At 34.5% G+C, this 56438-nt stretch overlaps 1 protein-coding gene across 1 annotated transcript; it reads right to left on the bottom strand.

The window, feature by feature from the left end:
• Positions 1-15444: 15444 nt before the first annotated feature.
• LOC145677642 (AP-5 complex subunit beta-1-like) lies at positions 15445-48748 on the bottom strand (the record flags this gene model as incomplete). The annotated part of the gene is made up of 9 exons (XM_081748079.1): positions 48367-48748; positions 39987-40109; positions 36455-36550; positions 35306-35446; positions 30538-30674; positions 27980-28067; positions 19333-19524; positions 16577-16838; positions 15445-15595 (listed from the first exon to the last, which is right to left on the bottom strand). Coding segments are annotated over exons 1-9 (1307 nt in total), but the record flags the coding sequence as incomplete, so codon positions are not given.
• Between the last annotated feature and the right edge of the window lie 7690 nt (positions 48749-56438).

Here is a 56438-nt window from a genome sequence, read left to right as displayed (position 1 = left end):
CTGCGAACAAAAACCTAGGAGAAAGCCAAATGCTCTAAAGTACCAGGAATTGTAATTCCTACTAAGTGAAATTTTTCGCTATTTCAGTTGATGTAATACCAAATAATTATTTTCTTAATTTTTTCTACTTTTTCTCCTATTTTTACCCTCTACGAACAAAAACCTAGGAGAAAACCAAATGCTCTAAAGTACCAGGAATTATAATTCCTACTAAGTGAAATTCTTCGCTATTTCAGTTGATGTAATACCAAATAATTATTTTCTTAATTTTTTCTACTTTTTCTCCTATTTTTACCCCCTGCGAACAAAAACCTAGGAGAAAGCCAAATGCTCTAAAGTACCAGGAATTGTAATTCCTACTAAGTGAAATTTTTCGCTATTTCAGTTGATGTAATACCAAATAATTATTTTCTTAATTTTTTCTACTTTTTCTCCTATTTTTACCCTCTACGAACAAAAACCTAGGAGAAAACCAAATGCTCTAAAGTACCAGGAATTATAATTCCTACTAAGTGAAATTCTTCGCTATTTCAGTTGATGTAATACCAAATAATTATTTTCTTAATTTTTTCTACTTTTTCTCCTATTTTTACCCCCTGCGAACAAAAACCTAGGAGAAAGCCAAATGCTCTAAAGTACCAGGAATTATAATTCCTACTAAGTGAAATTCTTCGCTATTTCAGTTGATGTAATACCAAATAATTATTTTCTTAATTTTTTCTACTTTTTCTCCTATTTTTACCCCCTGCGAACAAAAACCTAGGAGAAAGCCAAATGCTCTAAAGTACCAGGAATTGTAATTCCTACTAAGTGAATTTCTTCGCTATTTCAGTTGATGTAATACCAAATAATTATTTTCTTAATTTTTTCTACTTTTTCTCCTATTTTTACCCCCTGCGAACAAAAACCTAGGAGAAAGCCAAATGCTCTAAAGTACCAGGAATTGTAATTCCTACTAAGTGAATTTCTTCGCTATTTCAGTTGATGTAATACCAAATAATTATTTTCTTAATTTTTTCTACTTTTTCTCCTATTTTTACCCCCTGCGAACAAAAACCTAGGAGAAAGCCAAATGCTCTATAGTACCAGGAATTGTAATTCCTACTAAGTGAAATTTTTCGCTATTTCAGTTGATGTAATACCAAATAATTATTTTCTTAATTTTTTCTACTTTTTCTCCTATTTTTACCCTCTACGAACAAAAACCTAGGAGAAAACCAAATGCTCTAAAGTACCAGGAATTATAATTCCTACTAAGTGAAATTCTTCGCTATTTCAGTTGATGTAATACCAAATAATTATTTTCTTAATTTTTTCTACTTTTTCTCCTATTTTTACCCCCTGCGAACAAAAACCTAGGAGAAAGCCAAATGCTCTAAAGTACCAGGAATTGTAATTCCTACTAAGTGAAATTTTTCGCTATTTCAGTTGATGTAATACCAAATAATTATTTTCTTAATTTTTTCTACTTTTTCTCCTATTTTTACCCTCTACGAACAAAAACCTAGGAGAAAACCAAATGCTCTAAAGTACCAGGAATTATAATTCCTACTAAGTGAAATTCTTCGCTATTTCAGTTGATGTAATACCAAATAATTATTTTCTTAATTTTTTCTACTTTTTCTCCTATTTTTACCCCCTGCGAACAAAAACCTACGAGAAAGCCAAATGCTCTAAAGTACCAGGAATTATAATTCCTACTAAGTGAATTTCTTCGCTATTTCAGTTGATGTAATACCAAATAATTATTTTCTTAATTTTTTCTACTTTTTCTCCTATTTTTACCCCCTGCGAACAAAAACCTAGGAGAAAGCCAAATGCTCTAAAGTACCAGGAATTATAATTCCTACTAAGTGAATTTCTTCGCTATTTCAGTTGATGTAATACCAAATAATTATTTTCTTAATTTTTTCTACTTTTTCTCCTATTTTTACCCCCTGCGAACAAAAACCTAGGAGAAAGCCAAATGCTCTAAAGTACCAGGAATTATAATTCCTACTAAGTGAATTTCTTCGCTATTTCAGTTGATGTAATACCAAATAATTATTTTCTTAATTTTTTCTACTTTTTCTCCTATTTTTACCCCCTGCGAACAAAAACCTAGGAGAAAGCCAAATGCTCTAAAGTACCAGGAATTATAATTCCTACTAAGTGAATTTCTTCGCTATTTCAGTTGATGTAATACCAAATAATTATTTTCTTAATTTTTTCTACTTTTTCTCCTATTTTTACCCCCTGCGAACAAAAACCTAGGAGAAAGCCAAATGCTCTAAAGTACCAGGAATTGTAATTCCTACTAAGTGAAATTTTTCGCTATTTCAGTTGATGTAATACCAAATAATTATTTTCTTAATTTTTTCTACTTTTTCTCCTATTTTTACCCTCTACGAACAAAAACCTAGGAGAAAACCAAATGCTCTAAAGTACCAGGAATTATAATTCCTACTAAGTGAAATTCTTCGCTATTTCAGTTGATGTAATACCAAATAATTATTTTCTTAATTTTTTCTACTTTTTCTCCTATTTTTACCCCCTGCGAACAAAAACCTAGGAGAAAGCCAAATGCTCTAAAGTACCAGGAATTGTAATTCCTACTAAGTGAAATTTTTCGCTATTTCAGTTGATGTAATACCAAATAATTATTTTCTTAATTTTTTCTACTTTTTCTCCTATTTTTACCCTCTACGAACAAAAACCTAGGAGAAAACCAAATGCTCTAAAGTACCAGGAATTATAATTCCTACTAAGTGAAATTCTTCGCTATTTCAGTTGATGTAATACCAAATAATTATTTTCTTAATTTTTTCTACTTTTTCTCCTATTTTTACCCCCTGCGAACAAAAACCTAGGAGAAAGCCAAATGCTCTAAAGTACCAGGAATTGTAATTCCTACTAAGTGAATTTCTTCGCTATTTCAGTTGATGTAATACCAAATAATTATTTTCTTAATTTTTTCTACTTTTTCTCCTATTTTTACCCCCTGCGAACAAAAACCTAGGAGAAAGCCAAATGCTCTAAAGTACCAGGAATTATAATTCCTACTAAGTGAAATTCTTCGCTATTTCAGTTGATGTAATACCAAATAATTATTTTCTTAATTTTTTCTACTTTTTCTCCTATTTTTACCCCCTGCGAACAAAAACCTAGGAGAAAGCCAAATGCTCTAAAGTACCAAAAATTATAATTCCTACTAAGTGAAATTCTTCGCTATTTCAGTTGATGTAATACCAAATAATTATTTTCTTAATTTTTTCTACTTTTTCTCCTATTTTTACCCCCTGCGAACAAAAACCTAGGAGAAAGCCAAATGCTCTAAAGTACCAGGAATTGTAATTCCTACTAAGTGAAATTCTTCGCTATTTCAGTTGATGTAATACCAAATAATTATTTTCTTAATTTTTTCTACTTTTTCTCCTATTTTTACCCCCTGCGAACAAAAACCTAGGAGAAAGCCAAATGCTCTAAAGTACCAGGAATTGTAATTCCTACTAAGTGAAATTCTTCGCTATTTCAGTTGATGTAATACCAAATAATTATTTTCTTAATTTTTTCTACTTTTTCTCCTATTTTTACCCCCTGCGAACAAAAACCTAGGAGAAAGCCAAATGCTCTAAAGTACCAGGAATTGTAATTCCTACTAAGTGAAATTCTTCGCTATTTCAGTTGATGTAATACCAAATAATTATTTTCTTAATTTTTTCTACTTTTTCTCCTATTTTTACCCCCTGCGAACAAAAACCTAGGAGAAAGCCAAATGCTCTAAAGTACCAGGAATTGTAATTCCTACTAAGTGAAATTCTTCGCTATTTCAGTTGATGTAATACCAAATAATTATTTTCTTAATTTTTTCTACTTTTTCTCCTATTTTTACCCCCTGCGAACAAAAACCTAGGAGAAAGCCAAATGCTCTAAAGTACCAGGAATTGTAATTCCTACTAAGTGAATTTCTTCGCTATTTCAGTTGATGTAATACCAAATAATTATTTTCTTAATTTTTTCTACTTTTTCTCCTATTTTTACCCCCTGCGAACAAAAACCTAGGAGAAAGCCAAATGCTCTAAAGTACCAGGAATTATAATTCCTACTAAGTGAAATTCTTCGCTATTTCAGTTGATGTAATACCAAATAATTATTTTCTTAATTTTTTCTACTTTCTCTCCTATTTTTACCCTCTACGAACAAAAACCTAGGAGAAAACCAAATGCTCTAAAGTACCAGGAATTATAATTCCTACTAAGTGAATTTCTTCGCTATTTCAGTTGATGTAATACCAAATAATTATTTTCTTAATTTTTTCTACTTTTTCTCCTATTTTTACCCCCTGCGAACAAAAACCTAGGAGAAAGCCAAATGCTCTAATGTACCAGGAATTATAATTCCTACTAAGTGAATTTCTTCGCTATTTCAGTTGATGTAATACCAAATAATTATTTTCTTAATTTTTTCTACTTTTTCTCCTATTTTTACCCTCTACGAACAAAAACCTAGGAGAAAGCCAAATGCTCTAAAGTACCAGGAATTATAATTCCTACTAAGTGAATTTCTTCGCTATTTCAGTTGATGTAATACCAAATAATTATTTTCTTAATTTTTTCTACTTTTTCTCCTATTTTTACCCCCTGCGAACAAAAACCTAGGAGAAAGCCAAATGCTCTAATGTACCAGGAATTATAATTCCTACTAAGTGAAATTCTTCGCTATTTCAGTTGATGTAATACCAAATAATTATTTTCTTAATTTTTTCTACTTTTTCTCCTATTTTTACCCCCTGCGAACAAAAACCTAGGAGAAAGCCAAATGCTCTAAAGTACCAGGAATTATAATTCCTACTAAGTGAAATTTTTCGCTATTTCAGTTGATGTAATACCAAATAATTATTTTCTTAATTTTTTCTACTTTTTCTCCTATTTTTACCCCCTGCGAACAAAAACCTAGGAGAAAGCCAAATGCTCTAAAGTACCAGGAATTGTAATTCCTACTAAGTGAAATTCTTCGCTATTTCAGTTGATGTAATACCAAATAATTATTTTCTTAATTTTTTCTACTTTTTCTCCTATTTTTACCCCCTGCGAACAAAAACCTAGGAGAAAGCCAAATGCTCTAAAGTACCAGGAATTATAATTCCTACTAAGTGAATTTCTTCGCTATTTCAGTTGATGTAATACCAAATAATTATTTTCTTAATTTTTTCTACTTTTTCTCCTATTTTTACCCCCTGCGAACAAAAACCTAGGAGAAAGCCAAATGCTCTAAAGTACCAGGAATTATAATTCCTACTAAGTGAAATTCTTCGCTATTTCAGTTGATGTAATACCAAATAATTATTTTCTTAATTTTTTCTACTTTTTCTCCTATTTTTACCCCCTGCGAACAAAAACCTAGGAGAAAGCCAAATGCTCTAAAGTACCAGGAATTATAATTCCTACTAAGTGAAATTCTTCGCTATTTCAGTTGATGTAATACCAAATAATTATTGTCTTAATTTTTTCTACTTTTTCTCCTATTTTTACCCCCTGCGAACAAAAACCTAGGAGAAAGCCAAATGCTCTAATGTACCAGGAATTATAATTCCTACTAAGTGAATTTCTTCGCTATTTCAGTTGATGTAATACCAAATAATTATTTTCTTAATTTTTTCTACTTTTTCTCCTATTTTTACCCCCTGCGAACAAAAACCTAGGAGAAAGCCAAATGCTCTAAAGTACCAGGAATTATAATTCCTACTAAGTGAATTTCTTCGCTATTTCAGTTGATGTAATACCAAATAATTATTTTCTTAATTTTTTCTACTTTTTCTCCTATTTTTACCCCCTGCGAACAAAAACCTAGGAGAAAGCCAAATGCTCTAAAGTACCAGGAATTATAATTCCTACTAAGTGAATTTCTTCGCTATTTCAGTTGATGTAATACCAAATAATTATTTTCTTAATTTTTTCTACTTTTTCTCCTATTTTTACCCCCTACGAACAAAAACCTAGGAGAAAGCCAAATGCTCTAAAGTACCAGGAATTATAATTCCTACTAAGTGAATTTCTTCGCTATTTCAGTTGATGTAATACCAAATAATTATTTTCTTAATTTTTTCTACTTTTTCTCCTATTTTTACCCCCTGCGAACAAAAACCTAGGAGAAAGCCAAATGCTCTAAAGTACCAGGAATTATAATTCCTACTAAGTGAATTTCTTCGCTTTTTCAGTTGATGTAATACCAAATAATTATTTTCTTAATTTTTTCTACTTTTTCTCCTATTTTTACCCTCTACGAACAAAAACCTAGGAGAAAGCCAAATGCTCTAAAGTACCAGGAATTGTAATTCCTACTAAGTGAATTTCTTCGCTATTTCAGTTGATGTAATACCAAATAATTATTTTCTTAATTTTTTCTACTTTTTCTCCTATTTTTACCCTCTACGAACAAAAACCTAGGAGAAAACCAAATGCTCTAAAGTACCAGGAATTATAATTCCTACTAAGTGAAATTCTTCGCTATTTCAGTTGATGTAATACCAAATAATTATTTTCTTAATTTTTTCTACTTTTTCTCCTATTTTTACCCCCTGCGAACAAAAACCTAGGAGAAAGCCAAATGCTCTAAAGTACCAGGAATTATAATTCCTACTAAGTGAAATTCTTCGCTATTTCAGTTGATGTAATACCAAATAATTATTTTCTTAATTTTTTCTACTTTTTCTCCTATTTTTACCCCCTGCGAACAAAAACCTAGGAGAAAACCAAATGCTCTAAAGTACCAGGAATTATAATTCCTACTAAGTGAAATTCTTCGCTATTTCAGTTGATGTAATACCAAATAATTATTTTCTTAATTTTTTCTACTTTTTCTCCTATTTTTACCCTCTACGAACAAAAACCTAGGAGAAAGCCAAATGCTCTAAAGTACCAGGAATTGTAATTCCTACTAAGTGAATTTCTTCGCTATTTCAGTTGATGTAATACCAAATAATTACTTTCTTAATTTTTTCTACTTTTTCTCCTATTTTTACCCTCTACGAACAAAAACCTAGGAGAAAGCCAAATGCTCTAAAGTACCAGGAATTATAATTCCTACTAAGTGAAATTCTTTGCTATTTCAGTTGATGTAATACCAAATAATTATTTTCTTAATTTTTTCTACTTTTTCTCCTATTTTTACCCCCTGCGAACAAAAACCTAGGAGAAACCAAATGCTCTAAAGTACCAGGAATTATAATTCCTACTAAGTGAAATTCTTCGCTATTTCAGTTGATGTAATACCAAATAATTATTTTCTTAATTTTTTCTACTTTTTCTCCTATTTTTACCCCCTGCGAACAAAAACCTAGGAGAAAGCCAAATGCTCTAAAGTACCAGGAATTGTAATTCCTACTAAGTGAAATTCTTCGCTATTTCAGTTGATGTAATACCAAATAATTATTTTCTTAATTTTTTCTACTTTTTCTCCTATTTTTACCCCCTGCGAACAAAAACCTAGGAGAAAGCCAAATGCTCTAAAGTACCAGGAATTGTAATTCCTACTAAGTGAAATTCTTCGCTATTTCAGTTGATGTAATACCAAATAATTATTTTCTTAATTTTTTCTACTTTTTCTCCTATTTTTACCCCCTGCGAACAAAAACCTAGGAGAAAGCCAAATGCTCTAAAGTACCAGGAATTGTAATTCCTACTAAGTGAAATTCTTCGCTATTTCAGTTGATGTAATACCAAATAATTATTTTCTTAATTTTTTCTACTTTTTCTCCTATTTTTACCCCCTGCGAACAAAAACCTAGGAGAAAGCCAAATGCTCTAAAGTACCAGGAATTGTAATTCCTACTAAGTGAATTTCTTCGCTATTTCAGTTGATGTAATACCAAATAATTATTTTCTTAATTTTTTCTACTTTTTCTCCTATTTTTACCCCCTGCGAACAAAAACCTAGGAGAAAGCCAAATGCTCTAAAGTACCAGGAATTATAATTCCTACTAAGTGAATTTCTTCGCTATTTCAGTTGATGTAATACCAAATAATTATTTTCTTAATTTTTTCTACTTTCTCTCCTATTTTTACCCCCTGCGAACAAAAACCTAGGAGAAAGCCAAATGCTCTAAAGTACCAGGAATTGTAATTCCTACTAAGTGAATTTCTTCGCTATTTCAGTTGATGTAATACCAAATAATTATTTTCTTAATTTTTTCTACTTTTTCTCCTATTTTTACCCCCTGCGAACAAAAACCTAGGAGAAAGCCAAATGCTCTAAAGTACCAGGAATTATAATTCCTACTAAGTGAATTTCTTCGCTATTTCAGTTGATGTAATACCAAATAATTATTTTCTTAATTTTTTCTACTTTCTCTCCTATTTTTACCCTCTACGAACAAAAACCTAGGAGAAAACCAAATGCTCTAAAGTACCAGGAATTATAATTCCTACTAAGTGAATTTCTTCGCTATTTCAGTTGATGTAATACCAAATAATTATTTTCTTAATTTTTTCTACTTTTTCTCCTATTTTTACCCCCTGCGAACAAAAACCTAGCAGAAAGCCAAATGCTCTAATGTACCAGGAATTATAATTCCTACTAAGTGAATTTCTTCGCTATTTCAGTTGATGTATTACCAAATAATTATTTTCTTAATTTTTTCTACTTTTTCTCCTATTTTTACCCTCTACGAACAAAAACCTAGGAGAAAGCCAAATGCTCTAAAGTACCAGGAATTATAATTCCTACTAAGTGAATTTCTTCGCTATTTCAGTTGATGTAATACCAAATAATTATTTTCTTAATTTTTTCTACTTTTTCTCCTATTTTTACCCCCTGCGAACAAAAACCTAGGAGAAAGCCAAATGCTCTAATGTACCAGGAATTATAATTCCTACTAAGTGAAATTCTTCGCTATTTCAGTTGATGTAATACCAAATAATTATTTTCTTAATTTTTTCTACTTTTTCTCCTATTTTTACCCCCTGCGAACAAAAACCTAGGAGAAAGCCAAATGCTCTAAAGTACCAGGAATTATAATTCCTACTAAGTGAAATTTTTCGCTATTTCAGTTGATGTAATACCAAATAATTATTTTCTTAATTTTTTCTACTTTTTCTCCTATTTTTACCCCCTGCGAACAAAAACCTAGGAGAAAGCCAAATGCTCTAAAGTACCAGGAATTGTAATTCCTACTAAGTGAAATTCTTCGCTATTTCAGTTGATGTAATACCAAATAATTATTTTCTTAATTTTTTCTACTTTTTCTCCTATTTTTACCCCCTGCGAACAAAAACCTAGGAGAAAGCCAAATGCTCTAAAGTACCAGGAATTATAATTCCTACTAAGTGAATTTCTTCGCTATTTCAGTTGATGTAATACCAAATAATTATTTTCTTAATTTTTTCTACTTTTTCTCCTATTTTTACCCCCTGCGAACAAAAACCTAGGAGAAAGCCAAATGCTCTAAAGTACAAGGAATTATAATTCCTACTAAGTGAAATTCTTCGCTATTTCAGTTGATGTAATACCAAATAATTATTTTCTTAATTTTTTCTACTTTTTCTCCTATTTTTACCCCCTGCGAACAAAAACCTAGGAGAAAGCCAAATGCTCTAAAGTACCAGGAATTATAATTCCTACTAAGTGAAATTCTTCGCTATTTCAGTTGATGTAATACCAAATAATTATTGTCTTAATTTTTTCTACTTTTTCTCCTATTTTTACCCCCTGCGAACAAAAACCTAGGAGAAAGCCAAATGCTCTAATGTACCAGGAATTATAATTCCTACTAAGTGAATTTCTTCGCTATTTCAGTTGATGTAATACCAAATAATTATTTTCTTAATTTTTTCTACTTTTTCTCCTATTTTTACCCCCTGCGAACAAAAACCTAGGAGAAAGCCAAATGCTCTAAAGTACCAGGAATTATAATTCCTACTAAGTGAATTTCTTCGCTATTTCAGTTGATGTAATACCAAATAATTATTTTCTTAATTTTTTCTACTTTTTCTCCTATTTTTACCCCCTGCGAACAAAAACCTAGGAGAAAGCCAAATGCTCTAAAGTACCAGGAATTATAATTCCTACTAAGTGAATTTCTTCGCTATTTCAGTTGATGTAATACCAAATAATTATTTTCTTAATTTTTTCTACTTTTTCTCCTATTTTTACCCTCTACGAACAAAAACCTAGGAGAAAGCCAAATGCTCTAAAGTACCAGGAATTATAATTCCTACTAAGTGAATTTCTTCGCTATTTCAGTTGATGTAATACCAAATAATTATTTTCTTAATTTTTTCTACTTTTTCTCCTATTTTTACCCCCTGCGAACAAAAACCTAGGAGAAAGCCAAATGCTCTAAAGTACCAGGAATTATAATTCCTACTAAGTGAATTTCTTCGCTATTTCAGTTGATGTAATACCAAATAATTATTTTCTTAATTTTTTCTACTTTTTCTCCTATTTTTACCCTCTACGAACAAAAACCTAGGAGAAAGCCAAATGCTCTAAAGTACCAGGAATTGTAATTCCTACTAAGTGAATTTCTTCGCTATTTCAGTTGATGTAATACCAAATAATTATTTTCTTAATTTTTTCTACTTTTTCTCCTATTTTTACCCTCTACGAACAAAAACCTAGGAGAAAACCAAATGCTCTAAAGTACCAGGAATTATAATTCCTACTAAGTGAAATTCTTCGCTATTTCAGTTGATGTAATACCAAATAATTATTTTCTTAATTTTTTCTACTTTTTGTCCTATTTTTACCCCCTGCGAACAAAAACCTAGGAGAAAGCCAAATGCTCTAAAGTACCAGGAATTATAATTCCTACTAAGTGAAATTCTTCGCTATTTCAGTTGATGTAATACCAAATAATTATTTTCTTAATTTTTTCTACTTTTTCTCCTATTTTTACCCCCTGCGAACAAAAACCTAGGAGAAAACCAAATGCTCTAAAGTACCAGGAATTATAATTCCTACTAAGTGAAATTCTTCGCTATTTCAGTTGATGTAATACCAAATAATTATTTTCTTAATTTTTTCTACTTTTTCTCCTATTTTTACCCTCTACGAACAAAAACCTAGGAGAAAGCCAAATGCTCTAAAGTACCAGGAATTGTAATTCCTACTAAGTGAATTTCTTCGCTATTTCAGTTGATGTAATACCAAATAATTATTTTCTTAATTTTTTCTACTTTTTCTCCTATTTTTACCCTCTACGAACAAAAACCTAGGAGAAAGCCAAATGCTCTAAAGTACCAGGAATTATAATTCCTACTAAGTGAAATTCTTTGCTATTTCAGTTGATGTAATACCAAATAATTATTTTCTTAATTTTTTCTACTTTTTCTCCTATTTTTACCCCCTGCGAACAAAAACCTAGGAGAAAACCAAATGCTCTAAAGTACCAGGAATTATAATTCCTACTAAGTGAAATTCTTCGCTATTTCAGTTGATGTAATACCAAATAATTATTTTCTTAATTTTTTCTACTTTTTCTCCTATTTTTACCCCCTGCGAACAAAAACCTAGGAGAAAGCCAAATGCTCTAAAGTACCAGGAATTGTAATTCCTACTAAGTGAAATTCTTCGCTATTTCAGTTGATGTAATACCAAATAATTATTTTCTTAATTTTTTTTTCTTTTTCTCCTATTTTTACCCCCTGCGAACAAAAACCTAGGAGAAAGCCAAATGCTCTAAAGTACCAGGAATTGTAATTCCTACTAAGTGAAATTCTTCGCTATTTCAGTTGATGTAATACCAAATAATTATTTTCTTAATTTTTTTTCTTTTTCTCCTATTTTTACCCCCTGCGAACAAAAACCTAGGAGAAAGCCAAATGCTCTAAAGTACCAGGAATTATAATTCCTACTAAGTGAAATTCTTCGCTATTTCAGTTGATGTAATACCAAATAATTATTTTCTTAATTTTTTCTACTTTTTCTCCTATTTTTACCCCCTGCGAACAAAAACCTAGGAGAAAGCCAAATGCTCTAAAGTACCAGGAATTGTAATTCCTACTAAGTGAATTTCTTCGCTATTTCAGTTGATGTAATACCAAATAATTATTTTCTTAATTTTTTCTACTTTTTCTCCTATTTTTACCCTCTACGAACAAAAACCTAGGAGAAAACCAAATGCTCTAAAGTACCAGGAATTATAATTCCTACTAAGTGAAATTCTTCGCTATTTCAGTTGATGTAATACCAAATAATTATTTTCTTAATTTTTTCTACTTTTTCTCCTATTTTTACCCCCTGCGAACAAAAACCTAGGAGAAAGCCAAATGCTCTAAAGTACCAGGAATTGTAATTCCTACTAAGTGAATTTCTTCGCTATTTCAGTTGATGTAATACCAAATAATTATTTTCTTAATTTTTTCTACTTTTTCTCCTATTTTTACCCCCTGCGAACAAAAACCTAGGAGAAAGCCAAATGCTCTAAAGTACCAGGAATTGTAATTCCTACTAAGTGAAATTCTTCGCTATTTCAGTTGATGTAATACCAAATAATTATTTTCTTAATTTTTTCTACTTTTTCTCGTATTTTTACCCCCTGCGAACAAAAACCTAGGAGAAAGCCAAATGCTCTAAAGTACCAGGAATTATAATTCCTACTAAGTGAAATTCTTCGCTATTTCAGTTGATGTAATACCAAATAATTATTTTCTTAATTTTTTCTACTTTTTCTCCTATTTTTACCCCCTGCGAACAAAAACCTAGGAGAAAGCCAAATGCTCTAAAGTACCAGGAATTATAATTCCTACTAAGTGAAATTCTTCGCTATTTCAGTTGATGTAATACCAAATAATTATTTTCTTAATTTTTTCTACTTTTTCTCCTATTTTTACCCCCTGCGAACAAAAACCTAGGAGAAAGCCAAATGCTCTAAAGTACCAGGAATTATAATTCCTACTAAGTGAAATTCTTCGCTATTTCAGTTGATGTAATACCAAATAATTTGCCAAAAATGAACAATATCAATAAGCGATAAAACAGATTTATCAACACTTTGTCTACAACATCGCTTTATGAAACTGCAACCTATTTGTCTATTACTTTTAGTGCCCAAAATTAGGATCTACAGGCCAATGAAAATCAACATGTCACCGGAAATTGAACAAGAGATCAGGTGCATTGAAGACAAGTCAGAGAAAGATATAGATACTTTATTTTTTCATCTTACCCAAAATCTCAATCATCTTCAGTTGTGCAATACAACAGTGGCGTAGCCGGAAACTCATTAAGGGGGGACTCACACATACGCACATATGGAGCGAAATTTTGCTCGCTACGTCGCCACTAGCGACCGAACATTTTAGTTTGACGATAGGGATTTCTGTAAATTAGATCTGTGCGAGAAAAAAATGGAGATCAGATCTTTAATTTTTATTCCTCCTTGTATAAGTTCAGCAGCAGGTTAATAATAGTTTTAAAAATTTAAAACATCTATTTTCTGTTTAACTCTCCATGTAAGCATACCAAAGCTTATAGTTCACTCTAGGTGCACATATGTGTTACTTTATTATTTCTCAGTAACTACTGGTCGGATTTAAACCAAATTTGGTGGGGAAATAGCTCATCGCCTAAAGGATAAAGATCTCTACATTTAGTGGCCAAGCTCGGCCACGGACAGGCTCGGTTCGTCTCAGTTCGCATTGTATATGTTACTTTATTTCTCTGTAACCACTGGCTGGGTCTGAACGAAGTTTGGTAGGCAAATAGCCCATCGTCTAAGGAATATAGAAACTACATTTCGTGGTCGTGCTCGACCAGGAACATTCTTGACTCGGCAACAGAGTCTGTGTTCCATTTATTAAATGCTTTCTATTGGTATCCATAGATGGTAAATTTTCACGTATATGATACAGAAGAAAAGCTCAAAAAGATTAAAAATACACCGGCTGTACGGAAGAACAAATGAAAAAGTTGAGGAAGAATTCGGTTTCAGGAGAGGTAAGAATACAAAAGATGCAATTGAATTATTATGAATCAGTGAAAGGTTTATAGAAAAAGGAAAAGAGGTGTATGTGGTATTTATTGATCTTGAAAAGGTTTTTGACCGCATGAATTGGGAATTGTGGTTGGAATGAAAACATCGAAGACAAATAAGAAACTTATATATGAACAAACAAGTAAGCGTTAAAAAAAAGAGGAGGAAACGACAGAGGGGAGTGCAATTAGAAGGACCGTTCGACAAGGATACTGTCTCTCGCCTACATTATTTTATATCTATCTACAAGATATAGTGAATAAGAGCCTACATAATGAAGACGGTGTTTCGGTAGGAGGTAGAATGATTCAGTGTAAGGTTTGCAGATGATACGGCGCTTGTTGAGAATCTGAACAGAAAATCAATAAGAATATTAGTTACTTGAGGAAGGGTTCTGAAGAATATGGGATGAAAATTAATGTTAGAAAAACAAAAGCCTCCGATTGGAACGAAGGGGTCGGTATCAAATACAGAACTAGAAGGGAAAAAATAGTTTTAGACACCTGGGTAGTATTATTAGTGATGATATGAAGTGGGAACCAAAAAATAAAAGTAATGATAGGAATGGCAAAAGAAGCCTTTAAGAGGAAGAAAATACTCTTTTGTGGGACCTTGAATAAAGAGTCGAGAAAAAGACTCATAAAATGCTTCGTGTGGAGAATTGTACTGTATAGGGTAGAAACATGGACATTACGCAAAAATAACGAAAAACTACTGGAAGCTTTCGAAATGTGAGTGAGAATAGAGGGAGGGTGATAGAAATGGTAGGAGGGGAAAGAACAAAGAAGAGGAAGAGAAACTGGATTGACTAAGAAAAAATTGTATCACGAGGGGCGTCCTAGAGAATATGGTGGCGTTGTGGCAGGGAAGAGAGGGAGAGGGGGAAGGAGACTACAATTAATGGACATATCAAAACAGAAAAATCATACGCGAAAATAAAGAGGTCAGCGAAAGATTGTGGAGCATGGAAGTTTCTTAGATGCCGCAAGAGACCAACCAATAGTGGTAGAATACCTGATGATGATGATGACGTAATTAGTTTAATGAATTCTTATGAAGGGTTAAATATAGAGCTTTTGGCGACTAAGTTTCTTTTAACATGACTGTACATTACTTCTTTTTGTGACAAATTTAAAAAAAAATTGTAACATCGGCATAATATATGGAAAACACTGCATATAAGCAGAATCCATTTTCAATATCACTGCACTAAGAGGAGGGGGGAGGGAGTGAGCCCTTCATATGCCACTGCAATACAAGTAAAATCTATGTTTGATAACATTAAGACTTGGTAACAAATTAGTCAATTATTATTATTATAATATCTTAGAAGAATAAATCCCAAAATAATATTACGAGAGAGAGTTTTAAACTTTTGCAACTGGAAAACAACAGAATAAAGAATGCATATTTTCACATACAATAAGTGTTTCGAGAAAATAACTTTCTGGTTTTTCATATTAAAAGCAAAACAGAATGAGAGAAGTGCAAACCTTGGTATTTCCTGAGCTATCGTGTGTGGGTGATCCAGGAGAAATCTGAACAACGCTCTAATGATGGCAGTTTTAGTTCGAATAGTAGAACCGCTTTTCGCCCTCTTCTGCAGCATACTTAATGCCTGTGTCAAAATCATCGAATTTCGACCTATATGTACAGAGAAAGGTTTTCTTATTAAGTCACACTCATACATTGAAAGAAATTTTACCAATTTTATTCAAAAAATGTTCTAGAAGTTGCATCTCTTGATCAGAATAAGCTAAAGACAAGGGATAATCCCACATTAATAATTCCGTTGAGACATCTGAGCAACTTCGTGAAACAGTGAATTTAAGTTAAATTAAAAAAAAAAAAAAAAAAAATCAGAATCTGATAAAGGGAATGACAACTTGACAAAACTGTAACACAAGGTTATTAATACAAATTTTATACGTTGCTAAGGTTTAATTTTTTACTTTTTACTTACGTTAGTTCCAAAGAAAGAACAAACTTAAGATTTCATGTCTAGATAATTATCGAAACACAGAGCTAAATTGACTGTTATGTACTGAAAATTCAATTCCGTTAACACGTATTAAAACTGAATGCTTTCACATCATTCGTTAAATGATAAAATTAGTAAACCCAAGGCCTCCTAGGTGATGTCTGTGTCATATATACTTATTTTGAACCAAAAATTCATATAAAACACAGTTCTGCTTTCTCATGGCCTTTCACTTTCTCATGTATATAAGATCTGCTGTCACCTGTCTTTTTTCAGTGTTTGTGTCTGATGAAGAGGACGTTAGGTCCTTGAAACTGTAACACATTGTAAGTATAGTTTTTAATATATTTCATTCTGCTCTGGTCAGAACTGTGTTTTATTTGTTACTCTACTTATCCAGAGCCATGGAGTTTGTTCAAAAATTTATATGTGACATTGTAAGAAAGTATCCTGCCATTTTATATTAACAAAGTAATTATTGTAAATTATTTGGTTTTCATATAAAATAATATGGATTAAACACAGAAAACATAGCATCTTGCTGGTGAAGAATCCCTCTTGGTTTCGCTGCAGTTCAACATCAAACTTTTCAAGACATTGTTTACTTAGTAACAAATTAAGAAACAAAGGTAATAATAACGAACCTTTTCTCCCTTTCAGAACAGCGCTGAGTAAGAGAAGTTTTTTCAGCTGTGTCTCTGCTCCATCGAATAGCGTTGGGAACAAGGTTTCCGCCCTTTTAATGCTTCGAGTCATTTTCCTCCTTCGAATCAGATAGTCTTGTAACCAGTCTAAGAACACCAAACGAACGGACGCAGGTAAAGACGGGTGATTGGAATTCGACAGAAGGCGCTCTATATACACATTATGGTCAGCTTCAGAAAACAATTTCATTCCTAACTTTCTCTGGAAGAAACATGGATCATAATAAACTATAGAACACAAACAACTGGCTACAGGGATACGATAATATGATAACAATACAACGAACTATGTATATACAAGGTATGATCAAAAAGTAAGGTGAATATAGTTGCACAGTGCCCTCTGTCGATGATGTATCTATTTCAACTAGTAAGCCCGGCTGCCTAAACTTTGGTATAGTTGTTGTCGAGTTTGAACGAGTTGTGACATATTAGTTGGCTTCCAGAGGCACACGAGTGAGGACATGTTAAGAGTGTCTGTCGCTCGCCAACATTAAGTTTTGTTCTAAGCTGCACTAAAGTGTCAAAGAAGCTCATGAAATATCAAAATCAGTGTATGGCGATGAAGCAGTGGCATTGAAGGCTGTTTACAAGTTGTACGAGTGGTTCAAAGGCGAGAAGGAGTCCACTGGAAACGAGCAACGATCGAGACGTTCTTCGACTTCCAAAACAGATGAAAATGTGCAAAAACTGGCACGAATGATTCGTTTAATCAGGCGAATGACTATTCGAGAACTAAACATCTCGTATGGGTCCCTGAAAAACATTTTAACTGCCGATTAAATGGGAAAATGGGTTCGTTCTTCACTATGAAAACGTACCCTGTCACGCCTTGCTTTTGATCCGCGAGTTTTTGGCCGAAAATATATTTCTGTCTGTCCAGATATAGCACCATGCAACTTCTGGGTCTTCCTAAAAATTAAAACCGTGCTTAAAGGAAAAAGTTTTGAATCATTCCTGACATTTAGAGAGCCATGACAGAGGAGCTGAACGCCCTTCCAAAAGATGCCTTCTAGAAATGATTCCAGTCATAGAGTCAACGTTGGGATACCAGGTAAGTGCATTGGTAGCCAGGAACAGTACTTTGAAGGAGATTAAATCAAATTCCATGTAAGCTTATTACTTTGTTCCTAATAAAATGATTCACCGTATTTCTTGATCACATCTCGTATACCTCGGTTCAGTTGGGGGGAAGGAGGTAATGACAAAAAATAGGAGTAGCTCTTCCTACGAAATCCATAAATAGGTTGAATGAAACTTCATGTCTAGTTGAGAAATTATAGTTGTCCCTGAAAATTCAAGTCTGCTGATTGTGCCACTGGGACTCTCATACAAATACCTAGCAAAATGCTTCTTACTTACATATAATGTATTCACCTCAGAAAATAGTCCTCAGCCTGACCAGACATAATATGTGTAGTCAACAAACGATCTCCCATCGCTGCTGCTTTTGACTTTCCAGACCGGTGTTCAATACCTCTTAATTCAAGTTGGCTCCTTAATTGCCTCATTGCAGGGCTCATAGTGGTCTGGTCTCTTGTAAATAGTTGAAAAGTGACCAAAAACACACGAAAAAGTGACCAAAATCTCATCATGTCCCTTTTTTCCTTTGTCAATTTCTCCATCATCTCTCTTTTTGTTTGTTGTTTTGTTTCATCTTTTCTTCTTTACTTCTTCTTTTTGACCTTCCTCCTTTGTTAGGTTTTCTAAATATGCTTTGTAGTTATGGTAAGGAGACTTAGCAGATGTAAGAAGCTTCTGAGTAAGTGGAACCACTTCTGGCCTATTTCCAAATTTCTTCATCCTAGACATTATACGTATTTAACTTAGCATTGAGAGTTCTCAAAGCCATGAAATATTCAAATTCTTTACCTACTCTTAAGAAGAACATACAAGAAGCATAGCACAAGACGAACATGATGAACCACACAAACACACACACACAACGTTGAGCGGAGCGTTAACTATTACGAGAGAAAACTAAAAGACTATTATGATAGAAGAAAGAATAGACACAGAAGGGTTTTAAACCCCACATTGGGAGCTTAAACATCCACTAACCATCCAATGTGCTTTAGAAAAAATAAAAACTGAAGTGAGAATAAAGCTGACTGTTTCACATGTGGCAGCAAGTACTGAAGCTTACAGAAGAGTAATGAGTAACAAGTTTCTGCCTTTTTCCATTTATTTTTGTAATATTTTTCTTAGAAAACTGCCAATGCAAAACATAAATCACAGGAGAAAGTCATTTTACCTCCCAAAAAAGTAACTATTAGTGACAAATTTGAATTTTTTTAAAAAAAGTAACTATTAGTGACAAATTTGAAAAAAAGTAACTTTTAGTGACCAACTTGAAAAAAGTAACTTTTAGTTAAAAAGTAACTCGCTATGAGCCCTGTCATCGTGATGGGTCAGCACCGAAAACTGCCGGGAAGCGAACATTTTACTACATGCATTGACCATTCCTTATGAAAGCAATTTCAGAATCATATATATATATACACACCGATGTACTCGTATGTCACGATTACTTTTACTCCTTCAGTTACCATAACAGGATCACGTAATAAAATCTACCTTGACAAAAGTTACACAATTTCATCTACTAAAGAAAAAATGCACAAATGATGTTACAATTGAAAGGTTTTATTGAAAAAAATATTCTAATAAGTAGCTCTGAACTATTGTTTGCTTACCTCTAAATAGACTAGAACATGGAATATTGGAAGACTGTACGAGTGTATGTTATTGAGCATCAGGGGCTTTAGAATTTGAATGGGTGCTCGTACAACCTCCTGGCACAGCATTATGTCAATTACTTGTAGTGAGATCCACACGGCTCCTTGGCACGTCACCAGAGACAATTGGTCCAACAGGAACGAAAGAATCTACGGAAAATAAAATAAAAGATATATATACAGGGTGTTTCAAAACAACCGACAACGTTTGGGAGGTGATTCCTGACACCAAGAAAAGACAAAAAGTATAGACCAACCTGAGTGCACAAATGTTTATTTTGGAGTTATAGGCTACCGAAAACAAGATAAAAATGAACTTTAAAGGTCCCTAACTCCAAAACTATGGGACATATAGTAGTCGGGTCAATACTAGGGATGGCCGGATCTCGGATCTGGATCCGGATCTCGGATCTGGATCTCGAATCTCGGATCTGGATCCGGATCTCGAATCTCGGATCTGGATTCGAATCTCGGATCTGGGTTCGAAATTCGTATCTGGATCCGAAAACTTATTTCTGTATTAGATAATGTGGGTAACTATAGCTTTTCGTCTATAGAAAACGGAGAGTGTATGGTATTATCGCAGGAAATATTTGATGCATAAGACTTAGATTGTCAGTATTTAGGAGCAACTTTTAAAATAATCAGTTACTTTAAATGTGCTACGGATTAGCCGAGGAAACCCGACAGCCATAGTCGAGTGGTCTGCGGCATTAGGCTGTGGATTGTTTGCTGTGAATGTCTTGGATTCAAATCCCGCTTCGGGCATAGGTGTTTTTAACTGTCCTCGTTTACTTCTATGTCTGTGTTGTGTCATAATGGTTACAGTGTAATCCGTGCAAAGCGTTCAACAGGTTAAACAATCTGATAAAAAGCTGTTAGCTTTTTATATATAAAAAACAGTGGTTAGCGCATGCCTTCGGTGCCCGTGGTCATGGGTTCAATTTCCGTAGAGGCACTCAACAATTTCGATGTTGATCCAGCATCGTGAGGACAATTGGGGAGTTATCTTAAGTAAGAGGTAGCGGACTCAAGTCTAGAAAGCCGGCATTAGGGTGTCGTGGCGCTGACCACACATCCCCATTTGGAACATAAGCCCGCTGGTAGGTCCAGATCCTAAGGGACTGTTACGCCAGGAGTTTAATTTGTTTTAATTATCTTAAATTCCGTTTTTTTTTTTTTTTTTTTTTGTTACATTTTATTCAACATTTTCTTTTCAATTGATTTGCGGAACTCAGCGCTACTTGTTTTCTTTCTAATTCATGTTCATAATTAGCATAATTAATCATTATGAAAAACATTCTTTTCAATAAAATTCATCTTTCGTAGCTCTAAATTTAGTTATTTTTAGCATTTTTTTTAGTTGAAGGGCGTTTTATTTCCCCCTCGTTTTCCGTTTTTTTTCCCTAGTTTTACCTATGTTTCTTTGAACGGATGTTGCGCCCATGGGCACGTAGTGTGTCCGTTTACAAAAGCGGGCCTCACAGGATTCTTGCTTCGCAATTGGGTGATACCGGGTTCAAATCCGGACCATCCTGACTGAGGATTTTAAAGGGTTCTTCCTTAGTTACACTACGCAAATGCTGGGATAGTACCTTAATCTAAGGCTCTGGAAACCTTCCTTCCACTTCCTTTTCCAATGTTGTTTTCATCTGTTGATTACTACAGTGTAAAATAGCATCTGAGGATGTATCTGGTAGCTTATAATAAATAAACAATAATGACATAATATCTTGTCATAATGACGTGCATATCTTGATGAAAGTTTGGGTTAATTTAACTACAGCCTTACGGCCCTAACAGATTGATTAAGGTTTGATATCAATTTTCTGACTTTTAAATAATGTTTTCATATTGTTTTAGCTCCCAATTGTCTCATGTATGTCTCCACCGAAAATTGAACTTCAGATCACATTCGAATGTGCTAAGTATTTTTGAACATTTTAATATACAAAATACAAAACACATCAATGATACGATACATGAATATGTGTTGGTTACGTCCTACAACGTATATTAAAAAAAAAAAAAAAAAAAAAAAAAAAAAAAAAAAAAAAAAAAAAAAAAAAAAAAAAAACCTGGAGGGTGAAGGAAAGATCAACAGAAAGATTTTTTTTTATTTACTCCTTCAACAAACCCTCGACTTCAGAAGGACAAACCATAATAGGTGATAAATGTCATACAACAAACACTTTTTTTTTTACCTAATAATATACATACACTACACAACCATATCGCTATCCAGAAATTCTCATGTGTATGTTTAAAAATCTACTGTGGTGCCACACCAACCTGTCTATATTTTTTGTTATACCTTAGAAGTGAAAGGCATTCATTATTAAATTTTTTGATGGTTGGACTCCAGTGACTTAGAAACTAAAATAAATAAAGAGTTTGTTTTGTCTAGTATTCTTGCGATTCGAAGGGTCTTATCTAAGAGATCTTTCATTTGTTTATGAGAGAATAGTGAAGTTTATTTTCTAAGAATAAAATAATTGTTTTCAATGTGAAGCTAACATCAAGTTTTGGAAGAGGGGCTGAATAGAAGAATTTGTTACCATTTACATCAGCTCTTTCAGACGGTTAAGTTCGCTATACTCTGAAATGGGAAGAAGTCAAATTTGGAAGCATTTTACTAAATATATTTCCACAGAAAGTGCAATATGTAAATATTGCAAGGTTAAAATAAAGAACAAAGGTAGAACAAGTGTATTATGGAAAAATTTAAAAGGCCAGCATCCTACAATATCAGTGAATCCGGAAAAAGTTCCATCATTCGAAGACGATGTACTTATGGAAGAGGAAACCCTGGACAAACCAAGGTAAGTGTCTTTTACAATCATGTTTCTTTATAAATACAACGTATGTGTGTATGTATGTAGGGAGAGAGAGCTACTTAGGAAGCAAGAGGGAAGATGAAAAGATTTATTTTTATTATTAATCGCATAATAATCACAACGCAGAGTAATTAGGAAAAAATAATATATTATTTAAAATAAAGAGCGAAAAATATAGGAGCATTTACTACAACCACACTACACTGCTGAAAAATTATAGAAAAATGCAATTTAATAATGGAAGGGGATGAAATTCATACCATGCAGACACCCACAAATAAAAATCTAGGGAAAGGCAAAATTTACCAGTGTTTGGCAAACATCTCTAAGTGTTAATTAGTTAATATTGCATTTTTTTTATTCCCGTAAATACAAGTACATAGTTTTCAAAACTGAGGGGTGGGGAATACCCGGTTGCCCATCCCTCCGAGCACTACGGTCCATCAGGTCATGGTCATTACGTATTACTAATCACTAAATTGATGACGAAACTGCCAGAAAAGTATTACAGGCAGGAAGATTGTATCTTGTAAAGCTTCCACAAGCTGCAATAATAATAGCTGCAACGTAACATCATTGAATGAAAGTATTGGACGTGTTCCTGAAAAATCATTGATAGTTCTTTAGTGCTCTCTCTTGAGAGCACAGATGGGCTAAGGTAAACATATTGTTAACATATTTAAATAGATGATATGAAATAGATGGTATGTGCAGATAACGTAGAGCCCCACAAAAGAAGCTATAGACTATCTTCCATTATGGCATCAAAAGTGCTTCTTTTTCTTTTTCTTTTTTGGTTTTACCTAGTCCGATAGAAAAGGGTTGTGTTAATCTTTTAAACCTTACAATAGTATCTTTGTTTCCTCTCAGAACGAAAAGGCAAACCTTCTCCCCTAGTTAATTTTCTCTGTAGAATTGGACTGTTTTTCATTTCAAAGAAAGACAAGGGAAATTAGTTATAACGTTTTTAAGTAAGAGTAAGCCAAGAAATTAAATTATTATGACTCTTATACCCTATGTTGGGTGGCTGTCATTATCACGAATTCCAGAATTGCAAATACGGACTTTTATGAAACAAGTAGCATGCAAAAAGGACCCTGAAGTTCAAAATTGGTATATTACTCTAAACAAGGACTGGGGAGCATAGTGGCTCAGTAAGCCCTCCCCGCTGGTGTAGCGGCTAGCACATTTGCCTTTAGTGTACCGGGTCGATTCTCGGTTGGAGAGCCTTTGAAATTTTAACTGTCCTCGATGTTTCTGTTCGTTGAGTTGATTTTGAGTTTAACGCCCCATTCAGCAGGAAGACAATATGAGACGTGGACCTACTGCTTAACGTGGAATCCGAACCACATGATCTCCCGCCGGGAATCAAACCCGGGTCTCCCACGCTTTCGTGCACCGCTTAGCCACGAAGGAGCTGTTTCTGTGTTAATGTCCCTGTTTTTATGTTACTGGAAAAAAGAGTAAAAATGAAGTAAATCATAGTAATAAGTAGTTAATCAAGTTTAAAAAGTGGTACAGAGTTTGCCTCAGGTACTTGGGGTGTCTGGTTCGATCCCGACCAAGTAAGTTTGTAGTGGACAATAACGTGTCTGGATTTTCTCGGGGCACTCTTGTTTCCTCTCACATTTCATTCCACCAATTCTTCCATCATCACTCACTTGTCCAAATCATCGTCTCCCTTAGCCTAAAGAGTATAAACGTGGTATGTTAAACTTATTTCATTTTTAAACAAGAACTGTTATTCTTATCCGGACCCAGATCCGAGATCCGAATTTCGGATCCAGATCCGGGATCCGAGATCCTGATCCGGATCTTATTGGGTCCGGGTACGCACGTGCTTACTGTGTTCGTTTACAAAAGCGGGCCATTTTCCTGCCACTTTAGAAAATAAGAGTGCCCTGTATCAGAGATACATTAATTGACGTATGTAAGTGAATATATCTGTGATGAAGTCATAATTACTCATTTTTTGCATCGTACATAGTTTCCTCATCCTCATTAATCTCTTCACCCCCGCTTCCTGAATTCCAGTTCTAGTATTCTTTCTTGATGGGGGACTGATGTCTCATGTAGGCTTATTAACTATAACATCAGCAATAAAGAAAGTAGGGTTAATTGGCACTAATTTTAAAACATTAGTTAATTAAATAATAATAATACGGAGCGAGCTCAGGCTACTTGTTAGGATTCTTGCTTCGCAATTGGATAATACCGGGTTCGAATTCGGAGACCAGCCATCCTGACTGAGGATTTTCCAGGGTTGTTCCTTAGTTATACTGGGCAAATGCTAGGTTAGTTCCTTGATCTAAGGCTCTGGAGACCTTCCTTCCATTCCTTTTCCAATGTTTTCATCTCTTGATTACTACAGTGTAAAGTGGCCTCTGAGGACGTATCTGGTAGCTTATAGTAAATAAACAATATTGACGTAATGTAACTTCACGAAACGTGTGGGTTAATTTAACTACAGCCTTACAGTCCCAATAAATAGCTAAAGTTTTAATATCAATTTCCTGACTTTTAAATACTATTTTTATATTGTTTCAGCTTTCAATTTTTTTCATGTATGTTCCCACCGAGAACTGAACCAGAGATCACATAAACAAATGCGAATATGTTAAATATTTTTGAACACTTTAATATACAAAACACAAAACGCTTTAATAATACGATGCATGGATATGTTTTGGTTACGTCCTGCAATGCATGATTAAAGAAACCGGCGGGTGAAGAAAAAATAACAGAAATCTGTTTTATATTTACTCCTTCAACAAACTCCCGACCTCAGAAGGGCAAGCCATAAGTTAGGTAATAAATTTATACAACGAACACAACCATATCGCTCTCCAGAAATTCTCGTGTGTATGTTTAAAAATCTACTGTTGTTCCACGCCAATCAGTCTATATTTTTTGTTGTATATACCTTCCAAGTAAAAGATATTTTTTATTACATTTCTTGATGGTTGGACTCTAGTGAGTCAGAAACTACTATTAATAAAGGGTTTGTTTTGTTTAGTATTCCTGCGATTAGAAGGGCCTTATCTAAATTGTATATGAGAAAATAAAGTTTATTTTCTAAGAATAAAATAAATATTTTCAATGTGAAGCTAACATTAAGTTTCGAAGAGGAGCTAAACAGAAAAATTTGTTAAACTTTACATCAGTTTTCAGACAATTCAGTATACTCTGAAATGGGAAGAAGTCAAACTTGGAAACATTTTACTAAAGAGACTTCGACAGAAAGTGCAACATGTAAATATTTCAACGGATCCAGATCCGAGATCCGGACCCAGACGGATCCGGATCCGAAAATTTTTGGCCTTCCCTAGTCAATACTTAACTTAAGAACTAATAATGTGCGCTATCCAAAAACACATGTTTCAGAATCATAAGGTGCTCACGCAACAATTTTTATAGAAGGAGTTTGGCTACGGACATGCAATTTGAATTACTCACCAAATTCTCTATAAAAATTGTTGCAGAAGTTCCACAGGATTCTGACACTTTGATTTTTGGATAGGGCACATACTAGTTCCTAAGTAAAGTCTTGACCCGACTACAATAGGTCTCATAGTTTTGGAACTATGGACCTTTAAAGTTCATTTTTTCATGTTTTCGGCAGCCTATAACTCCAAAAATAAGCATTTGTGCACCCAGTTTGGTCTATACTTTTTGTCTTATCTTGGTGTCAGGAATTACCTCCCAAACGTTGTCGGTGTTGTTTTGAAACACCCTGTATATATACGTATTATAACTTGTAAATTGGCTCCATTTAAAGTACGCTGAAACTTATAATATTCTTACCTTGAGTATTCAGTTAGGTCAATTATTTCTTACCATAATTTCAGAGTGCTCTGAATGAAGTGGGGTCATGGGGAATGAAGAGTGGTCTTGGGGTCATAGTGATAAGCCTAATGTTTGTCTACAGTGATAAATCGCGACAGGAAATTATCCACATTACGTTCAAACAGTTTCAAATTGTTGAATAACGCGGTGCATCAATTGCACTTTTTTCCAGAGTCAGAAGACGTGACATATCGAGCTGAAACTTTATATAAATCAGAATATCATCTGCTTGTTCCTATAATAGTAACGATTAGCAACCGAAAACAGGATTGCATATGTGTGAAACACATGCCAAGTAAGGAAGGCAGAAAAGATCAGAATCAACTAACTAACTAACTCTATGGCCTATGGAGTCCGGAGGTTCAGTGCCACGTTTACTAAAGCTTTCCATCGATTTCTGTCCTTAGCCAACTGGATCCAGTTTCTACTTTGTACTCCTATTTCTGCGAGATTCATCTTAATGTTGTCCTTCCACCTGCGCCTTGGTCTTCCTAATGGTCGTTTTCCGCTTGGATTTCCAGTTAAAACTTTGAAAGCGTACCTATTCTTTTCCTTTCTGGCTACATGACCTGCCCACCCGAGCCTCCTAGTCTTGATGACGCTAACAAAGTTTGGTGAACGGTACAAATTGTGAAATCGTTATGAATTTTACACCATTCACCATTCCCTAATATTCGCCTCAGGATTCTATTCTCAAATACTTTCAGTCTACGTTCTTCTCTTAAAAGTAAGAGACCATGTTTCGCAACTATTATTATCGTTTTAAAAAATTAGAATCACCAGATTAAAAGGCCTATTATCATTAGGAAAATATCTCCTTCTTTTGTTGGAATTTTTGAGTTTGGATTCCAGTAGGAAATCTGAATGACGATTCAAACTGCCCTGAGTTGGTCTCAAATGGTTTATGCAAACTTATGACCCCTTTTCAGTCGGTTCAAGCCACCTTGCGGAGCCAAAAAGTCATTAATACGACTACATTAACAGACATCAAAGCCGAAATCATGCGTAAGAGATTAATTCTGAAGACCTATGAAGTATTTGGACTTGTAAAAATATTTGATAGTTTTTAAAATTTCGAAGTCAATGAAGTGACCACACTTATGGAATTGAGATAGAACCACAGCACAAATACATTAGATTAAATGGGAATCATTTTACTGGAATTTTTAAAACAAAGTCAAATAAATGTCTCACCTATCATAAAGAAAACGTCTTTAATGTGATCCACCACAAAGTGACTTATCACGAGATCGGATTGAACCAGAGCACGCATCACAGGTGAGCGCTCTACTACTGAGTTCACGACGACTCCTTTACCTATATTATGTTACTGCAGAGGTAGCATATATACAGGGTGTTCAGAAAGTAACTATTCAGTTCATAACTTGCCGGATTGTATTTTCCATAAACCATTTTAAACAACCGGACCTGTGAATAAATACAAATACGTGGTCAAATATGGTTCAAATACGTTAAACAATGGAAGATGTTGTATTACTAATTGACAGTCATATCAGTCATCACATAACACACCACAACATGGCACTGCATAGTTACTTTCTGAACACCCGGTATTTGTGTACTGAATGGTACAGGTAATTTGCCGATTTTGGAGTGGAACGAACCGGTTCGCCCTCAAAGAGCCTTTTTAAGGTTAGAGCAAACTATACTCAGGTTGCCTCCCTTGCACCCCTGAAATTTTGGAGAAAGCAAATTAAAGACATATTTTTGTTGGCAATTGTACACTGACTCGTCAGATTTTACACAATAAATATAATAATAATAATAATAATAATAATAATAATAATAATAATAATAATAATAATAATAATAATAATAATAATAATAAAGTGAAAACGCAGTTCATCAATTAACTAATATATTTTAAAAAAGTAGAAAGAAAACATTACAAAATCATTTACCTGGTTGAGTTCTGAGTGTATAAGAGCTGAAGAAGAGCTTTCCTCTGCAAGCAAAACTCCTTTTAATTGACACAATGAGTTTCGCCTCCTGGAAAAAAAAAAATAACAAGAATGTAAGAATACAAAGCATTTTTTCCTCGCTATTACTTCCCTTTGCTTATTTCGAATATATAATTTAAAAAATCAATCTTGCCCTTCCTCATCTACCAATCCAACAACTAAATGTGCAGAAAGGACATTCCCAACAGCACTTTTTTATTTACTTATTTTTTACTTAGTACATTTTTATTTATTTATTTTTCAACTTCATTTATTACAAACTCTTGTTTCTAAAGCCCATTTTCATTGATGTGCTGATGCTTCTTCATCACGTACTCGGACATTTTTCTTACTTTGATAGGTTTTTTTTTTTTTTTTTTTTTGACACAATCGTCAAACTACCGGCCCATGGCCCTTCACTCATTTTCTGAGGTCTTCGGTTCCCCCTAACTCAACTCTTAAGTAAAACTTCGGTGAACTGGGTATTGTCGAATTTCAGAAGTACTTGCCTCAGTGGTTCCAAGAAACCTGCAATTTCTACGTTCGGTAGTATGTATAAGTGTAGTCACTTTAATCACTTAGGAAAAGGTACAAGTGTTCAGAGAGATGTAGTTAGCAAACATTCATCTGACTTCTGTTTTGAAAATCGCAAATGTAAGTTGTATGTTTCCAGACATGCGAAAGCTAATTTCAGAAGGAAAAAAAATACTTGGTATCGGGGAAACAATATTGAAACAATAGGAAACTTTATTATCCGGATTTCCTTATGTTACTTCTACTTTTTAAAGAACTAAAGTATCAAGTAACATTTTGTGTATTTACTAACTTTTGAAGTACATCATTGAGCAGGATTTTTTTTTTTTTTTTGGCCCGTTTTAAAGACACTGAAGACTATTTGGCCCACTTCAGATAGTGAGTTTGACGTGTCTACACTAGAGCTTGAAAAGAGCAAATTTTAATTTAGCCATGGTGCCATAACTGCCACATATAATTAACAAGTAACAAAGTTATATGTTCAGGAGGAGCACGATTACTTTCGATCAGTTCTTTTGAGTACTTTTTTTATTATTATTATAAAAATGATTGTTAGTTAAGTTTTGCACAAAATAGTTTTTTTTTTTTTTTGCCTAAAATCACAATCAATTACACGTTTGTTCGTTGGAATAATCTACTTTGAAATGAAACTACTTTTAACTGCTCATTTATAGGACTTTAGCCAACTTCTGTAAGAATTGAATAAATAGCCTTTCAGAAATGAAATGAAATGAAATTTTTAAGTTTTACGTTATGCCGGCTAGGCTAAAGGAGACGGTGATGATGACTAATGAATGAAATGGTGGAATGAAGAAATTGGGAGGAAACTGGAAAACCGTGAGGAAACCCACGCACACGGTGTTTGCCCACCACAAAGTTCACTTGGCGCAAGCTGGGATCGAACCAAGGACCACATACACCAGAGGTGAACGCTTTACCACTGAGCCACCGCGGCCCCAGCCATTCAGAATCGTTCGTAGACAATTTCTATTATTATAAAAGTAGTTGATAACCCATTTTAGTGAAAAAGAAAAAGGGGAAAAGTGAGGTAAGTTTATAATACAGTATAGGGTTTTATACCTCTAGAAAACAGAAAATAGATTCAGCACATCAGTAAAGATTAGAAAAGCCAGCGAAAGCTTCTTTACGAGATATTCTTTGTCAAATTGTTTCTGAATAATAACAAATGAGCAACGACGGCGTAGTCGCTATGGTGTCTCCCTACCAACTGGATGATTGGGATTTATTTAACTCTTCCCTCGTCACAAAGCGGCTCAAGGATTCACACACCCTGTGTACACCAGGGACTTACACAGGTTGTTGAAAATATTGCTTACAACGCTGAGGGGTGAATCTGTGCATGAAAACAAACTAGAAAATCTATGTTTTAAAAATGCTGCAGAGTGTGTCTTTTCCGAGTTATGAGCCGCCGAGATATCGGAAAAATGAGCTTAGGCGCGCCATAAAGGATTTCTTAAAGGAAGAAAGGAGGATTCCTGAATGTCCTTTAAGTAAAAGAAGGTCGAAATCCCTTGCGTACATTTCCATTCAACCTGGTTTTGGCATTTTTGAGAACTAAAGATATTATATTCTGTAAAATTCACCACACCATTTTATCTGGCATCGTTGGTATTTGCATTATGGCGCTCCAAAGTTAATTTTTCCGACATTTCCGCGGCTCATAATTTCGAAAGGACGCACATTGCAAATTTTTGTACATAGAATTTCTGGCTTGTTTTGATCACAGATTCAGCCCTCAAGCGTTGCAAACGGTATTTTGCATGAACCCTATATATATCTGTAAACGTAATAATTCGCGTTAATCCAGGAACAGGATAAGGATAAGGTTGTTTTCGAAAGTAGCCTTTCTTGAACTATATCCCCCCCCCCCCAGGATTTTCTTTTCTGACTGATCAATTTTCTTTCCCAGAGAAAATCTGTGTTCTGTTTTCTTAACTTTTAATAAATTACTGATTGTTACTCACGAGGCACTGTATGCGATGTCTTTGGAGATGGAATGTTGAATAATCAAGCAGAGGAGAGCCATATACTGCTGGTGGGCAACTGTCGTCTCCATCACTGTCAGCGTGTAGATGCTATCAAGACGATGGGTAAGAATGGTCTACACAAAAAAAGAAAGAAAAAAAAAAACAATGAATTTTCCTTCACAACACTACATTTTATAACTATCATGACATACACAAGTGGGAAGAGAATGGATTTAAGGTGAATCAGTTGAGAATTCTCCAAGAGGATTGCCAGAATGAACTTAAAAAGAATAGAGAGATGTAGAGGGAAGAATAACTGTGATTGTTTCTACATGTAAAAGTAAATCTTTCTATTCGCATCTTCTTCTGTTTCTCGCAAAAATTTGCAAAATATTATTTCTTTCTATGACTTATAGTTCCCGAGATATGGCTGCTTAAATCTTACGTAATTCGAACTTTTTTGGGCCAATATCTGGGGAACGGCCAGTGGTCACCGGTTACTATTTGGTACCAAAAGGTTCACACAATTCTCTTAGGTATTGATCAATATCATATTACTCAAGACAACACAAACGTGTTCTAACGTTTAACCACGCCCGTTTTTGGCTCTTGTTAGAACACTAAATTTTCACTGATAGTGAAAGAATAGATATAAGACTTAGCACCTTAAATATAGATAAGCTGATCCGATTTTAAGTTTAGCGTCCTTTTCAGCAGCGAGGCAATATAAGACGTGAACCTGCAGCTTAACGACCACACGGGAATCGAACCCGGGTCTCCTGTACGAAAGACATGTACACTATCCACATAACCATAAGCAAGCTCTGTACAGATAATCTCTCATTCATATTTTGTATTTATTAGTTACACTATGACGATGCTCACACAAAAACAGTTATTTCCAAAGAGAGGCAAAATACGAAGAGAAAATAAATGAAAAATGAAATTAAATCCTTTAGCTTAACGCCTTTTAGGCTAAGGAAGACGGATGATTGGAAAGATTGGTGGGATGAGAATGTGGGAAGAAACGAAAGTACCCCGAGAAAACACACGGGTACGATGTTGTCCACCACAAACTTACTAGACAGGGGATCGAGCTAGGGACCCCACGCACTAAATATTCTACCCCTGAGCCACCGTGCTCCCAGCGAAGAAATAATACGAAAATATGATTACTAAAATATGAACTATATATGTATATATCACCTTACATTTAACAAATTTAAAACAGATTTACACCATTATTTTAGTAACAAAAGTTTAAGATTAACAATTGACGTTGTTAATATTTACTATAATTTAAAGGACATTAAGATTCAACAATAAATAAATAAATAAATAAAATAAAATAAAATGAAAGAAAATAAATAAATGAAAGGACTCATCTTGGAAGTGTTGAACTGTCACCATCCCAGCGTTAATACCACAGGACCGTCCCTTGTGGGATATAGTGGAGTATTCATATACACTTTACTAGATTATCGAACATCAAAAATAATTAATTAGTTATAGGACCGAGATCCTCCATACAGCAGCTACCGTTTAAAGTTTATAAGAAAAAGTTATAAACTAACTCTATGACCTATGGAACCCGGAGGTTCAATGCCGCGTTCACAAAAGCTCTCCACTAACTTCTATCCTTTGCTAATTGCATCCAGTTTCTACTTTGTGTTCCAATCTCTGCGAGATCCATCTTAATATTGTCCTCCCATCTGCGCCCAGGTCTTCCTAATGGTCGTTTTCCGATTGGTCTTCCAGTCAAGATTTTGAAAGCGTTTCTACTTTCTTCCATTCTACCTACATGATCTGCCCACCTAAGCCTCCTAGACTTGATGACCCTAACAATGTTTGGTAAACCGTATAAATTATGTAGTTCCTCGTTATGAAGTTTCCGGCATTCCCCATTCCAGTTCCTCTTGGGTCCGAATATTCGTCTCAGGATCTTGTTCTGAAATACTTTGAGTCTATGTTCTTCCCTCAGAGTAAGCGACCATGTTTTGCAACCATACAGAACAACAGGCATGATTATCGTTTTATACATTTAAGCTTCAAATTCCTCAACAGAATTCGCGAAGACAAGAGATTTGAACCGAATAGTAACACGAATTCCCTGCTTTTAGTCGACATTTAATTTCTTCGTGAATATGATTTTCGTCTGTTACTATTGATCCTAGATATTTCAAAGTATTCACTTTATCAAAAGTATTATTTACTACTTTTTTACGCATTCATAATTTGCCGTATTAAGTTCCCGACACACTTCCATGTATTTAGTTTTCTCTGCATTTACTTCTAAACCCATGTCCCTGCAAGTGTTTAATAAAATCTCTGCATTTCTTTCTATTGTTCTCCTATCATCCCCTATTAAATTTACATCATCAGCACATGCCATAATCTGGTGAGTATCATTCAACTCTAGGTCCTGGTTACTATCTTTGATTTTCCTTATGGCGTGTTCCAGAACAAAGTTGAATAATAATGGCGACAATGCATCTCCTTGTTTCAGGCCATTTTCGACGTGAAAGCTCGTGGACAAAAATTTTCCTACCCGGACTTTACTTTGGGATTTATATAAACATATACAGTGAAACCTCCCTTAACGGACACCTCTATAATACGGACAGATTTTTTTTTTGTCCCGGCAAAAATATATGTTCTCTTACGGAACAAAACCCTCCCTTTTACGGACACTCTCAGATACGGACGCAGACAGTCCTTTTTTTCCCAAACGTTTTAATAACCTCTTCATAACGGACAGGAATTGTTCTCGGTTCTGCGATATATTACAGTCTTTTCTCCATAAGTGTATCTCTCATGAGTGAACCATCAAACAGAACAGCTGAACTTGCATTTTTTTCCCGCAATAAACTGCTTTCTGGCGGAAATCCTAGAAAATTTTGAATAAGCAATAACACTCATGCAGGGTTAGTCGTAAGGCCAGGAATTCTATGCGAAAGATCTTCCCTTCCGTAACAAATGTAATCCTTTTCGTCTGGACCTTGCATCTTTACCGACAGTTTCATAGATAACAAAACAAACATTGTTTGTTTTACAATAACATTTTCAACGAGCAATGTTTCCTCTCTTACTTTTTTGGAAAAGAAACATTTTTCTTTTACTCATGATACTGGAACAAGTGTGGGTTGGAATTTTCACGGCTTCCTTTTTCATTTTATCTAAAAGGATATTCTTTGTGATTGGGCCTGGGTCAATAAACATATGCACCCCCAATAGCTTGCCTTTTCATCCATTCTGTCAACGAAGATGCCGCGCCAGTACACAAACACACACACACACACACACACACACGTGTTTATTCTGGAATCGTACTGAGGATTTTTAGAGGACACTTGCTAATGATTTTTTATTACTGTTGTAGAGGAAAGAGCATACCTTTTTCGTTAAACATTGCCCAGCAATAATATGATTTAACAGAAATGAATTTCTCCTTTATCCCTCCCAGTAATTCAAATGTGTAATAAATAAGAGTATTTTCATACTGAAGTTTACGTATTTACGCTAATACAAAATGTATTTACTATATATTACAGCATACAATTACCGTTATGAGAAATTAAACTTCTGTAACCTCTCTAACGGACACCTCTCAGTAACGGACAAAACTTCATGTCCCATTGATGTCCGCTATTGAGAGGTTTCACTGTATTAATTAATCTAATTAGCTTTCTCGGTATTCCAAGTTCTGTAAGAACGTTGTACAATGTTTCTCTCCTAACCGAGTCGTAAGCCTTTCTAAAATCAATAAATAGTTTATGTGCCGGGGTATTGTATTCCCACTTCTTTTCGAGTATTTGGCGAATGGTAAATATTTGGTCGATAGTTGATCGATTTCGTCTAAATCCGCGCTGCTAATCTCCAATAATTTCATCTGCGTAGGGGGTCAATCTTGCTAATAGATATTTGAAAGGAAGAAAAAGTTATATGACTGGTTAATAGCGAATCCCTTTTACTCGATTCAAGAGTTTAGTGAATGTCAAAAACTGTGTCGTAGTTTGCAGTGCCACTTTATTTCAAATATTATTAGGTTATTCATTATACTATTAATCAGCAACTAATTGCCTGTATGCAGCGGCGCCCGAAGAAAATTTTCAAGGGAGGGGCCCATCTCTATGGTTGTTATATTATGTCTGGTATTCCTGGTGTTTAATATACGTAGTTTTCCATATTTCATATACATTTTCGTGAGCCAGAGGGGGGTCCGAGCCTGTATGTTATGATTACTTTTTTTATTATATCTGTATCTATATGTATACCTTATTCGGACGTTGTCTATTGCTTGTAAAGCTCAATTACAATAAAATATTCTATTCTATTCCTATACTCTACTGAGGGTAACAGTGTTTATCTTTCTCATTAAGTAAAGTGAACCAAATGTGAAAAGATATCCTGCCAGGGGAGGAGAGATCCGTTCTACTTTTAAATGTGTAGGCTCTACGAATCATTGGTTCTGGTACTACAGCTGGTCAGCCAAATCTGAGGTAGGCAGGGCCGCAATTGTAGCATCCAGATAATGGTCTGTGGTTATATCCTGGGATCCGGTAATTTACGATTTTGGGACGCCCCCGGGCACGAATAAGTAGATGTAGTGGTAACAGTGGAAATGCAGGTAAACTGCAAGTATTTTCAATAAATAATTTGAATAAACACAATAAGACAATATCAACTCGTGTTCTTTAATTGTTCCGTAATCATAGGATTAATGCCACTCATCTTCACAACGGCAATATAATCAGCTGATGCTTACCGGAAAATGTGACTCTATTTCCAATAAACAATTAGCTGCCACAGATCTTACATAAATGTTGCCTGCATTGCTCTGATCGATCAGTTTCAAAAGAAAATCCACGTGTTCAGCCAGAAGAGGTACGAGCTCATCGTTTCCCACCTAAAAAGAAATAATGACAATGAAAACACTTTGTCTCATTGAGAACTTTCAGGAAGTAAACGCACATTTGTAAGAATTTTAACAAATAAAATGCTCAATGTATCATAACCGTTCCAAAATTACAGCTACCATTAATTCTTAAAACACTTACATACAAATTTCTGTAAAAGATTATTTCTTTCCAGTTTTCAAGCCTAAATTCTTGTCAAAACAAAATAAACAAACATGAAAAGTGCTCATGGAAATATACGCGAAATATTTCGATCGTGCGTTGAAACGCTCATATTAAAGCTGTATCAAAAAAATGTACATAGTCATTTTTGTCTGTTTGACTCTAACAGGTTTTGAATTGAAGTTTGTGAAGCTAAACTCAACCTGTATTGAGGATATATAATAGTGGTTTTCGATCCACACCCCAGCTACGAAAGGACTATAAAAGTTTCAGAACAATGGATTTGCTATTGTAAAGATGATTAATGCCGTCACGACCGACTGCATACGACATAAAAAGTAAGTGAAATATTAATCTGCAAAATATACCTGAATAGGAACTCTGTCAAAGTGAAAGTCTGTTTGTGCTGCTCAGGACGTACGTCGAATGGCTGATCAAGAAAACCGATTAATACCATTTGCATATAGAAGCATATAGGCTGCTAGTTCTCAAAAATTACTTTCTGATTACTTGCACTCATATTTCAGTACTCTATAAGAAGCGAAAATCATGCTTGCGTAGATTACTAGAAGAATACGACTTTTTACTTGTTATTCTTTTTCCCTTGCTTTGAACAGCGTAAACAGAAAATGAATGTACCTTGATTCAACACTTGGGAAATTACACAACTTTATTACTTATCTTTCGTCGGACTATCAAAAAGTAATTTAAAAACAAACAAAAAGTGGATACAAAGTAGAGTAAAAAAAAAAAAAAAAAAAGAAAAAGAAAGAAAGGAAAGAAAAGAAAAAGAAATAAACAATCTCTATAGACAATTCCTTTGTTATGCACTTTACCTTCTCCCACATCTGAAGTAACATAGATGTTATGGAAACCAAGCTTTGACCTTGAAGAACTTTCGAATTCCCAGTTTCTTGAAGTTGATACAGATTCTACACAAAGATAAAGAAAAAACACAATCATAAACATATTTCAAAAAAAATCTAACTTTTATCCACAAAATGTAGGTATTCAAATAAATATATAGTTCCCTCGTTTCACGGAAATATATCAGCCATCAAACCTTAGCATTCAGTAAACTTACATCTACTTTCAGGATAGCCACAAACAATGAACTCTTATTGGAAAGGAATTTACAATACTGATAAATAAAAAATACAGCATGCAAGTATTACAGTATAGAATAGCCTGTCATTCATTCAGTAAGTGATATAAAAAGTAAACAATATTATAATATTATTAACAATATTGAAATAAGAGTTATCTATTATTACCCTTTATAACTTCAATAAAATGTAAGCCCACAATGTTCTACCTGTGTCCAACACTTTGTGTTATGGGACAGTAGTTGTAGCTATAATACAGTCCCGACGTGTCTCAATTAATGACCTAATTTATACTCAAAGATTACAAAAGAAACTAATGAGAAGCAGTAACATATTTCGCTTTTCTTTCTTTTACATTCAAACAAGCCTTGAATTCCATCCTGCAGCATCAGTTGAAGGGTAAGGGAAAAAAAGAAGGAATGTCACAAAATTGCATTTTCGAGAAAACTACGATTTAATATTGAAAACCGCGTAAGAAGAATAGGGTTAGTTACATCTTTTGCCCCTTTTTTCATCTACGTATGCATGGCATATACAGTCAAATAGTACCAAAAGTTACCAACAGACAGGACAAACCACCCCAAAAAGCACATACATGGACATTCCTTGTTTTTTTCCTTACCCTTCAGTTGCTTCTCAGACTATACCAATGAGGTATTATTTATCATTAAATCCAACATTGGTCTTCGCTCGCTACAGCTCTAAGTACTTCCTCATTGGCTTTCCATCGTTTCCAAATAATTCCTCTACTCTTCTCCAAACTCAAATTTCTAAAGCCTCAGAGTTGGGTAATCGTCATTCGTCACTTTTGCGTGGTACGAATGTTTCAGACATGCGTAGTGATTTCATAGAATATAATATCCGTACAAAATACCTAATTAGTCTTAGACAAACAAGGACAAAATTCATGTTATTAATATTCCTACTCCGACATTTTAAAACATCAAACTACTTGAAGCGAAGTAATTAAAGAACGTAAGCATAATTCACTTCCTTACTCCAATACCCTATCGGAATTATTCAATAATCTGTGTATTGATCCACGCACATTTGTGAGACATTTCACGCACATACCACCTCGTCATAACTTATTACGCCTTTACTCAACGGATATCTTCTTCTATTATTATTTTCGGAGTGACAAGCAAAAGTTGAACACATTTCGAATTTAATCGACCTTGAATAACGAAATGTATTCTGTTAATATTAAAGCAATCAATCTTATTTACTTATTTTTACATTATAATAAATATACATATATATCAATAATTATTTTGGCTTAACTACATTCTCTAGCTATAGAATCGACAACATATACCTGTGTCCTTCCAATAAATTTTTATTCTTAATCTGTACCCAAAGCACTCTTTAACTATCACAAATCATTTTTACAATTTCACATTTTCTATACTCAATATCTTCATCATTACTCATATCGAAAACTCAACTTTAAACATCCGACATACTTAATTATATTGTTTGTACATGCTACTTCTCTATGTGCCGGACATTCATGTATTTCCGAGCACTTTCAGCCCAAATCTATGATGGTGTTTCCAACAGTTACTATGATGGTGTTTGATTTTATCGAAAATGAATTTAAAGTGCATCCTCTACATAAAAATGAAATGAAATCTTTGAGTTTTACGTCCCACGGTTATGCCGGTTAGGCTAAAGGAGACGGTGATGATGAGTAATGAAGAAAGTGGGAGGAAACGGGAGAACCCCGAGAAAACCCACGCAAACGGTGTTTGTCCACCACAAAGTTCACTTGGCGGGGACATCCTCTACAAAGGTATACCTGAAAATGAAATTATTATTATTATTATTATTATTTTATTGGGCTGGCAACTAAGTTCCCGCCGTTTTTTTAAATTGGAAAAATCTTCTTGACATTAAACACTTTTGGCACGAAGTTGTACATCATTCGAAAGAGAATATATTGTTCTACGTAAATATATGTTTCGTTGTTACTAAGATACATTTTCTTGTTATTTACAGATCATTAACATGGAATGTCAAGTTGAGAAGAATGAGCATTTTCGGCACCTCCTTCTTTTTGCCTTTAATCAAGGTTCTAAGGCCGCAGAAGCTGCTCGTAACATTTGTGCTGCGTATGGAGTGGGTGCTATAGCTGAAAGAACCGCCCGTGATTGATATGCAAAGCTCAAAAAAGGAAATTTTGATCTCAAAGTCGCACCTCGTTCTGGCCGTCCAGTTTAGTTCGATGAAGAGCGAATGAACCACCTTTCGCATGAAAATCCGCGTCAAACAACAAGGGAACTGGCAGAGACAATGGATTGCTCCCACATCTTCACTCGATGGGTAAAATTCAGAAGTGTAGAGCATGGGTGCCTCACACTTTAAGTTTCACCAACAAAAATCAACGAGCCACAATCTCCGCTGGCTTGCTTGCTCGTCACCGTGCAACCCATGGACACAAGGAACGATTTCTTCCCCGAATCGTTACTGGCGATGAAAAATGGTGCCTCTACATGAATGTGAAGCAGCGTAAGGAATGACTTAGCCCCGGTAAACAAGCACCTCACGCGCGAAACAGGACGTTCATCCGCGTAAAACGATGTTGTGCATATGGTGGGACTGGGAAGGGATTCTCCATTGCGAATTGCTTGAAAGGAACCAAATGATCAACGCGGCACTCTATGTGCAACAAATTTAACGACTCAACACGGCTATTCAAGAGAAAAGACCTAATCGCCAGCATGGTGTTCTTTTGCTGCACGACACGCCCGTCTTCATATCGCCAATATGACCAAGGAAGCCATTCAAACTCATGGTTGCGACGTGCTGCCACACTCACTATACTTTCCCGATTTGGCACCAATGGATTTTCACCTCTTTCAATCTCTCTCAAATGCTATGCGGGGAGTTTCTTTCAATACTGATGCAAAAATGAGAGCTTGGTTAGATGACTTTTTCGAGTCTCAAACAGGTGATTTCTACCAACGAGGTATTGAAAAACTTATTGAACGTTGGGAAAACATTGTAAACAACAAAAGAGAATACATTCTTGATTAACTACTTGTATATGTTTATTGAAAAATAACCTTTTAACTAACATTATTAAAAACGGCGGGAACTTAGTTGCCAACCCAATAGTTTAACGTCCCACACTTATACCCTTTAGGTTAAAGGAGACAGATGATTACTGAAACTGAATTTATTGAGAAATTAATTTTTTCGTGCGAATAGAACCGGTCTCATAAACTAAATAAGGAAGCCAATCAAGGTATTGACCTACTTTAAACGTTGCTACGACCAACTCCACATCTGCAACTGAAGAGATTAATTGATGCGTTTGTTCCTCTATGAACACTGCGATCTGCAACTTGGTGGCTGTTTTTGTTTTCTCCTCCAGAAGGCTCTGTAACAGGAAAATATAAAACAGAGTTTATAAAAGTAATGGACCTAAAGGGTTCTCGAAAGGAATGTTTACAAGTTTTCAATTACATTTGAAAATATATACATGTACAGTGAAACCTCATAACATTGGCATCTATGGCTTCCATTGAAAAGTGGACAACACACACAAAGTAAGTTTATTAGGAAAACAGTATTAACAGGGTGTCTACTAAAATACCAAAATAAAATTACGTGACTTTTTAATGACCTTTTCCCTACCAAACCATAAAATTTCGTAGCATTCAAAATCTAATAACAGTACCTATATTCTTTAGCACTTATCCTTATCTTATCTCTAATTTCAAAGATTGTTCTCTGGAACCACAAAAACTTGGTGTCTTCTCACATCACTTTCAGTTTATTTACTGTACATAATCTGTTTTGTTCGGTAACTAACCAACAGCAAATAGTGACAAATTCACTAATCTTAAAATTACACATCTAAATACATATGATGCACATATATTTACAATGTCACAATGATTGTAAACAGGGATTCTATTTTTTTTTTTTTTTTTTTTTTTTTTAAGTTAGTTAATATTGTTTTACCCTTTTTTGAGCTTTTTCGATCTCCTGAAGTGCTTCAACTTCCTCTTGGGTCTACTGCAACCTAACGATGTCCTTTTCTTCTCCTTCAACTCTTTAAGGTATTCTGCTTCCATCTTGATTTTGTTTTGACTTTCGTGTTTCTCATCTCGCTTTTGCTTCAAAGCTTCCACTTGCTTAAATGATGCATTTCTCACACCTATGATCATAGATTTTGTTACCGATACCTTATGTAAACCTCCAATGGATAGGACGGCACAATATACGGAACGTTGGGAAATCAAAGGATGTTCAGAGAGGTTCTCCACTAAACACTCTTTGTTAACAGAAAATCCACTTTGTATAGCACTATTTCCAGGGAACAATACGTTTAGAATTTGGGCGTGAATTAGACCGAATTTTCATGCATACGATTGAAGTGTGCTTTTCCTGAGATTTGGTAGCGTCTAAAGCCGACCACAGATATTTTTGGTAATGAATTTTGACGTTTTATAGAACAAAATTTTCCAGTCTCTACTTATATTTCTACAGACAGAAAAAATTGTGACCCAAAGGTAAATTTCGTAACTATTTCTTGACTTTCATGACCTTTCTCTAATTTCGTGACTTTTTCGTGACCGATAGACACCCTGATTAATGTTTAGATTTCAGTCATAGTCTTATGTGCAGATTACGTAAATATTTTAGTAAAAGGAAGACTGCAATTAGAAAATAACTTCAAACGACCTCTTGAAAGACTAACAATGTGCGTAATGAGTAATAATTTGAAGAAAAACCTAAGAAAGAACGATTCCCTAATCTTAAATTACCCATATTTGCTAATGAACGCTACAGGATACATGTAAAATGAATAAACAATAACTTACCTCTGTATTCGCTTACGAATTTCCTTACTATTCGTGTATATAATCAGTCTGCTTTGAGACTTTCCGCAATACCAACACTGTAGAACACGATTTGTTTTGGGTAATCATTGCTCTCTCTCACTTCTTCACTTTGAGAATGTTACCACTTATTTTTTTTTAAATTTATTTACCACTCGGCTACGACCGAGAATAATATTACCAAATGCAAAGTCTTATCTTAATTACAGTTATTTAACGTATAACTGTCGTAATGGTCGTGAGTTCCAATGAAAATGCCAAAATAATCATAGAACCAGCTGTTAACCTTTCCATTGAGCTCGGACCAAGATTTACGAAGTATTGAGAAAATGTAGAAAAAGGTTAAAAATCATCATGGATTGTTTAAGTTTCTGCTAGTCTACTATTGATGAGAATTACTTTGTATTGAGATCAGTCGATCACAACCTAGTGTAATTCTTCTTAGGAAGGTTTGCTAGTCATGCAAAACCTAAGTTTTTAAGAAAACTGAAAAAATTGAAAGAAATCTCAAAATAGACCAAATTTGCTCGGAACAACGGGAAAATTACACGCTCTTCGAGCGTTACTAATATTGGTGCTGATAGTTGTGCTTCAGGCTTTCAACAAAGAATGTATACGCTTCAGTTCGTTCCGAGACTATCTCACTTACAAATAGTGAAAATTCACAGAAGTTAAAATTATTCTTAAAATCTGGGATTTTCCAGAAATCTAATTAAAATCAGATATTACGCTGAACTGAAGTTAGAACTTGTGATTTGGCTAGTTTTTCCATATTATAACTCGTTTACTTCAGCACTAAGTCAGACTATATCTATCTAACACAGTTTGAATCTACATAGACTTATATCTCGTGCCCAACTAGACTGAGTTCAGTTTGTGCATCCTGACACAACCGACCAATACAACCAAAATAATGGGGAAGAACTTTAGATTCCTTTGGTCAAGCAGAGACTAAATTCCCTCATAAAATCGCTTAACTGGTAAAAATTCCTAATTTGGGCAAAATTCACCTTAGAACTCCCGTTTTTGGGACTGGGGAGGAGGTTGCGTATTTTCTGGCTAGTTCGTACGTCGAGTACCTTACTGTCTTTAACAACCGCACGCAGGCTTTATTATTTTCACATGGTTTTTGAAAACATACTTACCGTGTGGAGTTTACATGAAATTACACACGTAGCGAATCTAGATAATCACTGAGAGAGCTCGCGATCAACCCCCGTGTTTATGTACTCGGGAGGTAAGGTAGCCATAACTTTGGGTCTGCCTTTAAAAGGAGGAGATGGGATTCCTGTAACTTTGGCCATGCTCTCTTAGAGTGAGATGGAAGGAAACACAACAAGAGAGAGAGAAAATGTTATTTCCGTATTGTCTGAATACGGGAAAACGAATATTTTTACCAAGTTTCCCAAGTTTTCACCAACACAAAGTTTTATATGAGAAAACAAGAGCAATTTGTTGAAGAGAACAACAATTTAATTGAATGTATTAAAGTAAATTTCATGGGAAAGAATATTTTCCATATCGGGTAATTATCGTTCACAACAGCATTCTTCCTTCCTATCCCTGTTAAACATCACAGATCGCCGTTAATTCTGCTTGCCATTACTCACATACCAATCTCTCTTTACTTGACACATCCTCTATTTATCTCCTGTATTACATTCATTACATTTCTAACGCAAAATCCAGGAACCCAGTTCCCGACCGGTCCAAAATAAGTTTACGTCTTTTTACAGCTTCGCCAGTGACTTACCTCGAACCTAGGATAGATCTTTCACACACTAGGTATGATCACGCAAACAGTCAGCCAAGGTTCCTGTTGCGTTTTGCCTACGAAGTACAACTCAAGTCTGTATCATGATCTTCAGCTTTCTAATGTGTTATTACATAACTTTTTCGGTGTGTACCGAACTCGAGTGGGGGTCGACCCAGACACCTTTAATTCCTGTACTTACCAGAAAAAAAAAAAAAAAAAATCTATCACGGTGTCGGTGAAATATATTGCTTTGAATGTAAAATCTGTCATTATTAGCGACTCATTAACCTGCCTTAAATTTTATTTTTAATTATTCTTTTTTTTTTTTCTTTTTCTAAAAGCACTTTTAAACTTAAAAGGAAGTAAATTTCTTATCTGTCTGCGCTTCCGATGCTAAACTCGATTACAATTTCCGTCAACATTCTATGTTAATGTTTGTTGCTTGTACATGTGTTTGATTCCCGACTGTATGAGGTCTGGACAGGGGCGCATTCTGAAAGTATAGGGCCTCAAAATTTGTTTCATAACATCCTCCTCCACCCACTGGAGCTGAAGGTTACTCTATGATCTTCAGTATATTTGGACGCCCTCGTCCAAGGTACACTGAGAAGTGTAACAATATATTGTGTGAGAAACTAATGACCTCTGTATAAAGCTCGTACAATTCATGCTTGTGCAATTTATATTCTGTCTCTGAACCGTTTCTGTTGTTCTGATCTACTGCAATTTCTTTGTACTAATCAGCAGCTTTGTTTGTTTATCATGTATATAATATATCCAATTTATACCGTGTTACACACTATGTTACTAATGCCCTTTTTACGTAATATTTAGTTCATTTTACATTCTTTCATTGGCAATTTCCTATCATTCTTTTTAGGGTTTAGAAATAAATGCAGCGGAAACTAAATACATGGAAGTTCGTCAGGATTGTAATACGGCAAATTATGGATGCGTTAAAATATTAAATAATACTTTTGTTAAAGTGGGTACTTTTAAATATCTAGGATCAATATTAAAATACGAAAATCATATCCACGAAGAAATTAAATGTCGACCAAAAGCAGAGAATTCGTGTTATTATTGAATTCAAAATCTCTTGTCGTCGCGAATTCTGTCGAGGAATTTGAAACTCAAAATATATAGAACGATAATCATGCCTGTTGTTTTGTATGGTTGCGAAACATCGTTGCTTACTCTGAGAGAAGAACATAGACTGAAAGTATTTGAGAACAAGATCTTGAGACGAATATTCGGACCCAAGACGAACGCGAATGGGGAAAGGCAGAAACTTCATAACGAAGAACTGCATAATTTATACCGTTCGTAAAACATTGTTAGGGTCATCAAGTCTAGGAGACTCCGGTGTGCATGTCATGTAGTCAGAATGGAAGAAAGAAGGAACGCTTTCAAAGTTTTAACTGGAACACCAATCGGTAAATGATCATTAGGAAGACCTAGGCGCAGATGGGAGGACAATATTAAGATGGATCTCGCAGAAATAGGAATACAAAGTAGAAACTAGATCCAGTTGGCTAAGGATAGAAGTCAGTGGAGAGCTTTTGTGAACGCGGCATTGAACCTCCGGGTTCCACAGGCCATAGAGTGAGTTAGTTAGCTTGCAACCCTGATTTAAGTTTCCACTTCAAGACCTCTAAAATAGCTTGCTCAATGTTTTCAGGTCATCTTAAGACAATAAACTCTTTATTCGCAACTAGTAAAGGAAGTTCGCCTAGCACAGTATATAGACTGCCCAATCGCAGTGCTTCTACCAATGTGCGCTCATACGTTTTTTGTTTCAAGCGTAATTCTTTTGTTGTGGCTGACTGGAACGATAACAGCTGAAAGAGTAGCAAAATGGTACCGGTATAATAACTTGTAGATGCTCTAGGATGCATATTTAACATAACAAAGGAACTCGCTTTGCATTTGGTGCCATGATAGTGAATACTCCTACCGCAAAGCGGAAGAAATCACTCCGACATTATGAAGCCATCCTCTCCTAACGATTCTTCCACCGATTACTGATTCCCCACGCATGGGTCCAGTAGTATCAGTCTCATCTGAACAGGAATTGATAGTAATTTTGATTGTTGCGATCACCTAACACAGCTTTGTGTGTTTTTTGCACTTGCCTACCTTTATGTACATATAGACCGTAGGTCTGCGGCTGCTACCTACGGACTCACCCCCGCGCTCACCACCTTCGCTCCGCACTGAAGCAGGAAAGATAGAATAGAGGCGGATTTGATGTTTATGTAATTCTTCAGTAAAGCGAAACGAAAATATAAGTCACATTGTGGTAGCTAACCAAGATGAAAATTTTGAGGAGATGATACCTAACCATATCTAGCAACAAGTTATATTGTAGTAGGAAACTAAGATACAAATTTATAGGAGATACTTATACTTAGCCTATCACAACTTAATCCTCTTCATTCACACGGCACGTATGTCATGCCATGAACACGTGATATCTATTGACTGCCTCTAATACCTATTTTCATCAGTAAAACTTTTTTTTCTTCTCTATTATGTGGAAGAATGTTAAAGGAAAATAATGACTGGCGCCATTCGTCGTGGCTGGGAGTGATGACATCATACTTAAAATACCATTCGAGTTATATGAACAAAGAAAATGAGCATGATAAAGCATATTATTATATGTAGTTTCCAAAACATGATTGATAAATGGTGTTGTAGCAATGCGTTATGATTGTATGGGTCATAATACATTATCAAATATAGAAAAATGATTTCTATAGCCATCTCCCATCTTCCTTTATTTATTTTAATTTCTTTGAAGAAAAAAGTTTTCCTGAGCAACAATATGAAGTTTTTGATTGTGGAAGGGTGTTTTAGTGTTGTAGAAAGTTCAAACTTTTTGTTTACCTGTGTTGCTGATTAGTTAGGGAGACAAAGGACGCGCAACTTTCACGGTTTTGGGGACTGTTTTCGGACAAAACTCATCAGCAGGAAGATTGTCCTTTTTTTTTTCTTTCTTAGGGATATGAAGTTTGTTTACAAGTTTTATCTAAGAAGAAAGATATCAGGTTTTTTTTTTTTTTTTTTTTTTGTTTATTATTTGGCGTGATATTTATAGCATGGAGTGAAGTGCTGTTTGTATTATTCTTTGATAATGCGATAGTATATTTCCAAAATTGATAATGGCATATCTTTCTTCATCCGACATTAGAGATACTCTGAGTCTTTTAACACAAACGGAGAGGACGAAATTGATAAAGAATTTGGTTCTGAATTTGATATAGGTGCAGGAATGATAAAGCTGGCAGATGTTGGCGATGTGGAAACAGGGTCGTCATTTCAGACTTTGCTTTAGGCAAGAGCAACACTGACATAAGACTTTCATTTTGTACTAGTATGTTAGTAGACAATCGATTAAAGTATATGTATTCTTCAAACTCTTAGGTGGGGCAATTGCCCTTTCCTGCCCCCCTAAATGATGCCCCTGTGTGGAAAGTGGGAGAGATGGGGAAGAAGATGATGCAGAAGGTGTTAAATCCAATGGAGAAAGTGGAGGCTATTTTTGGCTAATGTTTAGCAGAAGAGGTACAGCAATTATTTCTAAAAATGTTACAATTTCGGTCATTTCTGTTTACATTAGATTAGTTTAGGATAGCTTAGATGACTTTAGGCTAGGTTAGACTAGTTTATGTTACATTATATTAGTGCAGAGATCCAGCATAATTTTAAAAAAAAATATAGAATTTCGCTTATTTCTACTAATACTAGGTAAGTTTGGATTAGTTCAGTAATGTTAGATTAGACTAGGTTAGGTTATGTTGTTATGTTTGGTTACGTTATGTTAGGTCTAAGTATTTGCATCATCCATTTCTCCTGTAAATTTTGTATTTTTTACGTGCTTCTGGACCTCTTCTGTTAAACATAACCCCTATTTTTTCCTATTTCTATCTACGAATTTATACATTCGAACAGGACTAAGAAATATTCTTTTCCCTCATAACTAGAAACAATATCTGCTGGTGCTTGGTAAAAACATTTAGAATACCCATACCCACCTTCATGGGACATTATGGGCGCGTACACTCACCCGTGGTCTTTCTAAAGGAGCCAAAACTCCCAAAAGTAGTGGATAGGTTTTTCATTTTTCTCTAATATCCCTTTTCATATGTCATGGAAGCATGGCCTGCATACTGTCTGAAAGCTGCTTTCATTGTGAGAAAAATCACGTACGATACAAGAAATTTGGCGTAAGTTTAGAGTTGTCCCTCCAGTCTAAAGGTGCCCTTGGACTTTGCAACACACAAAAAACAATGCTTAAAGTATTAAAAATTGTTACATTTCACCAACTTCAGTACTCCGTGGGCTTCACAAAAATTTAAAAGGTTTTCTTCATTATTTTTGCGCATCTGTTACACCTGTTCGCCATATTTTACAACTACCATGCTGCTGAAACCTTCCGCATCCGGCAAATAGTACTAATTTTCTCGCATTAAACATAACTCTCCTGCCGAACTTACATTCCTAAACATCAAATAAAAATTTCAAATTATCATTTCTTACCTCATTTCTCCTGTAAATTTTCCTGATTTTTATAAAATGCGGAGGGGTAACTCTAAACTTAACCCACAAATTTGGATGAATAGTGCTAAAGCAATAGCTTCTTAACTGAAAGTCTAATTTTTTTTCTTTTCTATAATTTAAAAGGATTAATGAACGTAGGTAAACCCACATGGATAAAATACGAAACTTTAAAAACTGGGCCATAATCATTAGAACCGTTTACAGTAGCAGTCCCTATTGTAATTCATTATAGTGGGTCCCCTATTGAAAATCTGAACCATGCCGTGACTCGAATGTTTGGAAAACACTAGGTTACACTATTCTCTAACCAAACCAAACTAAGGGAAATCATCTCTGTTCTTAAAATGTAATATTTGTGTTTTTATTTCAATTTTTATTTCTTCAGTTCTTATTTCAATTTGTTTTGTTTTTAAGTTTTGTTTACCATACACTCAAGTAATACAGAGCTTTTTAAAATTAATCCATACCTTTAACAGTTTATCAATTACATTGCTCCTTTTATCTAAATTCTGTATAATTAAGTCCAACCCTATCACTTGTAGTTTCTTCCGTAAATCTTCGCTAATTTCTTCTTCAACATTCATAGTTACATTTATAACTTCTCCAAGCTTTTAGGTCCGACAGAATTCAGATTGAAAACAAAGCGAATTTCGATTCTCATTTGTTTCCGATTTACCTAATGCGCATTACGTTCTTCACATTATCCTTGAATCAGTGTAGTAGTGATTATTATTGGAGGTTTTGCAAACTGTATGTTTATGGTTTTATTTGATATAACGCTTTCTGTTATATATTCATATATTTTATAGTGGTGTGATGGTGTAATAACTGTAGAAGAACATGGCTACTTCAAAAACTACGAATACGTATAATAGGCAAAATTGGGAAGATGCAGTAAGTAATCGTTTTTCAACATTCCTAACCTTACAGTTCAATTTCCAAATAGTTTTGGACTAGTATTAAGTAGAGGTTTATTTATTACGAGAGAAGATGCTTTCGTACAGGTTTGCTTTTGGTGCAACACTAGAAAGAATTGTTGAAAAATTATATATATTTTTTCAGTAATTTCCATATTGCCCCATAAAAGGTTTCCGCTGGACGACAATATCTCAATTGGCATAGATAATATTCAAGAGGGCCCCAGAAGTAATTGTTGAAAATATACAATTCTTTTACGATTTGTGTATAAGTGCGGCTTTCAAATATGTACATAGTATTAAAAATTACCGTGCAAAGAACAAACCAATCTAGGGTAGATAACCAGTAAAAGCACGGATGCTATCTAACGAAGTCAGGGCAGGACGAAGGTGGTGAGTTCGCGTGGTAGCGCGGGGATGAGTCTAAAGGGAGCAGGCGCATCAGGAATGATGGGTGATGGGTAGGCACGTAAGCGAGAGTAGGGTAGTGAACATAGGTTGGTTTTGGCAATGATACGAGTTTCAATAGCATTTGTTTTGGTTTCATAAACATCAATACACAGCACCAAAGTCTTACTTCCTTCGAAATAAAATAAAAATACCTTTCGGAACAGCATTTTGCCACTTATATTGAATGCCACGTAGGGTCAGTGAAGGTAATTATGAGACACTGCCTATGGAGGGTAATTATGAGGTAAACCCTCACTGATCTTCAACCACTGTCGGATAAATTGGCATTTGTGCCGTATCGCCGGACCACTTTGAAGAATGGAAAAAAAAAAAAAAGCTCAATATTTTGTTGGATTACATTAAGTTAAGCTAGGGTACGTTACATTAGGCCTGCAGTATTACTTTAATACGGATCCATAGTTTAAGTACTAGTAGTAGTAGAAGCAGGAGTAAGAGTAGTAATAGTAGTAGTAGGAACGGGTTAGAAGCTCGGCAGGGGTTTGTTGGGTACTGTTCTCGATATGTATAACAGTATGGATTGGCGTGAATTTTTAAATCAACCCTCGTATTTCCCCAGCCTCAATTCTTAGAAATGAAAGCAGCCAGCGAACAGTTGGAAGAAAACAATGCTTAGGAATTTCTCACCCAAAAGGTACCTCATTTTTCCAGACAGTCTCATTTCCTCCCGTCAGTCCATATTAAGAAGAAAAATTTTTGCTACCCTCGAAAGAAACGCCCACGCACAAGCCCTCATGACGATGACAGATCTTTACGTGACAATGTGAAGTCTATCAATAATCGTCGATTATACAACTTATTCGAACAATCGGTGTTTTTAATGTGATTTCTATTAACTTATAAACCATTCATTATATATTATTAGCAATAGAATAAAGTCAAAGCTTCATGTTTTCTACGAACTATATTGTAGTTTAGTCAGTGTATTCTTGCGCTGTAATCTGGCAACTATGTGAGGCGTGAAGAGAAATGTGTGTTCTCCTAGCCACCATGCGAAGCACAAGGTACCAAGTTTCTGTCTTCACTTAAAGGATATACATACGTAAAGTTTCAGTGTCTAACTTGGAATGCATATTCGTCTCATATTTATGGTCGACTTTTGAAAGAACATTCGCAGAGAAGAGTGTCACTGTGAGCCGTACCGTAAAAACATCAAACAAACTTGTCTTCATATAGTGATGAAGTGAAGTGTTGGCAGTAAATTGCATTCGGTCGATAATTTCGCGTATTAATTCGCTTACGTTTCGGTGCACGTATCACAGTAATTGGGCCATCTTTTCGTTTAAAACAAATATTGTGTTTTGTGTTGTAATACGTTTGTAAATGTTTTAGTTTCAGTGAAATTAAAGGTTAAATGTGAATATTATGCAAAATATTTTGTTTTCCAACAAGCAATGAAAGCAGTTTTTCATAATGACAAAACGTGTGGTTTATATTGTCTTTCTCAACTATAGTGTCCATGGTTTAGGTTAGAACCAAACAGGTAAGGTATCAATAAGCGGTGAAGAACAAATATTACTTTCATTTCCCACTATCCATCTGGCGTAAATTTCAAATGGCCACCCCACTTGTATTCTTTTACAGGTATTAACCGGTATATCTTGAAGCTGACGTGGCAGCGAAGGTGGGTAAACGGCAAATGTCTCTAGTTAGTGCTACGCTCGAATCTTAGGACCGTGGAGGAGTGAAGATACTTGTTTATTTCCAGTCTCTTACGTCAATGTACTAATTTGTGCATTTGAATGATGACGTAAAGGAGATTATTGAGAGATCCATGGTTCGAATCCCAATATCACTATTATCAGTCGGTCTTCTCGCACTGGAACAAACGAGTATCGAACCCAGAACCGGCACTCCCCTTATAAATGACGCACCGAACAAAGACAGATGCTTTAGTGGGAAGAAAGCAAATCTTTAAACTTCACTGTTGTATTCAATGCCATCATTAATTTGCATGTTGTATTTTTAAGTATAATATTTTACAATGTCAACGCTTAGTGAAACGGAAACACTGCTTGAAGCGGTGAAACAATTGTCTGCAGATTTGGCTGCAACTAACCAAATGTTAAAATCAAATCATGAAGAGTTGACTAAACTACTTGAGAACATAAAGGCAGATGTAGTTGAATTACGAGAAAAGTATGAAACGCACAAAAAGGTTGCAATTAATTCTCAGGAGCTGTTAAATCAGCCAAACACTGCTGTACAAAACCAGGTAGGTCCTAGTGTATGCATACAAGAATGCGAAACAATGATTGAAAAGGCAAATTATAAGTTTAGTAATTAATGTTTTTCGAAAGAAACAGTTCCTTGTATTTTTTCACATGTAGTGTTATTTACATTTTTACATTTTTGTGTTCATTTTAGAATATATAATTCATAAATCCACGTACAAAATGCTAGCGCTGAATTTAATGAATGTAAGAGCACAGATAGAATTAGAGTACGCCAACGTAATAAATGAATATAAGTATAGTACTGATCCATTTTGTTTAGAAGAGTTTCAAAATGTTTTAGGCCTCAATGTAGAAACTCACAGTCTCAATAGAGTAGCGAAACTCGCAATTTGCGAATATGTGTTTAATTTTAATTGTGAATATAGGAAAAACGTAGAAAAGGAGGTCAATCTCCGTGTACGTGGTATACGTAGAAGTAAGCAATACGAGAAATTAAAAGAGAAATGTGCTCGCGGCAAAAATGTATATTTTCAGTATGTAGCAAAAAAGTTGAAACTTCAATGTGATGACGTTAATGTCAAGAATAAGGTTATTGAAATAATAGTTCAACGGCTACAGAAAAAGTATTCTAACGATGTTAGTTTTCTTAGTGATCATGATAGTACGTTCAATGAAGAGGAAAAAGAATTATTTTCAAATAATGTTGAAAACTCTCCTCAAAATGCTCTTGGTGGTATTAAACCTATCCTCAAAAAACGTAGTAAGGATGTTAGTTTACATACTATGTCATGTAATGTAGATCAAACCGAAAAGGAAAATAAAATCTCTAAAAAGGTTAGATTTACTGATGAATTTAACGTGTACCCGTTAGCACAGGTTCGCCATAGTAGTCCTTCTGAGGTTAGAACTAAAAGTTGTAAGAGAAAATTGGAAAATGTTGCCGATGATATTGATTTTTATTCAAACCCTGTCAAGAAAGGTAGGTTATCTGAAGTCCAAGAGTCACATTTTGTTCAAATTAATGAAAGTGAAAACATTAAGTGGAATGAATTGTTTCAGTTGTTGGATAATAATTCCGTACAATTACAAAGCATCAAAAGCCAATTGGAAAATATGTCTGTCCTACAGAGTAATGATGTCTTTATTCAGGGAAATAAAGTAAGTAATGAAAATGTCAGTGTAAATGTAAACGCCGTGCAGGTTGACTTCATGGAGGCTACCTCCAACAGTAGTACGAGTGTGGTTAGCGTAACCACCACTAGGGAAATAAAAGGTGATACTGTTGTAGTATTTTCAGACAAGATTAATGTCTGCACTTGTCCCTTATGTGATAGGAAGTGGGTGGATCAGCTGTTTCCCCCCTCCAGTTCAATGCTACTTGTTCGTAAGAAATGTTTGTCTGTAAGTCCTGTAATTTTTGTGGTGTATACACGGCATGTTACGAGTTTTCCCACAGTAAGCTGCATTAAGCAACCAATTCAGATTGGTGAGTTGCATTATTTTTCCAGTGGTAATATATCTTTAGTGTTGCTGAAAGGTACAGTATGCATATTCGTAATTGTATGTTTTAATAAAAATGAAACCATTCCACGTTCGCTTGGCATACATCGTGCAACTTGTAAATCCATGAAATTTAAATTTAAGAAAAGTAAGAAAAAGTGTATTGAACTAAGTCAAAACGTTCAGATTGACTACCCACCAACCAACACTTTGTATTCAACTCGAAATATTATTAAGAAATTCAGGAACAGTAATTTCAATTTGGCAACCAAGAGAGGTAGGCAAAGGTTCTTCCACCGTGCGAAAATGAAAAATAACTTAAAGATTCGCAGAAAAGTGCGTAAAGTAAGTAAGGTATTACGCCTACGTAGGAAGTGTAAATTCTTCGCTGCCAATATCCGCAATGACACTCAAATAGTAAATGCCCCGAGTGTACAAACCAGTCACAAGGTAACTGCTAGTTCTCATAGTAAGGTAACACAAAAATCTACTGCTTACAGAATGTTGCGTTTTCATATCAACAAAACCCCATGGATGCCTACTATGGAAGTTAAACTCAAAATTCTTGAATGCATGACAATTTTAATTTACGATGTTGTACTAAATCCAATACGAAAAGGAATTGGGTAAACGACATTATTACATAGCCGGATTGCCCATTTCCCATATTTTGACATGGCAATGAAAATGAATTCTGGTTACATTGCAGAAAATTTCGTACAAAATCCCTTTTGTTGTTAGTAAATATTTTTCAACACTGTTAGTGTTCTACAAAATTTTGCATGATTAAATAAAAGCAATAATATTTTATTGTATGTATCATGTGAACGGCTATAGCCGATAGATTCAGGAAAAATTTTTAATATTAATTTTTTCATTTCATACATTGTTGCACCTTTTCGTTAATGCTTCATCACGAAATTTAATTTTTGAATCATAGAAAATATAGTGTTTCTTTTCGAAGTGCAAGAGTGCATTTGCGTAATGAAAATTATCAAATATAGTAAAAAAAAAAATAAATTTGCGTAGTGAAAATGTGGAAAATCTCTAGTGAATATTTTATCACAGTGTTGCAATTTTTCAAGATTAAAAATGTTTTGAATCACAAATTTAAATATTTTGGTGAGAAACCATTCGGTAATAAATCTGAATGATCATATTCGAAACTAATTAGTGAAATTTTTCAATTTCTAAATAACAACTATGCGTCAATTAATAGTAATGTATACTTACGATGTGTTATGTCAATTTATTTGTTTTAACCAACCAGTATGCCTTTGGGATTACTAATCAGCTGAGGATACTTGAATTTTGATGTGGTAAGTTATAGTAGTATGGTTTTACACCTGTACCCACCTTCATGACGCGTCGATTGATGAAAAGAAAATGTAATGAGACATTTTACTATAAATAAGTACTAAGTAAGTTATGTACATGCTAATTGTTAGCAACTATTGTTGCCTTCACTTTGTAGTAATCTTTTCGTTGAATACGAAAACATGTCAAGTAGTACTTGAAGACATTGAAGCAAAGGTCCCTCCACTATTATGGGTTATCCATATTATGTAATGCCCGGAGTAGGCAATTTTCTTATTAGTCCCCTCTGTATTATTTTTAAATTTTACCCAAACGTCCTATCTTTTCACTTTGCTTCGGGGATGGAAATAAATGATATTTTAATGTGGGTTGGTATCTTCGAAATTTCGGAGGGCAGACACTTTGAAAAGTGTAATGGTCTGACAAACCATCCACTGCTCAGTCCATTCTTGGTCAAGTTTTAACCAGAATGTAATAAATGTAAACATCGTAATATTGAGTGTTACCGTAGAATTAAGTCATAATTTTCATACAGTAACCAATATTTTAAAAATATTTATGTGTGCTTGCATTTGAATTTAATTTGTGTGCCATATATTCGACTCCTAGTAGTAATGATAATTGAAATAATACTACTACTACTAATAATAATAAATGAAAACAGATATACAGTTATTGTGTTAGTTTTCAAGAATGTTAGAAGTAGTTTTCAATGAAAGTAAATATTGAAAATGAATGTTTTTTGATAAAAGTCAGATAATTAATTCAAGTTACGTTTAAGAGTACAAGGCACTATATTAGTAAATATTTTAGATTACAATAATTATCAAACATATTTGTAAAGACAATATTTTTGTGTTCGGTCGTAAATAATACCAGTAATTAGTTATTCAACTAGTAAAGGTGATATTTTGAAAGAAAATAATAATAATAACTTTGTTCATGTTTTAGTTGTGTTGTGTTATTTTGAATGGTTCTAGTGAATAATTTGTGTTAATATACCAATGAAAGTACATTTTTGAATTTTATGAATAATATTGGTGTTTCAAATACAACAAATTTTCTACACATGTAGTAGGAATGAATATCTTATTTTCATAAAAAATAAAATCACGATAAGTTGAATTACTTAATGGTATATGCTATTTTGAGTGATACTGTGTGTTTTGTCCGAGAATTAAGAAGTATTATTGTAGAATCTTAAATCAATTTTACTATTTCAAACTTATTGGTATACATTTAGTTTGTATTGTTGTGTATTCTTAGAGATGGCATTGAGTACAATACCTTACCAATACGTTTTATTGAAAATAGTATTGCATTGCATATATTAATATGTTTGTGTAATTTAGTTTGAATTTTGAAAAATATTATGAAGTATAATGTTGAATAGTATTTTGAATTATAAATAACTATTGATTTATATTCAAATATTGCAATTATTTTGTGTTTATGTTTCAAGGAATAATTGAAATAAACAAAAAATAAACAAATAATAAAAATGAAAGAACTCAAAAGACATTTACGAAATGCCCTCGTGTTATCGTAAATGGCCCTCGCGTTCGTCATTTTTCGAATTTCGCGATCATGTGCGTTCGAGTGAAGCTACAAACTGTTATTCTTCAGTGAGAACGAACTCAAAATGACATTAACCCTTTATGGACTAATGGAGTGCTGTGATTGCTGTAGTGTTGCAGTGGGACTATGAAGACTTGGATTCCAGGGTTCTTGCCCACTTCTGTGATACCTTCAGTGGACAGTCCGTCCGACGCCATCTATAACAGTATGGATTGGCGTGAATTTTTAAATCAACCCTCGTATTTCCCCAGCCTCAATTCTTAGAAATGAAAGCAGCCAGCGAACAGTTGGAAGAAAACAATGCTTAGGAATTTCTCACCCAAAAGGTACCTCATTTTCCAGACAGTCTCATTTCCTCCGTCAGTCCATATTAAGAAGAAAAATTTTGCTACCCTCGAAGAAACGCCCACGCACAAGCCCTCATGACGATGACAGATCTTTACGTGACAATGTGAAGTCTATCAATAATCGTCGATTATACAACTTATTCGAACAATCGGTGTTTTTAATGTGATTTCTATTAACTTATAAACCATTCATTTATATTATTAGCAATAGAATAAAGTCAAAGCTTCATGTTTT

Source organism: Thermobia domestica, unplaced genomic scaffold (assembly GCF_964235325.1).
Source record: "Thermobia domestica unplaced genomic scaffold, izTheDome1.hap1.1 HAP1_SCAFFOLD_1140, whole genome shotgun sequence".
NCBI lineage: Eukaryota > Metazoa > Arthropoda > Insecta > Zygentoma > Lepismatidae > Thermobia > Thermobia domestica.
This window is presented reverse-complemented; position numbering and strand designations above follow the sequence as displayed.